This window comes from Cervus elaphus, chromosome 22 (genome assembly GCF_910594005.1).
Source record: "Cervus elaphus chromosome 22, mCerEla1.1, whole genome shotgun sequence".
Classification (NCBI taxonomy): domain Eukaryota; kingdom Metazoa; phylum Chordata; class Mammalia; order Artiodactyla; family Cervidae; genus Cervus; species Cervus elaphus.
In genome coordinates, this window is record NC_057836.1 from 69,819,328 (window position 1) to 69,890,123 (window position 70,796).

Consider the following 70,796-nt stretch of genomic DNA (forward strand, 5'->3'; position numbering starts at 1 on the left):
GAGACTGCATTCAAGTCACTGCAGGGATATCCGGCCTTATTTGGAGTCAGGGCATCGCGGTGTCCATTCCACTTGAGGCCAGAAACTCAGGGTCCCTCTCACATACCTAGAGCTGAGAGAAGCCTCCTCTTGAGGTGCTTGTGGTTAGGTGGTATACTTCTGGAGTCGAAGCCAGGGACTAACCTCTCATCTCGAGTTGATTTTTGGTCCACGGAGCTCTTTCTTGTTGCTACAGTGAGGTCAGGATCCCTCTAGCCTTGAAACAGTGTTCTTGGGGTTTCTCTGGAGTGCCATCAAGGAAATCAAGGCTCCTTTCATGTGTGATGTGCAACACGGAATTGCTCTGCACGCAGTGCAGGGGAATCGGGGCTCATCTCGCGGCGAGGCGGAAGTCTCATGGTTTTTCTCGAGGTTCGGCGGGAACCTGGGGTATATTCTCGAGTTATGACGGCAATGGCTTTTCCACACACGTGTTTATTCAGCGACGTGAGGACTCCTGCCTAGTTGCGAGGGACAACTCGGGATTCTCCTCGAGGCTTGGCAGGGCAATTGGGATGCCTCTCCAGCTGAGGCGGGAGACCAAGGGTCCCTTTCCATGTGCCACAGTAATCCTGGGACTCCTATCAAGTTTCACGAGGAGGCAGGCATCGACTGCTTTGGAGGCACTGATCTCCGCGTACCTCTGGAGTTTTCAAAGGATGTGAGGCCTCCGGTAGCCATGAGGTGGGGAACTAGGTCTTTCTCTGTGGTCTCCACAGGGGATTCAGACATACTTTCATCTTGGGAGATGCAAGACGAGCCTGCATTCAAGTAACTGCAGGGATATCTGGCCTTATTTCGAGTCAGGGCATCGCGGTGTCCATTCCACTTGAGGCCGCAAACTCAGGGTCCCTCTCATATACCTAGAGCTGAGAGAAGCCTTCTCTTGAGGTGCTTGTGGTAAGGTGGTATTCCTCTGGAGTCGAAGCCAGGAACTAACCTCTCATCTCGAGTTGATTTTTGGTCCACGGAGCTCTTTCGTGTTGCTACAGTGACCTCAGGATCCCTCTAGCCTTGAAACAGTGTTCTTGGCGTTTCCCTGGAGTGCCACCAAGGAAATCAAGGCTCCTTTCACGTGTGATGTGCAACACGGAATTGCTCTGCACGCAGTGCAGGGGAATCGAGGCTCATCTCGCGGCGAGGGGGAAGTCTCATGGTTTTTCTCGAGGTGTGGCGGGAACCTGGGTTATATTCTCGAGTTACGACTGTGATGGCCCTTCCACACATGTGTTTCTTCAGCGACGTCAGGACTCCTGCCTAGTTGCGAGGGACAACTCGGGATTCTCCTCGAGGCTTGGCAGGGCAATTGGGACGCCTCTCCAGCTGAGGCGGGAGACCAAGGGTCCCTTTCCATGTGCCAGAGGAATCCTGGGACTCCTATCAAGTTTCACGTGGAGTCAGGCATCGTCTCCTTTGGAGGCACTGATCTCCGCGTACCTCTGGAGTTTTCAAAGGATGTGAGGCCTCCGGTCGCGATGAGGTGGGGAACTAGGTCTTTCTCTGTGGTCTCCACAGGGGATTCAGACATCCTTTCAACTTGGGAGCTGGAAGACAAGCTTGCATTCAAGTCACTTCAGGGATATCCGGCCTTATTTCCAGTCAGGGCATCGCGGTGTCCATTCCACTTGAGGCCGCAAACTCAGGGTCCCTCTCACATTCATAGAGCTGAGAGAAGCCTTCTCTTGAGGTGCTTGTGGTAAGGTGGTATTCCTCTGGAGTCGAAGCCAGGGACTAATCTCTCATCTCGAGTTGATTTTTGGTCAACGCAGCTCGTTCGTGTTGCTACAGTGACCTCAGGTTCCCTCTAGCCTTGAAACAGTGTTCTTGGGGTTTCTCTAGAGTGCCATCAAGGAAATCAAGGCTCCTTTCATCTGTGATGTGCAACATGGAATTGCTCTGCACGCAGTGCAGGATATCGGGCCTCATTTTGCGGCGAGTGGGAAGTCTCATGGTTTTTCTCGAGTTGCGGTGGGAACCTGGGGTATATTCTCGAGTTATGACGGGGATGGCCCTTCCACCCACGTGTATGTTCAGCCACGTCAGGACTCCTGCCTAGTTGCGAGGGACAACTCGGGATTCTCCTCGAGGCTTGGTAGGGCAATTGGGACGCCTCTCCATCTGAGGCGGTAGACCAAGTGTCCCTTTCCACGTGCCACAGGAATCCTGGGACTCCTATCAAGTTTCACGAGGAGTCAGGCATCGTCTCCTTTGGAGGCACTGATCTCCGCGTACCTCTGGAGTTTTCAAAGGATGTGAGGCCTCCGGTCGCGATGAGGTGGGGAACTAGGTCTTTCTCTGTGGTCTCCACAGGGGATTCAGACATCCTTTCGTCTTGGGAGATGCAAGGCGAGCCTACATTCAAGTCACTGCAGGGATATCCGGCCTTATTTCGAGTCAGGGCATCGCGGTGTCCATTCCACTTGAGGCCGCAAACTCAGGGTCCCTCTCACATACCTAGAGCTGAGAGAAGCCTCCTCTTGAGGTGCTTGTGGTAAGGTGGTATTCCTCTGAAGTTGAAGCCAGGGACTAACCTCTCATCTCGAGTTGATTTTTGGTCCACGGAGCTCTTTCGTGTAGCTACAGTGACCTCAGGATCCCTCTAGCCTTGAAACAGTGTTCTTGGGGATTCTCTGGAGTGCCATGAAGGAAATCAAGGCTCCTTTCATGTTTGATGTGCAACACGGAATTGCTCTGCATGCAGTGCAGGATATCGGGCCTCATTTTGCGGCGAGGGGGAAGTCTCATGGTTTTTTTCGAGTTGCGGTGGGAACCTGGGGTATATTCTCGAGTTATGACGGGGATGGCCCTTCCACCCACGTGTTTGTTCAGCCTCGTCAGGACTCCTGCCTAGTTGCGAGGGACAACTCGGGATTCTCCTCGAGGCTTGGCAGGGCAATTGGGAAGCCTCTCCATCTGAGGCGGTAGACCAAGTGTCCCTTTCCACGTGTCACAGGAATCCTGGGACTCCTATCAAGTTTCACGAGGAGTCAGGCATCGTCTCCTTTGGAGGCACTGATCTCCGCGTACCTCTGGAGTTTTCAAAGGACGTGTGGCCTCCGGTCGCCATGACGTGGGTAACTAGGTCTTTCTCTGTGGTCTCCACAGGGGATTCAGACATACTTTCATCTTGGGAGATGCAAGACGAGCCTGCATTCAAGTCACTGCAGGGATATCCGGTCTTATTTCGAGTCAGGGCATCGCGGTGTCCATTCCACTTGAGGCCGCAAACTCAGGGTCCCTCTCACATACCTAGAGCTGAGAGAAGCCTCCTCTTGAGGTGCTTGTGGTAAGGTGGTATTCCTCTGGAGTCGAAGCCAGGGACTAACCTCTCATCTCGAGTTGATTTTTGGTCCACGGAGCTCTTTCTTGTTGCTTCAGTGACCTCAGGATCACTCTAGCCTTGAAACAGTGTTCTTGGGGTTTCTCTGGATTGCCATCAAAGAAATCCAGGCTCCTTTCATGTGTGATGTGCAACACGGAATTGCGCTGCACGCAGTGCAGGGGAATCGGGCCTCATCTCGCGGCGAGGGGGAAGTCTCATGGTTTTTCTCGAGTTGCGGCGGGAACCTGGGGTATATTCTCGAGTTACTACGGGGATGGCCCTTCCAGCCACGTGTTTGTTCAGCGACGTCAGGACTCCTGCCTAGTTGCGAGGGACAACTCGGGATTCTCCTCGAGGCTTGGCAGGGCAATTGGGACGCCTCTCCAGCTGAGGCGGGAGACCAAGGGTCCCTTTCCACGTGCCACAGGAATCCTGGGACTCCTATCAAGTTTCACGAGGAGTCAAGCATTGGCTCCTTTGGAGGCACTGATCTCCGCGTACCTCTGGATTTTTCAAAGGATGTGAGGCCTCCGGTCGCGATGAGGTGGGGAACTAGGTCTTTCTCTGTGGTATCCACAGGGGATTCAAACATCCTTTCGTCTTGGGAGATGCAAGACGAGCCTGCATTCAAGTCACTGCAGGGATATCCGGCCTTATTTCGAGTCAGGGCATCGTGGTGTCTATTCGACTGGAGGCTGCAAACTCAGGGTCCCTCTCACATACCTAGAGCTGAGAGAAGCCTCCTCTTGAGGTGCTTGTGTAAGGTGGTATTCCTCTGGAGTCGAATCCAGGGACTAACCCCTCATCTCGAGTTGATTTTTGGTCCACGGAGCTCTTTCGTGTTGCTACAGTGACCTCAGGATCCCTCTAGCCTTGAAACAGTGTTCTTGGGGTTTCTCTGGAGTGCCATCAAGGAAATCAAGGCTCATTTCATGTGTGATGTGCAACACGGAATTGCTCTGCACGCAGTGCAGGGGAATCGGGCCTCATCTCGCGGCGAGGGGGAAGTCTCATGGTTTTTCTCGAGTTGAGGCGGGAACCTGGGTTATATTCTCGAGTTACGACGGGGATGGCCCTTCCACCCACGTGTTTGTTCAGCCACGTCAGGACTCCTGCCTAGTTGTGAGGGACAACTCGGGATTCTCCTCGAGGCTTGGCAGGGCAATTGGGACGCCTCTCCAGCTGAGGCGGGAGACCAAGGGTCCCTTTCCACGTGCCACAGGAATCCTGGGACTCTTATCAAGTTTCACGAGGAGTCAAGCATTGGCTCCTTTGGAGGCACTGATCTCCGCGTACCTCTGGAGTTTTCAAAGGATGTGAGGCCTCCGGTCGCGATGAGGTGGGGAACTAGGTCTTTCTCTGTGATATCCACAGGGGATTCAAACATCCTTTCGTCTTGGGAGATGCAAGACGAGCCTGCATTCAAGTCACTGCAGGGATATCCGGCCTTATTTCGAGTCAGGGCATCGTGGTGTCTATTCGACTGGAGGCTGCAAACTCAGGGTCCCTCTCACATACCTAGAGCTGAGAGAAGCCTCCTCTTGAGGTGCTTGTGGTAAGGTGGTATTCCTCTGGAGTCGAAGCCAGGGACTAACCCCTCATCTCGAGTTAATTTTTGGTCCACGGAGCTCTTTCGTGTTGCTACAGTGACCTCAGGATCCCTCTAGCCTTGAAACAGTGTTCTTGGGGTTTCTCTGGAGTGCCATCAAGGAAATCAAGGCTCATTTCATGTGTGATGTGCAACACGGAATTGCTCTGCACGCAGTGCAGGGGAATCGGGCCTCATCACGCGGCGAGGGGGAAGTCTCATGGTTTTTCTCGAGTTGAGGCGGGAACCTGGGTTATATTCTCGAGTTACGACGGGGATGGCCCTTCCACCCACGTGTTTGTTCAGCCACGTCAGGACTCCTGCCTAGTTGCGAGGGACAACTCGGGATTCTCCTCGAGGCTTGGCAGGGCAATTGGGACGCCTCTCCAGCTGAGGCGGTAGACTAAGTGTCCCTTTCCACGTGCCACAGGAATCGTCGGACTCCTATCAAGTTTCACGAGGAGTCAGGCATCGTCTCCTTTGGAGGCACTGATCTCCGTGTACCTCTGGAGTTTTCAAAGGATGTGAGGCCTCAGATCGCGATGAGGTGGGGAACTAGGTCTTTCTCTGTGGTCTCCACAGGGGATTAAGACATCCTTTCATCTTGGGAGATGCAAGACGAGCCTGCATTCAAGTCACTGCAGGGATATTCGGCCTTATTTCGAGCCAGGGCATCGCGGTGTCGATTCCACTTGAGGCCGCAAACTCAGGGTCCCTCTCACATACCTAGAGCTGAGAGAAGCCTCCTGTTGAGGTGCTTGTGGTAAGGTAGTATTCCTCTGGAGTCGAAGCCAGGGACTACCCTCTCATCTCGAGTTGATTTTTGGTCCACGGAGCACTTTCGTGTGGCTACAGTGACCTCAGGATCCCTCTAGCCTGGACACAGTGTTCTTGGGGTTTCTCTGGAGTGCCGTCAAGAAAATCAAGTCTCCTTTCATGTGTGATGTGCAACACGGAATTGCTCTGCACGCAGTGCAGGGGAATCGGGCCTCATCTCGCGGCGAGGGGAAAGTCTCATGGTTTTTCTCGAGTTGCGGCGGGAACCTGGGGTATATTCTCGAGTTACGACGGGGATGGCCCTTCCACCCACGTGTTTGTTCAGCGACGTCAGGACTTCTGCCTAGTTGCGAGGGACAACTCGGGATTCTCCTCGAGGCTTTTTCAGGGCAATTGGGACGCCTCTCCAGCTGAGGCGGGATACCAAGGGTCCCTTTCCACGTGCCACAGGAATCCTGGGACTCCTATCAAGTTTCCCGAGGAGTCAGGCATCGTCTCCTTTGGAGGCACTGATCTCCGCGTACCTCTGGAGTTGTCAAAGGATGTGACGCCTCCGGTCGCGATGAGGTGGGGAACTAGGTCTTTCTCTGTGGTCTCCACAGGGGATTCAGACATCCTTTCTTCTTGGGAGATGCAAGACAAGCCTGCATTCAAGTCACTGCGGGGATAACCGGCCTTATTTCGAGTCAGGGCATCGCAGTGTCCATTTCACTTGAGGCCGCAAACTCAGGGTCCCTCTCACATACCTAGAGCTGAGAGAAGCCTCCTCTTGAGGTGCTTGTGATAAGGTGGTATTCCTCTGGAGTCGAAGCCAGGGACTAACCTCTCATCTCAAGTTGATTTTTGGTCCACCGAGCTCTTTCGTGTTGCTACAGTGACCTCAGGATCCCTCTAGCCTTGAAACAGTGTTCTTGGGGTTTCTCTGGAGTGCCATCAAGGAAATCAAGGCTCCTTTCATGTGTGATGTGCAACACGGAATTGCTCTGCACGCAGTGCAGGGGAATCGGGCCTCATCTCGCTGCGAGGGGGAAGTCTCATGGTTTTTCTCGAGTTGCAGCGGGAACCTGGGGTATATTCTCGAGTTACGACGGGGATGGCCCTTCCACACACGTGTTTGTTCATTGAGGTCAGGACTCCAGCCTAGTTGCGAGGGACAACTCGGGATTCTCCTCGAGGCTTGGCAGGGCAATTGGGACGCCTCTCCAGATGAGGCGGGAGACCAAGGGTCCCTTTCCACGTGCCACAGGTATCCTGGGACTCCTATTAAGTTTCACGAGGAGTCAGGCATCGTCTCCTTTGGAGGCACTGATCTCCGCGTACCTCTGGAGTTTTCAAAGAATGTGAGGCCTCCGGTCGCGATGAGGTGGGGAACTAGGTCTTTCTCTGTGGTCTCCACAGGGGATTCAGACATCCTTTCGTCTTGGGAGATGCAAGACGAGCCTGCATTCAAGTCACTGTAGGGATATCCGGCCTTATTTCGAGTCAGGGCATCGCGGTGTCCATTCCACTTGAGGCCGCAAACTCAGGGTCCCTCTCACATACCTAGAGCTGAGAGAAGCCTCCTCTTAAGGTGCTTGTGGTAAGGTGGTATTCCTCTGGAGTTGAAGCCAGGGACTAACCTCTCATCTCGAGTTGATTTTTGGTCCACGGAGCTCTTTCGTGTTGCTACAGTGACCTCAGGATCCCTCTAGCCTTGAAACAGTGTTCTTGGGGTTTCTCTGGAGTGCCATCAAGGAAATCAAGGCTCCTTTCATGTGTGATGTGCAACACGGAATTGCTCTGCACGCAGTGCAGGGTTCGGGCCTCATTTTCCGTTGAGGTGGAAGTCTCATGGTTTTTCTCGAGTTGCGGCAGGAACCTGGGATATATTCTCGAGTTACGACGGGGAAGGCCCTTCCACCCACGTGTTTGTTCAGCGACGTCAGGACTCCTGCCTAGTTGCGAGGGACAACTCGGGATTCTCCTCGAGGCTTGGCAGGGCAATTGGAATGCCTCTCCAGCTGAGGCGGGAGACCAAGGGTCCCTTTTCACATGCCACAGGAATCCTGGGACTCCTATCAAGTTTCACGAGGAGTCAGGCATCGTCTCCTTTGAAGGCACTGATCTCCGCGTACCTCTGGAGTTTTCAAAGGATGTGAGGCCTCCGGTCGCGATGAGCTGGGGAACTAGATCTTTCTCTGTGGTCTCCACAGGGGATTCAGACATCCTTTCGTCTTGGGAGATGCAAGACGAGCCTGCATTCAAGTCACTGCAGGGATATCCGGCCTTATTTCGCGTCAGGGCATCGCGGTGTCCATTCCACTTGAGGCCGCAAACTCAGGGTCCCTCTCACATAGCTAGAGCTGAGAGAAGCCTCCTCTTGAGGTGCTTGTGGTAAGGTGGTATTCCTCTGGAGACGAAGCCAGGGACTAACCTCTCATCTCAAGTTGATTTTTGGTCCACGGAGCTCTTTTGTGTTGCTACAGTGACCTCAGGTTCACTCTAGCCTTGAAACAATGTTCTTGTGGTTTCTCTGGAGTGCCATCAAGGAAATCAAGGCTCCTTTCATGTGTGATGTGCAACACGGAATTGCTCTGCACGCAGTGCAGGGTATCGGGCTTCATTTTCCGGCGAGGGGTAAGTCTCATGGTTTTTCTCGATTTGTGGTGGGAACCTGGGGTATATTCTCGAGTTACGACGGGGACGGCCCTTCCCCCCACGTGTTTGTTCAGCGACGTCAGGACTCCTGCCTAGTTGCGAGGGACAACTCGGGATTCTCCTCGAGGCATGGCAGGGCAATTGGGACGCCTCTCCAGCTGAGGCGGGAGACCAAGGGTCCCTTTCCACGTGCCACAGGAATCCTGGGACTCCTATCAAGATTCACGAGGAGTCAGGCATCGTCCCTTTTGGAGGCAGTGATCTCCGCGTACCTCTGGAGGTTTCAAAGGATTTGAGGCCTCCGGTCGCGATGAGGTGGGGAACTAGGTCTTTTTCTGTGGTCTCCACAGGGGATTCAGACATCCTTTCATCTTGGGAGATGCAAGACGAGCTGGCATTCAAGTCACTGCAGAGATATCTGGCCTTATTTCGAGACAGGGCATTGCGGTGTCCATTCCACTTGAGGCCGCAAACTTAGGGTCCCGTACCCATACTTAGAGCTGAGAGAAGCCTCCTCTTGAGGTGCTTGTGGTAAGGTGGTAGTCCTCTGCAGTCGAAGCCGGGGACTAACCTCTCATCTTGAGTTGATTTTTGGTCCACGGAGCTCTTTCGTGTTGCTACAGTGACCTCAGGATCCCTCTAGCCTTGAAACAGTGTTCTTGGGGTTTCTCTGGAGTGCCATCAAGGAAATCAAAGCTCCTTTCATGCGTGATGTGCAACACGGAATTGCTCTGCACGCAGTGCAGGGGAATCGGGCCTCATCTCGCGGCGAGGGGGAAGTCTCATGGTTTTTCTCGAGTTGCGGCGGGAACCTGGGGTATATTCTCGAGTTACGACGGGGATGGCCCTTCCACACACGTGTTTGTTCAGCGACTTCAGAACTTCTGCCTAGTTGCGAGGGACAACTCGGGATTCTCCTCGAGGCTTGGAAGGGCAATTGGGATGCCTCTCCAGCTGAGGCGGGAGACCAAGGGTCCCTTTGCACGTGCCACAGAAATCCTGGGACTCCTATCAAGTTTCACGAGGAGTCAGGCATCGTCTCCTTTGGAGGCACAGATTTCTGCCTACCTCTGGAGTTATCAAAGGATGTGAGGCCTCCGGTAGTGATGAGGTGGGGAACTAGGTCTTTCTCTGTGGTCTCCACAGGGGATTCAGACATCCTTTCATCTTGGGTGATGCAAGACGAGCCTGCATTCAAGTCACTGCAGGGATATCCGGCCTTATTTCGAGGCAGGGCATCGCGGTGTCCATTCCACTTGAGGCCGCAAACTCAGGGTCCCTCTCACATACCTAGAGCTGAGAGAAGCCTCCTCTTAAGGTGCTTGTGGTAAGGTGGTATTCCTCTGGAGTTGAAGCCAGGGACTAACCTCTCATCTCGAGTTGATTTTTGGTCCACGGAGCTCTTTCGTGTTGCTACAGTGACCTCAGGATCCCTCTAGCCTTGAAATAGTGTTCTTGGGGTTTCTCTGGAGTGCCATCAGGGAAATCAAAGCTCCTTTCATGCGTGATGTGCAACACGGAATTGCTCTGCATGCAGTGCAGGGGAATCGGGCCTCATCTCACGGCGAGGGGGAAGTCTCATGGTTTTTCTCGAGTTGCGGCGGGAACATGGGATACATTCTCGAGTTACGACGGGGATGGCCCTTCCACCCACGTGTTTGTTCAGCCTCGTCAGGACTCCAGCCTAGAAGCGAGGGACAACTCGGGATTCTCCTCGAGGCTTGGCATGGCAATTGGGACACCTCTCCACCTGAGGCGGGAGATCAAGGGTCCCTTTCCACGTGCCACAGGAATCCTGAGACTCCTATCTAGTTTCACGAGGAGTCAGGCATCGTCTCCTTTGGAGGCACTGATCTCTGCGTACCTCTGGAGTTATCAAAGAATGTGAGGCATCCGGCCGCGAGGAGGTGGGGAAATAGATCATTCTCTCTGGTCTCCACAGGGGATTCAGACATCCTTTCGTCTTGGGAGATGCAAGACGAGCCTGCATTCAAGTCACTGTAGGGATATCCGGCCTTATTTCGAGTCAGGGCATCGCGGTGTCCATTCCACTTGAGGCCGCAAACTCAGGGTCCCTCTCACATACCTAGAGCTGAGAGAAGCCTCCTCTGGAGGTGCTTGTGGTAAGGTGGTATTCCTCTGGAGTCGAAGCCAGGGACTAACCCCTCATCTCGAGTTGATTCTTGGTCCACGGAGCACTTTCTTGTGGCTACAGTGACCTCAGGATCCCTCTAGCCTTGAAACAGTGTTCTTGGGGTTTCTCTGGAGTGCCATCAAGGAAATCAAGGCTCCTTTCATGTGTGATGTGCAACACGGAATTGCTCTGCACGCAGTGCAGGGGAATCGGGCCTCATCTCGCTGCGAGGGGGAAGTCTCATGGTTTTTCTCGAGTTGCGGCGGGAACCTGGGGTATATTCTCGAGTTACGACGGGGATGGCCCTTCCAGCCACGTGTTTGTTCAGCGACGTCAGGACTCCTGCCTAGTTGCGAGGGACAACTCGGGATTCTCCCCGAGGCTTGGCAGGGCCATTGGGATGCCTCTCCAGCTGAGGCGGGAGACCAAGGGTCCCTTTCCAAGTGCCACAGGAATCCTGGGACTCCTATCAAGTTTTACGAGGAGTCAGGCATCGTCTCCTTTGGAGGCACTGATCTCCGCGTACATCTGGAGTTGCCAAAGGATGTGAGGCCTCCGGTCGCGATGAGGTGGGGAACTAGGTCTTTCTCTGTGGTCTCCACAGGGGATTCAGACATCCTTTCTTTTTGGGAAATGCAAGACGAGCCTGCATTCAAGTCACTGCAGGGATATTTGGCTTTATTTCGCGTCAGGGCATCGCGGTGTCCATTCCACTTGAGGCCGCAAACTCAGGATCCCTCTCACATACCTAGAGCTGAGAGAAGCCTCCTCTTGAGGTGCTTGTGGTAAGGTGGTATTCCTCTGGAGTCGAAGCCAGGGACTAACCTCTCATCTCGAGTTGATTTGTGGTCCACGGATCTCTTTCATGTTGCTCCAGTGACCTCAGGATCCCTCTAGCCTGAAACAGTGTTCTTGGGGTTTCTCTGGATTGCCACTAAGGAAATCAAGGCTCCTTTCATGTGTGATGTGCAACAAGAAATTGCTCTGCACGCAGTGCAGGGGAATTGGTCCTCATCTCGCGGCGAGGGGGAAGTCTCATGGTTTTTCTCGAGGTGCGGCGGGAACCTGGGGTATATTCTCGAGTTAAGACTGGGATGGCCCTTCCACACACGTGTTTGTTCAGCGACGTCAGGACTCCTGCCTAGTTGCGAGGGACAACTCGGGATTCTCCTCGAGGCTTGGCAGGGCAGTTGGGACGCCTCTCCAGCTGAGGCGGGAGACCAAGGGTCCCTTTCCACGTGCCACAGGAATCCTGGGATTCCTATCAAGTTTCACGAGAAGTCAGGAATCGTCTCCTTTGGAGGCACTGATCTCTGCGTACCTTTGGAGTTTTCAAAGGATGTGAGGCCTCCGGTCGCGATGAGGTGGGGAACTAGGTCTTTCTCTGTGGTCTCCACAGGGGATTCAGACATCCTTTCGACTTGGGAGCTGCAAGACCAGCCTGCATTCAAGTCACTGCAGGGATATCCGGCCTTATTTCGAGTCAGGGCATCGCAGTGTCCATTCCACTTGAGGCCGCAAACTCAGGGTCCCTCTCACATACCTAGAGCTGAGAGAAGCCTCCTCTTGAGGTGCTTGTGGTAAGGTGGTATTCCTCTAGAGTCGAAGCCAGGGACGAACCTCTCATCTCGAGTTGATTCTTGGTCCACGGAGCTCTTTTGTGTTGCTACAGTGACCTCAGGATTCCTCTAGCCTTGAAACAGTGTTCCTGAGGTTTGTCTGGAGTGCCATCAAGGAAATCAAGACTCCTTTCATGTGTGATGTGCAACACGGAATTGCTCTGCTCGCAGTGCAGGGGAATCGGTCCTCATCTCGCGGCGAGGGGGAAGTCTCATGGTTTTTCTCGAGTTGCGGAGGGAACCTGGGGTATATTCTCGAGTTACGACGGGGATGGCCCTTCCACCCACGTGTTTGTTCAGCGACGTCAGGACTCCTGCCTAGTTGCGAGGGACAACTCGGGATTCTCCTCGAGGCTTGGCAGGGCAATTGGGACGCCTCTCCAGCTGAGGCGGGAGATCAAGGGTCCCTTTCCACGTGCCACAGGAATTCTGGGACTCCTATCAAGTTTCACGAGGAGTCAGGCATCGTCTCCTTTGGAGGCACTGATCTCCGCGTACCTCTGGAGTTTTCAAAGGATGTGAGGCCTCCGGTCGCGATGAGGTGGGGAACTAGGTCTTTCTCTGTGGTCTCCACAGGGGATTCAGACATCCTTTCGTATTGAGAGATGCAAGGCGAGCCTGCATTCAAGTCACTGCAGGGATATCTGGCCTTATTTCGCGTCAGGGCATCGCAGTGTCCATTCCACTTGAGGCCGCAAACTCAGGGTCCCTCTCAAATACCTAGAGCTGAGAGAAGCCTCACCTTGAGGTGCTTCTGGTAAGGTGGTGTTTCTCTGGAGTCGAAGCCAGGGACTAACCTCTCATCTCCAGTTGATTCTTGGTCCTCGGAGCTCTTTCATGTTGCTACAGTGACCTCAGGATCCCTCTAGCCTTGAAACAGTGTTCTTGGGGTTTCTCTGGAGTGCCATCAAGGAAATCAAGGCTCCTTTCATGTGTGATGTGCAACACGGAATTGCTCTGCACGCAGTGCAGGGGAATCGGGCCTCATCTCGCGGCGAGGGGGAAGTCTCATGGTTTTTCTCGAGTTGCGGCGGGAACCTGGGGTATATTCTCGAGTTACGACGGGGATGGCCCTTCCACCCTCATGTTTGTTTAGCCACGTCAGGACTCCTACCTAGTTGCGAGGGACAACTCGCGATTCTCCTCGAGGCTTGGCAGGGCAATTGGGATGCCTCTCCAGCTGAGGCGGGAGACCAAGGGTCCCTTTCCACATGCCACAGGAATCCTGGGACTCCTATCAAGTTTCACGAGGAGTTAGGCATAGTCTCCTTTGGAGGCACTGATCTCTGCGTACCTCTGGAGTTATCAAAGGATGTGAGGCGTCCGGTAGCGATGAGGTGGGGAACTAGGTCTTTCTCTGTGGTCTCCACAGGGCATTCAGACATCCTTTCGTATTGGGAGATGCAAGACGAGCCTGCATTCAAGTCACTGCAGGGATATCCGGCCTTATTTCGAGTCATGGCATCGCGGTGTCCATTCCACTTGAGGCCTCAAACTCAGGGTCCCTCTCGCATACCTAGAGCTGAGAGAAGCCTCCACTTGAGGTGCTTGTGGTAAGATGGTATTCCTCTGGAGTCGAAGCCAGGGACTAACCCCTCATCTCGAGTTGATTTTTGGTCCACGGAGCTCTTTCGTGTTGCTACAGTGACCTCAGGATCCCTCTAGCCTTGAAACAGTGTTCTTGGGGTTTCTCTGGAGTGCCATCAAGGAAATCAAGGCTCCTTTCATGTGTGATGTGCAACACGGAATTACTCTGCACGCAGTGCAGGGGAATCGAACCTCTTTTTGCGGCGAGGGGGAAGTCTCATGGTTTTTCTCGAGTTGCGGCGGGAACCTGGGGTATATTCTCGAGTTACGACGGGGATGACCCTTCCACACCCGTGTTTGTTCAGGGACGTCAGGACTTCTGCCTAGTTGCGAGGGACAACTCGGGATTCTCCTCGAGGCTTGGCAGGGCAATTGGGACGCCTCTCCAGCTGAGGCGGGAGACCAAGGGTCCCTTTCCACATGCCACAGGAATCCTGGGACTCCTATCAAGTTTCCCGAGGAGTCAGGCATCGTCTCCTTTGGAGGCACTGATCTCCGCGTACCTCTGGAGTTTTCAAAGGATGTGAGGCCTCTGGTCGCGATGAGGTGGGGAACTAGGTCTTTCTCTATGGTCTCCACAGGGGATTCAGACATCCTTTCATCGTGTGAGATGCAAGACGAGCCAGCATTCAAGTCACTGCAGGAATATCCGGCCTTATTTCGAGTCAGGGCATCGCGGTGTCCATTCCACTTGAGGCCGCAAACTCAGGTTCCCTCTCACATACCTAGAGCTGAGAGAAGCCTCCTCTTGAGGTGCTTGTGGTAAGGTGGAATTCCTCTGGAGTCGAAGCCAGGGACTAACCTCTCATCTCGAGTTGATTTTTGGTCCACGGAGCTCTTTCGTGTTGCCACAGTGACGTCAGGAACCCTCTAGCCTTGAAACAGTGTTCTTGGGGTTTCTCTGGAGTGCCATCAAGGAAATCAAGGCTCCTTTCATGCGTGATGTGCACACGGAATTGCTCTGCACGCAGGGCAGGGGAATCAGGCCTCATCTCGCGGTGAGAGGGAAGTCTCATGGTTTTTCTCGAGTTGCGATGTGACCCTGGGGTATATTATCGAGTTATGACGGGGATGGCCCTTCCAGCCACGTGTTTGTTCAGCGACGTCAGGACTCCTGCCTAGTTGCGAAGGACAACTCGGGATTCTCCTCGAGGCTTAGCAGGGCAATTGGGACGCCTCTCCAGCTGAGGCGGGAGACCAAGGGTCCCTTTCCACGTGCCACAGGAATCTTGGGACTCCTATAGTGTTTCATGAGGAGTCAGGCATCGTCTCTTTTGGAGGTACTGATCTCCGCGTACCTCTAGAGTTTTCAAAGGATGTGAGGCCTCCGGTCGCGATGAGGTGGGGAACTAGATCTTTCTCTGAGGTCTCCTAAGGGGATTCAGACATCCTTTCATCTTGGGAGATGCAAGACGAGCCTGCATTCAATTCACTGTAGGGATTTCCGGCTTTATTTCGCGTCAGGGCATCGCAGTGTCCATTCCACTTGATTCCGCAAACTCAGGGTCCCTTTCACATACCTAGAGCTGAGAGAAGCCTCCTCCTGAGGTGCTTGTGGTAAGGTGGTATTCCTCTGGAGTCGAAGCCAGGGACTAACCTCTCATCTCGAGTTGATTTTTGGTCCACGGACCTCTTTCCTGTTGCTACAGTAACCTCAGGATCCCTCTAGCCTTGAAACAGTGTTCTTGGGGTTTCTCTGGAGTGCCATCAAGGAAATCAAGGCTCCTTTCATGTGTGATGTGCAACACGAATTGCTCTGCACGCAGTGCAGGGGAATTGGGCCTCATCTCGAGGCGAGGGGGAAGTCTCATGGTTTTTCTCCAGTTGCGGCGGGAACCTGGGGTATATTCTCGAGTTACAACGGGGATGGCCCTTCCACCCACATGTTTGTTCAGCGACGTCAGGACTTCTTCCTAGTTGCGAGAGACAACTCGGGATTTGCCTCGAGGCTTGGCAGGGCAATTGGGATGCCTCTCCAGCTGAGGGGGGATACCAAGTGTCCCTTTCCATGTGCCACAGGAATCTTGGGACTCCTATCAAGTTTCACGAGGAGTCAGGCATCGTCTCCTTTGGAGGCACTGATCTCCGCGTACCTGTGGAGTTTTCAAAGGATGTGAGGCCTCCGGTCGCGACGAGGTGGGGAACTAGGTCTTTCTCTATGGTCTCCACAGGGGATTCAGACATCCTTTAATCGTGTGAGATGCAAGACGTGCCAGCATTCAAGTCACTGCAGGGATATCCGGCCTTATTTCGAGTCAGTGCATCGCGGTGTCCATTCCACTTGAGGCCGCAAACTCAGCACATAGCTAGAGCTGAGAGAAGCCTCCTCTTGAGGTGCTTGTGGTAAGGTGGTATTCCTCTGAGGTCGAAGCCAGGGACTAACCTCTCATCTCGAATTGATTTTTGGTCCACGGAGCTCTTTCGTGTTGCTACAGTCACCTCAGGATCCCTCTAGCCTTGAAACAGTGTTCTTGGGGTTTCTCTGGAGTGCCATCAAGGAAATCAAGGCTCCTTTCATCTGTGATGTGCAACACGGAATTGCTCTGCACGCAGGGCAGGGGAATCAGGCCTCATCTGGCGGCGAGGGGGAAGTCTCATGGTTTTTATCGAGTTGCGGCGGGAACCTGGGGTATATTCTCGAGTTACGACGGGGATGGCCCTTCCACACACGTGTTTGTTCAGCGACGGCAGGACTTCTGCCTAGTTGTGGGGGACAACTCGGGATTCTCCTCGAGGCTTGGCAGGGCAATTGGGACGCCTCTCCAGCTGAGGCGGGAGACCAAGGGTTCCTTTCCACGTGCCACAGGAATCCTGGGACTCCTATCAAGTTTCATGAGGAGTCAGGCATCGTCTCCTTTGGAGGCACTGATCTCCCCGTACCTCTGAAGTTTTCAAAGGATTTGAGGCCTCCGGTCGCGATGAGGTGGGGAACTAGGACTTTCTCTGTGGTCTCCACAGGGGATTCAGACATCCTTTCATCTTGGGAGATGCAAGACGAGCCTGCATTCAATTCACTGCAGGGATTTCCGGCCTTATTTCGCCTCAGGGCATCGCAGTGTCCATTCCACTTGAGGCCGCAAAATCAGGGTCCATCTCACATACTTAGAGCTGAGAGAAGCCTACTCTTGAGGTGCTTGTGGTAAGGTGGTATTCCTCTGGAGTCGAATCCAGGGACTAACCTCTCATCTCGAGTTGATTTTTGGTCCCCGGACCTCTTTCCTGTTGCTACAGTAACCTCAGGATCCCTCTAGCCTTGAAACAGTGTTCTTGGGGTTTCTCTGCAGTGCCAGTAAGGAAATCAAGGCTCCTTTCATGTTTGATGTGCAACACGGAATTGCTCTGCATGCAGTGCAGGAGAATCGAGCCTCATCTCGCCGTGAGGGGGAAGTCTCATGGTTTTTCTCGAGTTGCAGTGGGAACCTGGGGTATATTCTCGAGTTATGACGGGGATGGCCCTTCCAGCCACGTGTTTGTTCAGCGACGTCAGGACTCCTGCCTAGTTGCGAGGGACAACTCGGGATTCTCCTCGAGGCTTGGCAGGGCAATTGGGACGCCTCTCCAGCTGAGGCGGGAGACCAAGTGTCCCTTTCCATGTGCCACAGGAATCCTGGGACTCCTATCAAGTTTCACGAGGAGTCAGGCATCGTCCCTTTTGGAGGCAGTGATCTCCAGGTACCTCTGGAGGTTTCAAAGGATTTGAGGCCTCCGGTCGCGATGAGGTGGGGAACTAGGTCTTTCTCTGTGGTCTCCACAGGGGATTCAGACATCCTTTCATCTTGGGTGATGCAAGACGAGCCTGCATTCAAGTCACTGCAGGGATATCCGGCCTTATTTCGAGGCAGGGCATCGCGGTGTCCATTCCACTTGAGGCCGCAAACTCAGGGTCCCTCTCACATACCTAGAGCTGAGAGAAGCCTCCTCTTAAGGTGCTTGTGGTAAGGTGGTATTCCTCTGGAGTTGAAGCCAGGGACTAACCTCTCATCTCGAGTTGATTTTTGGTCCACGGAGCTCTTTCGTGTTGCTACAGTGACCTCAGGATCCCTCTAGCCTTGAAATAGTGTTCTTGGGGTTTCTCTGGAGTGCCATCAGGGAAATCAAAGCTCCTTTCATGCGTGATGTGCAACACGGAATTGCTCTGCATGCAGTGCAGGGGAATCGGGCCTCATCTCACGGCGAGGGGGAAGTCTCATGGTTTTTCTCGAGTTGCGGCGGGAACATGGGGTACATTCTCGAGTTACGACGGGGATGGCCCTTCCACCCACGTGTTTGTTCAGCCTCGTCAGGACTCCAGCCTAGTAGCGAGGGACAACTCTGGATTCTCCTCGAGGCTTGGCATGGCAATTGGGACACCTCTCCACCTGAGGCGGGAGATCAAGGGTCCCTTTCCACGTGCCACAGGAATCCTGAGACTCCTATCTAGTTTCACGAGGAGTCAGGCATCGTCTCCTTTGGAGGCACTGATCTCCGCGTACCTCTGGAGTTATCAAAGAATGTGAGGCATCCGGCCGCGAGGAGGTGGGGAAATAGATCATTCTCTCTGGTCTCCACAGGGGATTCAGACATCCTTTCGTCTTGGGAGATGCAAGACGAGCCTGCATTCAAGTCACTGTAGGGATATCCGGCCTTATTTCGAGTCAGGGCATCGCGGTGTCCATTCCACTTGAGGTCGCAAACTCAGGGTCCCTCTCACATATCTAGAGTTGAGAGAAGCCTCCCCTTGAGGTGCTTGTGGTAAGGTGGTATTCCTCTTGAGTCGAAGCCAGGGACTAACCTCTCATCTCGAGTTAATTTTTGGTCCACGGAGCTCTTTCTTGTTGCTACAGTGACCTCAGGATCCCTCTAGCCTTGAAGCAGTGTTCTTGGGGTTTCTCTGGAGTGCCATCAAGGAAATCAAGGCTCCTTTCATGTGTGATGTGCAACACGGAATTGCTCTGTCCGCAGTGCAGGGGAATCGGGCCTCATCTCGCGGCGAGGGGGAAGTCTCATGGTTTTTCTCGAGTTGCGGCGGGAACCTGGGGTATATTCTCGAGTTACGACGGGGATGGCCCTTCCACACACGTGTTTGTTCAGCGACGTCAGGACTCCTGCCTAGTTGCGAGGGAGAACACGGGATTCTCCTCGAGGCTTGGCAGGGCAATTGGGACGCCTCTCCAGCTGAGGCGGGAGACCAAGGGTCCCTTTCCACGTGCCACAGGAATCCTGGGACTCCTATCAAGTTTCACGAGGAGTCAGGCATCGTCTCCTGTGGAGGCACTGATCTCCGTTTACCTCTGGAGTTTTCAAAGGATGTGAGGCCTCCGGTCGCCATGAGGTAGGATACTAGGTCTTTCTCTGTGGTCTCCACAGGGGATTCAGACATTCTTTCATCTTGGGAAATGCAAGACGAGCCTGCATTCAAGTCCCTGCAGGGATATCCGGCCTTATTTCGCGTCAGGGCATCGCAGTGTCCATTCCACTTGAGGCCGCAAACTCAGGGTCCCTCTCACATACCTAGAGCTGAGAGAAGCCTCCTCTTGAGGTGCTTGTGGTAAGGTGGTATTCCTCTGGAGTCGAAGCCAGGGACTAACCCCTCATCTCGAGTTGATTCTTGGTCCACGGAGCACTTTCTTTTGGCTACAGTGACCTCAGGATCCCTCTAGCCTTGAAACAGTGTTCTTGGGGTTTCTCTGGAGTGCCATCAAGGAAATCAAGGCTCCTTTCATGTGTGATGTGCAACACGGAATTGCTCTGCACGCAGTGCAGGGGAATCGGGCCTCATCTCGCTGCGAGGGGGAAGTCTCATGGTTTTTCTCGAGTTGCGGCGGGAACCTGGGGTATATTCTCGAGTTACGACGGGGATGGCCCTTCCAGCCACGTGTTTGTTCAGCGACGTCAGGACTCCTGCCTAGTTGCGAGGGACAACTCGGGATTCTCCCCGAGGCTTGGCAGGGCCATTGGGATGCCTCTCCAGCTGAGGCGGGAGACCAAGGGTCCCTTTCCAAGTGCCACAGGAATCCTGGGACTCCTATCAAGTTTCACGAGGAGTCAGGCATCGTCTCCTTTGGAGGCACTGATCTCCGCGTACATCTGGAGTTGCCAAAGGATGTGAGGCCTCCGGTCGCGATGAGGTGGGGAACTAGGTCTTTCTCTGTGGTCTCCACAGGGGATTCAGACATCCTTTCTTCTTGGGAAATGCAAGACGAGCCTGCATTCAAGTCACTGCAGGGATATTTGGCTTTATTTCGCGTCAGGGCATCGCGGTGTCCATTCCACTTGAGGCCGCAAACTCAGGATCCCTCTCACATACCTAGAGCTGAGAGAAGCCTCCTCTTGAGGTGCTTGTGGTAAGGTGGTATTCCTCTGGAGTCGAAGCCAGGGACTAACCTCTCATCTCGAGTTGATTTGTGGTCCACGGATCTCTTTCATGTTGCTCCAGTGACCTCAGGATCCCTCTAGCCTGAAACAGTGTTCTTGGGGTTTCTCTGGATTGCCACTAAGGAAATCAAGGCTCCTTTCATGTGTGATGTGCAACAAGAAATTGCTCTGCACGCAGTGCAGGGGAATTGGTCCTCATCTCGCGGCGAGGGGGAAGTCTCATGGTTTTTCTCGAGTTGCGGCGGGAACCTGGGGTATATTCTCGAGTTACGACGGGGATGGCCCTTCCACCCACGTGTTTGTTCAGCGACGTCAGGACTCCTGCCTAGTTGCGAGGGACAACTCGGGATTCTCCTCGAGGCTTGGCAGGGCAATTGGGACGCCTCTCCAGCTGAGGCGGGAGACCAAGGGTCCCTTTCCACGTGCCACAGGAATCCTGGGATTCCTATCAAGTTTCACGAGGCGTCAGGCATCGTCTCCTTTGGAGGCACTGATCTCTGCGTACCTCTGGAGTTTTCAAAGGATGTGAGGCCTCCGGTCGCGATGAGGTGGGGAACTAGGTCTTTCTCTGTGGTCTCCACAGGGGATTCAGACATCCTTTCGACTTGGGAGCTGCAAGACCAGCCTGCATTCAAGTCACTGCAGGGATATCTGGCCTTATTTCGAGTCAGGGCATCGCAGTGTCCATTCCACTTGAGGCCGCAAACTCAGGGTCCCTCTCACATACCTAGAGCTGAGAGAAGCCTCCTCTTGAGGTGCTTGTGGTAAGGTGGTATTCCTCTGAGGTCGAAGCCAGGGACTAACCTCTCATCTCGAATTGATTTTTGGTCCACGGAGCTCTTTCGTGTTGCTACAGTCACCTCAGGATCCCTCTAGCCTTGAAACAGTGTTCTTGGGGTTTCTCTGGAGTGCCATCAAGGAAATCAAGGCTCCTTTCATCTGTGATGTGCAACACGGAATTGCTCTGCACGCAGGGCAGGGGAATCAGGCCTCATCTGGCGGCGAGGGGGAAGTATCATGGTTTCTCTCGAGTTGCGGCGGGAACCTGGGGTATATTCTCGAGTTACGACGGGGATGGCCCTTCCACACACGTGTTTGTTCAGCGACGGCAGGACTTCTGCCTAGTTGTGGGGGACAACTCGGGATTCTCCTCGAGGCTTGGCAGGGCAATTGGGACGCCTCTCCAGCTGAGGCGGGAGACCAAGGGTTCCTTTCCACGTGCCACAGGAATCCTGGGACTCCTATCAAGTTTCATGAGGAGTCAGGCATCGTCTCCTTTGGAGGCACTGATCTCCCCGTACCTCTGAAGTTTTCAAAGGATTTGAGGCCTCCGGTCGCGATGAGGTGGGGAACTAGGACTTTCTCTGTGGTCTCCACAGGGGATTCAGACATCCTTTCATCTTGGGAGATGCAAGACGAGCCTGCATTCAAGTCACTGCAGGGATTTCCGGCCTTATTTCGCCTCAGGGCATCGCAGTGTCCATTCCACTTGAGGCCGCAAAATCAGGGTCCATCTCACATACTTAGAGCTGAGAGAAGCCTACTCTTGAGGTGCTTGTGGTAAGGTGGTATTCCTCTGGAGTCGAATCCAGGGACTAACCTCTCATCTCGAGTTGATTTTTGGTCCCCGGACCTCTTTCCTGTTGCTACAGTAACCTCAGGATCCCTCTAGCCTTGAAACAGTGTTCTTGGGGTTTCTCTGCAGTGCCAGTAAGGAAATCAAGGCTCCTTTCATGTTTGATGTGCAACACGGAATTGCTCTGCATGCAGTGCAGGAGAATCGAGCCTCATCTCGCCGTGAGGGGGAAGTCTCATGGTTTTTCTCGAGTTGCAGTGGGAACCTGGGGTATATTCTCGAGTTATGACGGGGATGGCCCTTCCAGCCACGTGTTTGTTCAGCGACGTCAGGACTCCTGCCTAGTTGCGAGGGACAACTCGGGATTCTCCTCGAGGCTTGGCAGGGCAATTGGGACGCCTCTCCAGCTGAGGCGGGAGACCAAGTGTCCCTTTCCATGTGCCACAGGAATCCTGGGACTCCTATCAAGTTTCACGAGGAGTCAGGCATCGTCTCCTTTGGAGGCACTGATCTCCGCATACCTCTGGAGTTTTCAAAGTTTGTGAGGCCTCCGGTCGCGATGAGGTGGGGAACTAGATCTTTCTTTGAGGTCTCCACAGAGGTTTCAGACATCCTTTCGTCTTGGGAGATGCAAGACGAGCCTGTATTCAAGTCACTGCAGGGATATCTGGCCATATTTCGAGTCAGGGCATCGCGGTGTCCATTCCACTTGAGGCCGCAAACTCAGTGTCCCTCTCACATAGCTAGAGCTGAGAGAAGCCTCCTCTTGAGGTGCTTGTGGTAAGGTGGTATTCCTCTGGAGTCGAAGCCAGGGACTAACCTCTCATCTCGAGTTGATTTTTGGTCCCCGGACCTCTTTCCTGTTGCTACAGTAACCTCAGGATCCCTCTAGCCTTGAAACAGTGTTCTTGGGGTTTCTCTGCAGTGCCAGTAAGGAAATCAAGGCTCCTTTCATGTTTGATGTGCAACACGGAATTGCTCTGCATGCAGTGCAGGAGAATCGAGCCTCATCTCGCCGTGAGGGGGAAGTCTCATGGTTTTTCTCGAGTTGCAGTGGGAACCTGGGGTATATTCTCGAGTTACAACGGGGATGGCCCTTCCAGCCACGTGTTTGTTCAGCGACGGCAGGACTCCTGCCTAGTTGCGAGGGACAACTCGGGATTCTCCTCGAAGCTTGGCAGGGCAATTGGGACGCCTCTCCAGCTGAGGCGGGAGACCAAGGGTCCCTTTCCACGTGCCACAGGAATCCTGGGACTCCTATCAAGTTTCACGAGGAGTCAGGCATCGTCTCCTTCGGAGGCACTGATCTCCGCGTACTTCTGGAGTTTTCAAAGGATGTGAGGCCTCCGGTCGCGATGAGGTGGGGATCTAGGTCTTTTTCTGTGGTCTCCACAGGGGATTCAGACAACCTTTCGTCTTGGGAGATGCAAGACAAGCCTGTATTCAAGTCACTGCAGGGATATCTGGCCTTATTTCGAGTCAGGGCATCGCGGTGTCCATTCCACTTGAGGCCGCACACTCAGCACATAGCTAGAGCTGAGAGAAGCCTCCTCTTGAGGTGCTTGTGGTAAGGTGGTATTCCTCTGAGGTCGAAGCCAGGGAATAACCTCTCATCTCGAGTTGATTTTTGGTCCACGGAGCTCTTTCGTGTTGCTACAGTGACCTCATGATCCCTCTAGCCTTGAAACAGTGTTCTTGGGGTTTCTCTGGAGTGCCATCAAGGAAATCAAGTCTCCTTTCATGTGTGATGTGCAACACGGAATTGCTCTGCACGCAGGGCAGGGTAATCAGGCCTCATCTCGTGGCGAGGGGGAAGTCTCATGGTTTTTCTCGAGTTGCGGCGGGAACCTGGGGTATATTCTCGAGTTACGACGGGGATGGCCCTTCCACACACGTGTTTGTTCAGCGAAGGCAGGACTTCTGCCTAGTTTCGGGGGACAACTCGGGATTCTCCTCGAGGCTTGGCAGGGCAATTGGCACGCCTCTCCGGCTGAGGCGGGAGACCAAGGGTCCCTTTCCACGTGCCACAGGAATCCTGGGACTCCTTTCAAGTTTCATGAGGAGTCAGGCATCGTCTCCTTTGGAGGCACTGATCTCCCCGTACCTCTGAAGTTTTCAAAGGATGTGAGGCCTCCGGTCGCGATGAGGTGGGGAACTAGGTCTTTCTCTGTGGTCTCCACAGGAGATTCAGACATCCTTTCGTCTTGGGAGATGCAAGACAAGTCTGCATTCAAGTCAATTCAGGGATATCCGGCCTTATTTCGAGTCAGGGCGTCGCGGTGTCCATTCCACTTGAGGCCGCAAACTCAGGGTCCCTCTCACATACCTAGAGCTGAGAGAAGCCTTCTCTTGAGGTGCTTGTGGTAAGGTGGTATTCCTCTGGAGTCGAAGCCAGGAACTAACCTCTCATCTCGAGTTGATTTTTGGTCCATGGAACTCTTTCGTGTTGCTACAGTGACCTCAGTTTTCCTCTAGCCTTGAAACAGTGTTCTTGGTGTTTCTCTGGAGTGCCATCAAGGAAATCAAGGCTCCTTTCATGTGTGATGTGCAAAACGGAATTGCTCTGCACGCAGTGCAGGGGAATCGGGCCTCATCTCGCTGCGAGGGGGAAGTCTCATGGTTTTTCTCGAGTTGCGGAGGGAACCTGGGGTATATTCTCGAGTTACGACGGGGATGGCCCTTCCAGCCACGTGTTTGTTCAGCGACGTCAGGACTCCTGCCTAGTTGCGAGGGACAACTCGGGATTCTCCTCGAGGCTTGGCAGGGCCATTGGGATGCCTCTCCAGCTGAGGCGGGAGACCAAGGGTCCCTTTCCAAGTGCCACAGGAATCCTGGGACTCCTATCAAGTTTCACGAGGAGTCAGGCATCGTCTCCTTTGGAGGCACTGATCTCCGCGTACATCTGGAGTTGCCAAAGGATGTGAGGCCTCCGGTCGCGATGAGGTGGGGAACTAGGTCTTTCTCTGTGGTCTCCACAGGGGATTCAGACATCCTTTCTTCTTGGGATATGCAAGACGAGCCTGCATTCAAGTCACTGCAGGGATATTTGGCCTTATTTCGCGTCAGGGCATCGCAGTGTCCATTCCACTTGAGGCCGCAAACTCAGGATCCCTCTCACATACCTAGAGCTGAGAGAAGCCTCCTCTTGAGGTGCTTGTGGTAAGGTGGTATTCCTCTGGAGTCGAAGCCAGGGACTAACCTCTCATCTCGAGTAGATTTGTGGTCCACGGATCTCTTTCATGTTGCTCCAGTGACCTCAGGATCCCTCTAGCCTTGAAACAGTGTTCTTGGGGTTTCTCTGGATTGCCACCAAGGAAATCAAGGCTCCTTTCCTGTGTGATGTGCAACAAGAAATTGCTCTGCACGCAGTGCAGGGGAATCGGTCATCATCTCGCGGCGAGGGGGAAGTCTCATGGTTTTTCTCGAGTTGCGGCGGGAACCTGGGGTATATTCTCGAGTTAAGACTGGGATGGCCCTTCCACACACGTGTTTCTTCAGCGACGTCAGGACTCCTGCCTAGTTGCGAGGGACAACTCGGGATTCTCCTTGAGGCTTGGCAGGGCAATTGGGACGCCTCCCAGGTGAGGCGGGAGACCAAGGGTCCCTTTCCACGTGCCACAGGAATCCTGGGACTCCTATCAAGTTTCACGAGGAGTCAGGCATCGTCTCCTTTGGAGGCACTGATCTCTGCGTACCTCTGGAGTTTTCAAAGGATGTGAGGCCTCCGGTCGCGATGAGGTGGGGAACTAGTTCTTTCTCTGTGGTCTCCACAGGGGATTCAGACATCCTTTCGACTTAGAAGCTGCAAGACGAGCCTGCATTCAAGTCACTGCAGGGATATCCGGCCTTATTTCGAGTCAGGGCATCGCAGTGTCCATTCCACTTGAGGCCGCAAACTCAGGGTCCCTCTCACATACCTAGAGCTGAGAGAAGCCTCCTCTTGAGGTGCTTGTGGTAAGGTGGTATTCCTCTAGAGTCGAAGCCAGGGACTAACCTCTCATCTCGAGTTGATTCTTGGTCCACGGAGCTCTTTTGTGTTGCTACAGTGACCTCAGGATTCCTCTAGCCTTGAAACAGTGTTCTTGAGGTTTGTCTGGAGTGCCATCAAGGAAATCAAGACTCCTTTCATGTGTGATGTGCAACACGGAATTGCTCTGCTCGCAGTGCAGGGGAATCGGTCCTCATCTCGCGGCGAGGGGGAAGTCTCATGGTTTTTCTCGAGTTGCGGAGGGAACCTGTGGTATATTCTCGAGTTACGACGGGGATGGCCCTTCCACACACGTGTTTGTTCAGCGACGTCAGGACTCCTGCCTAGTTGCGAGGGACAACTCGGGATTCTCCTCGAGGCTTGGCAGGGCAATTGGGACGCCTCTCCAGCTGAGGCGGGAGACCAAGGGTCCCTTTCCACGTGCCACAGGAATTCTGGGACTCCTAACAAGTTTCACGAGGAGTCAGGCATCGTCTCCTTTGGAGGCACTGATCTCCGCGTACCTCTGGAATTTTCAAAGGATGTGAGGCCTCCGGTCGCGATGAGGTGGGGAACTAGGTCTTTCTCTGTGGTCTCCACAGGGGATTCAGACATCCTTTCGTATTGAGAGATGCAAGGCGAGCCTGCATTCAAGTCACTGCAGGGATATCTGGCCTTATTTCGTGTCAGGGCATCGCAGTGTCCATTCCACTTGAGGCCGCAAACTCAGGGTCCCTCTCAAATACCTAGAGCTGAGAGAAGCCTCATCTTGAGGTGCTTCTGGAAAGGTGGTATTCCTCTGGAGTCGAAGCCAGGGACTAACCTCTCATCTCCAGTTGATTCTTGGTCCTCGAAGCTCTTTCATGTTGCTACAGTGATCTCAGGATCCCTCTAGACTTGAAACAGTGTTCTTGGGGTTTCTCTGGAGTGCCATCAAGGAAATCAAGGCTCCTTTCATGTGTGATGTGCAACACGGAATTGCTCTGCACGCAGTGCAGGGGAATCAGGCCTCATGTCGCGGCGAGGGGGAAGTCTCATGGTTTTTCTCAAGTTGCGGCGGGAACCTGGGGTATATTCTCGAGTTAACACGGGGATGGCCCCTCCACCCACGTGTTTGTTCAGCGACGTCAGGACTCCTGCCTAGTTGCGAGGGACAACTCGGGATTCTCCTCGAGGCTTGGCAGGGCAATTGGGACGCCTCTCCATCTGAGACGGGAGACCAAGGGTCCCTTTCCACGTGCCACAGGAATCCTGGGACTCCTATCAAGTTTCACGAGGAGTCAGGCATCGTCTCCTTTGGAGGCACTGATCTCCGCGTACCTCTGGAGTTTTCAAAGGATGTGAGGCCTCCAGTCGCGATGAGGTGTGGAACTAGGTCTTTCTCTGTGGTCTCCACAGGGGATTCAGACATCCTTTCGTCTTGGGAGATGCAAGACGTGCCTGCATTCAAGTCACTGCAAGGATATCCGGCCTTATTTCGAGTCAGGGCATCGCGGTGTCCATTCCACTTGAGGCCGCAAACTCAGGGTCCCTCTCACATACCTAGAGCTGAGAGAAGCCTCCTCTTGAGGTGCTTGTGGTAAGGTGTTGTTTCTCTGGAGTCGAAGCCAGGGACTAACCTCTCATCTCCAGTTGATTCTTGGTCCTCGGAGCTCTTTCATGTTGCTACAGTGACCTCAGGATCCCTCTAGCCTTGAAACAGTGTTCTTGGGGTTTCTCTGGAGTGCCATCAAGGAAATCAAGGCTCCTTTCATGTGTGATGTGCAACACGGAATTGCTCTGAATGCAGTGCAGGGGAATCGGGCCTCATCTCGCGGCGAGGGGGAAGTCTCATGGTTTTTCTCAAGTTGCGGCGGGAACCTGGGGTATATTCTCGAGTTAAGACGGGGATGGCCCCTCCACCCACGTGTTTGTTCAGCGACGTCAGGACTCCTGCCTAGTTGCGAGGGACAACTCGGGATTCTCCTCGAGGCTTGGCAGGGCAATTGGGACGCCTCTCCAGCTGAGGCGGGAGACCAAGGGTCCCTTTCCACGTGCCACAGGAATCCTGGGACTCCTATCAAGTTTCACGAGGAGTCAGGCATCGTCTCCTTTGGAGGCACTGATCTCCGCGTACCTCTGGAGTTTTCAAAGGATGTGAGGCCTCCGGTCGCGATGAGGTGGGGAACTAGGTCTTTCTCTGTGGTCTCCACAGGGGATTCAGACATCCTTTCGTCTTGGGAGATGCAAGACGTGCCTGCATTCAAGTCACTGCAGGGATATCCGGCCTTATTTCGAGTCAGGGCATCGCAGTGTCCATTCCACTTGAGGCCTCACACTCAGGGTCCCTCAGACATACCTAGAGTTGAGAGAAGCCTCCTCTTGAGGTGCTTGTGGTAAGGTGGTATTCCTCTGGAGTCGAAGCCAGCGACTAACCTCTCATCTCGAGTTGATTCTTGGTCCACGGAGCTCTTTCGTGTTGCTACAGTGACCTCAGGATCCCTCTAGACTTGAAACAGGGTTCTTGGGGTTTCTCTGGAGTGCCATCAAGGAAATCAAGGCTCCTTTCATGTGTGATGTGCAACACGGAATTGCTCTGCACGCAGTGCAGGGAAATCGGGCCTCATCTCGCCGCGAGGGGGAAGTCTCATGGTTTTTCTCAAGTTGCGGCGGGACCCTGGGGTATATTCACGAGTTAAGACGGGGATGGCCCCTCCACCCACGTGTTTGTTCAGCGACGTCAGGACTCCTGCCTAGTTGCGAGGGACAACTCGGGATTCTCCTCGAGGCTTGGCAGGGCAATTGGGATGCCTCTCCAGCTGAGGCGGGAGACCAAGGGTCCCTTTCCACGTGCCACAGGAATCCTGGGACTCCTAAAAAGTTTCACGAGGAGTCAGGCATCGTCTCCTTTAGAGGCACTGATCTCTGCGTACCTCTGGAGTTTTCAAAGGATGTGAGGCCTCCGGTCGTAATGAGGTGGGGAACTAGGTCTTTCTCTGTGGTCTCCACAGGGGATTCAGACATCCTTTCGTCTTGGGAGATGCAAGAAGAGCCTGCATTCAAGTCACTGCAGGGATATCCGGCCTTATTTCGAGTCAGGGCATCGCGGTGTCCATTCCACTTGAGGCCGCAAACTCAGGGTCCCTCTCACATACCTAGAGCTGAGAGAAGCCTCCTCTTGAGGTGCTTGTGGTTAGGTGGTATTCCTCTGGAGTCGAAGCCAGGGACTAACCTCTCATCTCGAGTTGATTTGTGGTCCACGGCGCTCTTTCGTGTTGCTACAGTGACCTCAGGATCCCTCTAGCCTTGAAACAGTGTTCTTGGGGTTTCCCTGGAGTGCCACCAAGGAAATCAAGGATCCTTTCATGTGTGGTGTGCAACACGGAATTGCTCTGCATGCAGTGCAGGGGTATCGGGCCTCATCTCGCTGTGAGGGGGAAGTCTCATGGTTTTTCTCGAGGTGCGGCGGGTACCTGGGGTATATTCTCGAGTTACGACTGGGATGGCCCTTCCACACACGTGTTTGTTCAGCGACGTCAGGACTCCTGCCTAGTTGCGAGGGACAACTCGGGATTCTCCTCGAGGCTTGGCAGGGCAATTGGAACGCTTCTTCAGCTGAGGCGGGAGACCAAGGGTCCCTTTCCATGTGCCACAGGAATCCTGGGACTCCTATAAAGTTTCACGAGGAGTCAGGCATCGTCTCCTTTGGAGGCACTGATCTCCGCGTACCTCTGGAGTTTTCAAAGGATGTGAGGCCTCCGGTCGCCATGAGGTGAGGAACTAGGTCTTTCTCTGTGGTCTCCACAGGGGATTCAGACATCCTTTCATCTTGGGAGATGCAAGACGAGCCTGCATTCAAGTCACTGCAGGGATATCCGGCCTTATTTCGAGTCAGGGCATCGCGGTGTCCATTCCACTTGAGGCCGCAAACTCAGGGTCCCTCTCACATAGCTAGAGCTGAGAGAAGCCTCCTCTTGAGGTGCTTGTGGTAAGGTGGTATTCCTCTGGAGTCGAAGCCAGGGACTAACCTCTCATCTCGAGTTAATTTCTGGTCCACGGAGCTCTTTCGTGTTGCTACAGTGACCTCAGGATCCCTCTAGCCTTGAAACAGTGTTCTTGGCGTTTCCCTGGAGTGCCACCAAGGAAATCAAGGCTCCTTTCATGTGTGATGTGCAACACGGAATTGCTCTGCACGCAGTGCAGGGGAATCGGGCCTCATCTCGCGGCGAGGGGGAAGTCTCATGGTTTTTCTCGAGTTGCCGTGGGAACCTGGGGTATATTCTCGAGTTACGACGGGGATGGCTTTTCCACACACGTGTTTATTCAGCGACGTCAGGACTCCTGCCTAGTTGCGAGGGACAATTCGGGATTCTCCTCGAGGCTTGGCAGGGCAATTGGGACGCCTCTCCAGCTGAGGCGGGAGACCAAGGGTCCCTTTCCATGTGCCACCGGAATCCTGGGACTCCTATAAAGTTTCACGAGGAGTCAGGCATCGTATCCTTTGGAGGCACTGATCTCCGCGTACCTCTGGAGTTTTCAAAGGATGTGAGGCCTCCGGTCGCCATGAGGTGAGGAACTAGGTCTTTCTCTGTGGTCTCCACAGGGGATTCAGACATCCTTTCATCTTGGGAGCTGCAAGACGAGCCTGCATTCAAGTCACTGCAGGGATATCCGGCCTTATTTCGAGTCAGGGCATCGCGGTGTCCATTCCACTTGAGGCCGCAAACTCAGGGTCCCTCTCACATAGCTAGAGCTGAGAGAAGCCTCCTCTTGAGGTGCTTGTGGTAAGGTGGTATTCCTCTGGAGTCGAAGCCAGGGACTAACCTCTCATCTCGAGTTGATTTTTGATCCACGGAGCTCTTTCGTGTTGCTACAGTGACCTCAGGATCCCTCTAGCCTTGAAACAGTGTTCTTGGCGTTTCCCTGGAGTGCCACCAAGGAAATCAAGGCTCCTTTCATGTGTGATGTGCAACACGGAATTGCTCTGCACGCAGTGCAGGGGAATCGGGCCTCATCTCGCGGCGAGGGGGAAGTCTCATGGTTTTTCTCGAGTTGCGGCGGGAACCTGGGGTATATTCTCGAGTTACAACTGGGATGGCCCTTCCACACACGTGTTTCTTCAGCGACGTCAGGACTCCTGCCTAGTTGCGAGGGACAACTCGGGATTCTCCTCGAGGCTTGGCAGGGCAATTGGGACGCCTCTCCAGCTGAGGCGGGAGACCAAGGGTCCCTTTCCACGTGCCACAGGAATCCTGGGACTCCTATCAAGTTTCACGAGGAATCAGGAATCGTCTCCTTTGGAGGCACTGATCTCCGCGTAACTCTGGAGTTTTTAAAGGATGTGAGGCCTCCGGTCGCGATGAGGTGGGGAACTAGGTCTTTCTCTGTGGTCTCCACAGGGGATTCAGACATCCTTTCGTCTTGGGAGATGCAAGACGTGCCTGCATTCAAGTCACTGCAGGGATATCCGGCCTTATTTTGAGTCAGGGCATCGCAGTGTCCATTCCACTTGAGGCCTCACACTCAGGGTCCCTCAGACATACCTAGAGTTGAGAGAAGCCTCCTCTTGAGGTGCTTGTGGTAAGGTGGTATTCCTCTGGAGTCGAAGCCAGGGACTAACCTCTCATCTCGAGTTGATTCTTGGTCCACGGAGCTCTTTCGTGTTGCTACAGTGACCTCAGGATCCCTCTAGACTTGAAACAGGGTTCTTGGGGTTTCTCTGGAGTGCCATCAAGGAAATCAAGGCTCCTTTCATGTGTGATGTGCAACACGGAATTGCTCTGCACGCAGTGCAGGGGAATCGGGACTCATCTCGCCGCGAGGGGGAAGTCTCATGGTTTTTCTCAAGTTGCGGCGGGACCCTGGGGTACATTCTCGAGTTAAGACGGGGATGGCCCCTCCACCCACGTGTTTGTTCAGCGACGTCAGGACTCCTGCCTAGTTGCGAGGGACAACTCGGGATTCTCCTCGAGGCTTGGCAGGGCAATTGGGATGCCTCTAAAGCTGAGGCGGGAGACCAAGGGTCCCTTTCCACGTGCCACAGGAATCCTGGGACTCCTATCAAGTTTCACGAGGAGTCAGGCATCGTCTCCTTTGGAGGCACTGATCTCCGGGTTCCTCTGGAGTTTTCAAAGGATGTGAGGCCTCCGGTCGCGATGAGGTGGGGAACTACGTCTTTCTCTGTGGTCTCCACAGGGGATTTAGACATCCTTTCATCTTGGGAGATGCAAGGCGAGCCTGCATTCAAGTCACTGCAGGGATATCCGGCCTTATTTCGCGTCAGGGCATCGCAGTGTCCATTCCACTTGAGGCCGCAAACTCAGGGACCCTCTGACATACGTAGAGCTGAGAGAAGCCTCCTCTTGAGGTGCTTGTGGTAAGATGGTATTCCTCTGGAGTTGAAGCCAGGGACTAACCTCTCATCTCGAGTTGATTTTTGGTCCACGGAGCTCTTTCATGTTGATACAGTGACCTCAGGATCCCTCTAGCCTTGAAACAGTGTTCTTGGGGTTTCTCTGGAATGCCATCAAGGAAATCAATGCTCCTTTCATGTGTGATGTGCAACACGGAATTGCTCTGCACGCAGGGCAGGGGAATCGGGCCTCATCTCGCGGCAAGGGGGAAGTCTCATGGTTTTTCTCGAGTTGCGGCGGGAACCTGGGGTATATTCTCGAGTTACGACGGGGATGGCCCTTCCACACACGTGTTTGTTCAGCGACGTCAGGACTCCTGCCTAGTTGCGAGGGACAACTCGGGATTCTCCTCGAGGCTTGGCAGGGCAATTGGGACGCCTCTCCAGCTGAGGCTGTAGACCAAGGGTGCCTTTCCACGTGCCACAGGAATCCTGGGACTCCTAAAAAGTTTCACGAGGAGTCAGGCATCGTCTCCTTTAGAGGCACTGATCTCTGCGTACCTCTGGAGTTTTCAAAGGATGTGAGGCCTCCGGTCGCAATGAGGTGGGGAACTAGGTCTTTCTCTGTGGTCTCCACAGGGGATTCAGACATCCTTTCGTCTTGGGAGATGCAAGAAGAGCCTGCATTCAAGTCACTGCAGGGATATCCGGCCTTATTTCGAGTCAGGGCATCGCGGTGTCCATTCCACTTGAGGCCGCAAACTCAGGGTCCCTCTCACATACCTAGAGCTGAGAGAAGCCTCCTCTTGAGGTGCTTGTGGTTAGGTGGTATTCCTCTGGAGTCGAAGCCAGGGACTAACCTCTCATCTCGAGTTGATTTGTGGTCTACGGCGCTCTTTCGTGTTGCTACAGTGACCTCAGGATCCCTCTAGCCTTGAAACAGTGTTCTTGGGGTTTCCCTGGAGTGCCACCAAGGAAATCAAGGATCCTTTCATGTGTGGTGTGCAACACGGAATTGCTCTGCATGCAGTGCAGGGGTATCGGGCCTCATCTCGCTGTGAGGGGGAAGTCTCATGGTTTCTCTCGAGGTGCGGCGGGTACCTGGGGTATATTCTCGAGTTACGACTGGGATGGCCCTTCCACACACGTGTTTGTTCAGCGACGTCAGGACTCCTGCCTAGTTGCGAGGGACAACTCGGGATTCTCCTCGAGGCTTGGCAGGGCAATTGGGACGCCTCTCCAGCTGAGGCGGGAGACCAAGGGTCCCTTTCCATGTGCCACAGGAATCCTGGGACTCCTATAAAGTTTCACGAGGAGTCAGGCATCGTATCCTTTGGAGGCACTGATCTCCGCGTACCTCTGGAGTTTTCAAAGGATGTGAGGCCTCCGGTCGCCATGAGGTGAGGAACTAGGTCTTTCTCTGTGGTCTCCACAGGGGATTCAGACATCCTTTCATCTTGGGAGCTGCAAGACGAGCCTGCATTCAAGTCACTGCAGGGATATCCGGCCTTATTTCGAGTCAGGGCATCGCGGTGTCCATTCCACTTGAGGCCGCAAACTCAGGGTCCCTCTCACATAGCTAGAGCTGAGAGAAGCCTCCTCTTGAGGTGCTTGTGGTAAGGTGGTATTCCTCTGGAGTCGAAGCCAGGGACTAACCTCTCATCTCGAGTTGATTTTTGATCCACGGAGCTCTTTCGTGTTGCTACAGTGACCTCAGGATCCCTCTAGCCTTGAAACAGTGTTCTTGGCGTTTCCCTGGAGTGCCACCAAGGAAATCAACGCTCCTTTCATGTGTGATGTGCAACACGGAATTGCTCTGCACGCAGTGCAGGGGAATCGGGCCTCATCTCGCGGCGAGGGGGAAGTCTCATGATTTCTCTCGAGTTGCGGCGGGAACCGGGGGTATATTCTCGAGTTACAACTGGGATGGCCCTTCCACACACGTGTTTCTTCAGCGACGTCAGGACTCCTGCCTAGTTGCGAGGGACAACTCGGGATTCTCCTCGAGGCTTGGCAGGGCAATTGGGACGCCTCTCCAGCTGAGGCGGGAGACCAAGTGTCCCTTTCCATGTGCCACAGGAATCCTGGGACTCCTATAAAGTTTCACGAGGAGTCAGGCATCGTCTCCTTTGGAGGCACTTATCTCCGCGTACCTCTGGAGTTTTCAAAGGATGTGAGGCCTCCGGTCGCCATGAGGTGGGGAACTAGGTCTTTCTCTGTTGTCTCCACAGGGGATTCAGACATCCTTTCACCTTGGGGGATGCAAGACGAGCCTGCATTCAAGTCACTGCAGGGATATCCGGCCTTATTTTGAGTCAGGGCATCGCGGTGTCCATTCCACTTGAGGCTGCAAACTCAGGGTCCCTCCCACATACCTAGAGCTGAAAGAAGCCTCCTCTTGAGGTGCTTGTGGTAAGGTGGTATGCCTTTGTAGTTGAAGCCAGTGACTAACCTCTCATCTCGAGTTGATTTTTGGTCCACGGAGCTCTTTCGTGTTGCTACAGTGACCTCAGGATCCCTCTAGCCTTGAAACAGTGTTCTTGGGCTTTCCCTGGAGTGCCACCAAGGAAATCAAGTCTCCTTTCATGTGTGATGTGCAAGACGGAATTGCTCTGCACGCAGTGCAGGGGAATCGGGCCTCATCTCGCGGCGAGGGGGAAGTCTCATGGTTTTTCTCGAGGTGCGGCGGGAACCTGGGGTATATTCTACACTTACGACGGGGATGGCCCTTCCACACATGTGTTTGTTCAGCGACGTCAGGACTCCTGCCTAGTTGCGAGGGACAACTCGGGATTCTCCTCGAGGCTTGGCAGGGCAATTGGGACGCCTCTCCAGCTGAGGCAGGAGACCAAGGGTCCCTTTCCATGTGCCACAGGAATCCTGGGACTCCTATAAAGTTTCACGAGGAGTCAGGCATCGTCTCCTTTGGAGGCACTGATCTCCGCATACCTCTGGAGTTTTCAAAGGATGTGAGTCCTCCGGTCGCCATGAGGTGAGGAACTAGGTCTTTCTCTGTGGTCTCCACAGGGGATTCAGACATCCTTTCATCTTGGGAGATGCAAGACGAGCCTGCATTCAAGTCACTGCAGGGATATCCGGCCTTATTTCGAGTCAGGGCATCGCGGTGTCCATTCCACTTGAGGCCGCAAACTCAGGGTCCCTCTCACATAGCTAGAGCTGAGAGAAGCCTCCTCTTGAGGTGCTTGTGGTAAGGTGGTATTCCTCTGAAGTCGAAGCCAGGGACTAACCTCTCATCTCGAGTTGATTTCTGGTCCAAGGAGTTCTTTCGTGTTGCTACAGTGACCTCAGGATCCCTCTAGCCTTGTAACAGTGTTCTTGGCGTTTCCCTGGAGTGCCACCAAGGAAATCAAGGCTCCTTTCATGTGTGATGTGCAACACGGAATTGCTCTGCACGCAGTGCAGGGGAATCGGGCCTCATCTCGCGGCGAGGGGGAAGTCTCATGGTTTTTCTCGAGTTGCGGCGGGAACCTGGGGTATATTCTCGAGTTACGACTGGGATGGCCCTTCCACCCACGTGTTTGTTCAGCGACGTCAGGACTCCTGCCTAGTTGCGAGGGACAACTCGGGATTCTCCTCGAGGCTTAGCAGGGCAATTGGGACGCCTCTCCAGCTGAGGCTGTAGACCAAGGGTGCCTTTCCACGTGCCACAGGAATCCTGGGACTCCTAAAAAGTTTCACGAGGAGTCAGGCATCGTCTCCTTTAGAGGCACTGATCTCTGCGTACCTCTGGAGTTTTCAAAGGATGTGAGGCCTCCGGTCGCGATGAGGTGGGGAACTAGGTCTTTCTCTGTGGTCTCCACAGGGGATTCAGACATCCTTTCGTCTTGGGAGATGCAAGAAGAGCCTGCATTCAAGTCACTGCAGGGATATCCGGCCTTCTTTCGAGTCAGGGCATCGCGGTGTCCATTCCACTTGAGGCCGCAAACTCAGGGTCCCACCCACATACCTAGAGCTGAGAGATGCCTCCTCTTGAGGTGCTTGTGGTAAGGTGGTATTCCTTTGGAGTTGAAGCCAGGGACTAACCTCTCATCTCGAGTTGATTTTTGGTCCACGGAGCTTTTTCGTGTTGCTACAGTGACCTCAGGATCCCTCTAGCCTTGAAACAGTGTTCTTGGGGTTTCCCTGGAGTGCCACCAAGGAAATCAAGTCTCCTTTCATGTCTGATGTGCAGGACGGAATTGCTCTGCACGCAGTGCAGGGGAATCGGGCCTCATCTCGCGGCGAGGGGGAAGTCTCATGGTTTTTCTCGAGGTGCGGCGGGAACCTGGGGTATATTCTCCAGTTACGATGGGGATGGCCCTTCCACACATGTGTTTCTTCAGCGACGTCAGGACTCCTGCCTAGTTGCGAGGGACAACTCGGGATTCTCCTCGAGGCTTGGCAGGGCAATTGGGACGCCTCTCCAGCTGAGGCGGGAGACCAAGGGTCCCTTTCCATGTGCCACAGGAATCCTGGGACTCCTGTCAAGTTTCACGAGGAATCAGGCATTGTCTCCTTTGGAGGCACTGATCTCCGCGTACCTCTGGAGTTTTCAAAGGATGTGAGGCCTCCGGTCGCCATGAGGTGGGGAACTAGGTCTTTCTCTGTGGTCTCCACAGGTGATTCAGACATCCTTTCATCTTGGGAGATGCAAGACGAGCCTGCATTCAAGTCACTGCAGGGATATCCGGCCTTATTTGGAGTCAGGGCATCGAGGTGTCCATTCCACTTGAGGCCGCAAACTCAGGGTCCCTCTCACATAGCTAGAGCTGAGAAAAGCCTCCTCTTGAGGTGCTTGTGGTTAGGTCGTATTCGTCTGCAGTCGAAGCCAGGAACTAACCTCTCATCTCGAGTTGATTTTTGGTCCCCAGAGCTCTTTCGTGTTGCTACAGTGACGTCAGGATCCCTCTAGCCTTGAAACAGTGTTCTTGGGGATTCTCTGGAGTGCCATCAAGGAAATCAAGGCTCCTTTCATGTGTGATGTGCAAAACGGAATTGCTCTGCACGCAGTGCAGGGAAATCGGGCCTCATCTCGCGGCGAGGGGGGAAGTCTCATGGTTTTTCTCGAGTTGCGGTGGGAACCTGGGGTATATTCTCGAGTTACGACGGGGATGGCTTTTCCACACACGTGTTTATTCAGCGACTTCAGGACTCCTGCCTAGTTGCGAGGGACAACTCGGGATTCTCCTCGAGGCTTGGCAGGGCAATTGGGATGCCTCTCCAGCTGAGGCGGGAGACCAAGGTTCCCTTTCCATGTGCCACAGTAATCCTGGGACTCCTATAAAGTTTCACGAGGAGTCAGGCATCGTCTCCTTTGGAGGCACTGATCTCCGCGTACCTCTGGAGTTTTCAAAGGATGTGAGGCCTCCGGTCGCCATGAGGTGGGGAACTAGGTCTTTCTCTGTGGTCTCCACAGGGGATTCAGACATCCTTTCATCTTGGGAGATGCAAGCCGAGCCTGCATTCAAGTCACTGCAGGGATATCCGGCCTTATTTCGAGTCAGGGCATCGCGGTGTCCATTCCACTTGAGGCCTCAAACTCAGGGTCCCTCTCACATAGCTAGAGCTGAGAGAAGCCTCCTCTTGAGGTGCTTGTGGTAAGGTGGTATTCCTCTGGAGACGAAGCCAGGGACTAACCTCTCATCTCGAGTTGATTTTTGGTCCACGGAGCTCTTTCGTGTTCCTACAGTGACCTCAGGATCCCTCTAGCCTTGAAACAGTGTTCTTGGCGTTTCCCTGGAGTGCCACCAAGGAAATCAAGGCTCCTTTCACGTGTGATGTGCACCACGGAATTGCTCTGCACGCAGTGCAGAGGAATTGGGCCTCATCTCGCAGCGAGGGGGAAGTCTCATGGTTTTTCTCGAGTTGCGGCGGGAACCTGGGGTATATTCTCGAGTTACGACGGGGATGGCCCTTCCACACACGTGTTTGTTCAGCGACGTCAGGACTCCTGCCTAGTTGCAAAGGACAACTCGGGATTCTCCTCGAATCTTGACAGGGCAATTGGGATGCCTCTCCAGCTGAGGCGGGAGACCAAGTGTCCCTTTCCACGTGCCACAGGAATCCTGGGACTCCTATCAAGTTTCCCGAGGAGTCAGGCATCCTCTCCTTTGGAGGCACTGATCTCCGCGTACCTCTGGAGTTTTCAAAGGATGTGAGGCCTCCGGTCGCGATGAGGTGGGGAACTAGGTCTTTCTCTGTGGTCTCCACAGGGGATTCAGACATCCTTTCGTCTTGGGGGATGCAAGACGAGCCTGCATTCAAGTCAGGGCAGGGATATCCGGCCTTATTTCGAGTCAGGGCATCGCGGTGTCCATTCCACTTGAGGCCGCAAACTCAGGGTCCTTCTCACATACTTAGAGCTGAGAGAAGCCTCCTCTTGAGGTGCTTGTGGTAAGGTGGTATTCCTCTGGAGACGAAGCCAGGGACTAACCTCTCATCTCGAGTTGATTTTTGGTCCATGGAGCTCTTTCGTGTTCCTACAGTGACCTCAGGATCCCTCTAGCCTTGAAAGAGTGTTCTTGGGGTTTCCCTGGAGTGCCACCAAGGAAATCAAGGATCCTTTCATGTGTGGTGTGCAACACGGAATTGCTCTGCATGCAGTGCAGGGGTATCGGGCCTCATCTCGCTGTGAGGGAGAAGTCTCATGGTTTTTCTCGAGGTGCGGCGGGTACCTGGGGTATATTCTCGAGTTACGACTGGGATGGCCCTTCCACACACGTGTTTCTTCAGCGACGTCAGGACTCCTGCCTAGTTGCGAGGGACAACTCGGGATTCTCCTCGAGGCTTGGCAGGGCAATTGGGACGCTTCTTCAGCTGAGGCGGGAGACCAAGGGTCCCTTTCCATGTGCCACAGGAATCCTGGGACTCCTATAAAGTTTCACGAGGAGTCAGGAATCGTCTCCTTTGGAGGCACTGATCTCCGCATACCTCTGGAGTTTTCAAAGGATGTGAGGCCTCCGGTCGCCATGAGGTGAGGAACTAGGTCTTTCTCTGTGGTCTCCACAGGGGATTCAGACATCCTTTCATCTTGGGAGATGCAAGACGAGCCTGCATTCAAGTCACTGCAGGGATATCCGGCCTTATTTCGAGTCAGGGCATCGCGGTGTCCATTCCACTTGAGGCCGCAAACTCAGGGTCCCTCTCACATAGCTAGAGCTGAGAGAAGCCTCCTCTTGAGGTGCTTGTGGTAAGGTGGTATTCCTCTGGAGTCGAAGCCAGGGACTAACCTCTCATCTCGAGTTGATTTCTGGTCCAAGGAGTTCTTTCGTGTTGCTACAGTGACCTCAGGATCCCTTTAGCCTTGAAACAGTGTTCTTGGCGTTTCCCTTTAGTGCCACCAAGGAAATCAAGGCTCCTTTCATGTGTGATGTGCAACACGGAATTGCTCTGCACGCAGTGCAGGGGAATCGGGCCTCATCTCGCGGCGAGGGGGAAGTCTCATGGTTTTTCTCGAGTTGCGGCGGGAACCTGGGGTATATTCTCGAGTTACGACTGGGATGGCCCTTCCACACACGTGTTTCTTCAGCGACGTCAGGACTCCTGCCTAGTTGCGAGGGACAACTCGGGATTCTCCTCGCGGCTTGGCAGGGCAATTGGGACGCCTCTCCAGCTGAGGCGGGAGACCAAGGGTCCCTTTCCATGTGCCACAGGAATCCTGGGACTCATATAAAGTTTCACGAGGAGTCAGGCATCGTCTCCTTTGGAGGCAGTGATCTCCGCGCACCTCTGGAGTTTTCAAAGGATGTGAGGCCTCCGGTCGCCATGAGGTGGGGAACTAGGTCTTTCTCTGTGGTCTCCACAGGGGATTCAGACATCCTTTCACCTTGGGGGATGCAAGACGAGCCTGCATTCAAGTCACTGCAGGGATATCCGGCCTTATTTTGAGTCAGGTCATCGCGGTGTCCATTCCATTTGAGGCTGCAAACTCAGGGTCCCACCCACATACCTAGAGCTGAGAGATGCCTCCTCTTGAGGTGCTTGTGGTAAGGTGGTATTCCTTTGGAGTTGAAGCCAGGGACTAACCTCTCATCTCGAGTTGATTTTTGGTCCACGGAGCTTTTTCGTGTTGCTACAGTGACCTCAGGATCCCTCTAGCCTTGAAACAGTGTTCTTGGGGATTCCCTGGAGTGCCACCAAGGAAATCAAGTCTCCTTTCATGTCTGATGTGCAGGACGGAATTGCTCTGCACGCAGTGCAGGGGAATCGGGCCTCATCTCGCGGCGAGGGGGAAGTCTCATGGTTTTTCTCGAGGTGCGGCGGGAACCTGGGGTATATTCTCCAGTTACGATGGGGATGGCCCTTCCACACATGTGTTTCTTCAGCGACGTCAGGACTCCTGCCTAGTTGCGAGGGACAACTCGGGATTCTCCTCGAGGCTTGGCAGGGCAATTGGGACGCCTCTCCAGCTGAGGCGGGAGACCAAGGGTCCCTTTCCATGTGCCACAGGAATCCTGGGACTCCTGTCAAGTTTCACGAGGAATCAGGCATTGTCTCCTTTGGAGGCACTGATCTCCGCGTACCTCTGGAGTTTTCAAAGGATGTGAGGCCTCCGGTCGCCATGAGGTGGGGAACTAGGTCTTTCTCTGTGGTCTCCACAGGTGATTCAGACATCCTTTCATCTTGGGAGATGCAAGACGAGCCTGCATTCAAGTCACTGCAGGGATATCCGGCCTTATTTGGAGTCAGGGCATCGAGGTGTCCATTCCACTTGAGGCCGCAAACTCAGGGTCCCTCTCACATAGCTAGAGCTGAGAAAAGCCTCCTCTTGAGGTGCTTGTGGTTAGGTCGTATTCGTCTGCAGTCGAAGCCAGAAACTAACCTCTCATCTCGAGTTGATTTTTGGTCCCCAGAGCTCTTTCGTGTTGCTACAGTGACGTCAGGATCCCTCTAGCCTTGAAACAGTGTTCTTGGGGATTCTCTGGAGTGCCATCAAGGAAATCAAGGCTCCTTTCATGTGTGATGTGCAAAACGGAATTGCTCTGCACGCAGTGCAGGGAAATCGGGCCTCATCTCGCGGCGAGGGGGGAAGTCTCATGGTTTTTCTCGAGTTGCGGTGGGAACCTGGGGTATATTCTCGAGTTACGACGGGGATGGCTTTTCCACACACGTGTTTATTCAGCGACTTCAGGACTCCTGCCTAGTTGCGAGGGACAACTCGGGATTCTCCTCGAGGCTTGGCAGGGCAATTGGGATGCCTCTCCAGCTGAGGCGGGAGACCAAGGTTCCCTTTCCATGTGCCACAGTAATCCTGGGACTCCTATAAAGTTTCACGAGGAGTCAGGCATCGTCTCCTTTGGAGGCACTGATCTCCGCGTACCTCTGGAGTTTTCAAAGGATGTGAGGCCTCCGGTCGCCATGAGGTGGGGAACTAGGTCTTTCTCTGTGGTCTCCACAGGGGATTCAGACATCCTTTCATCTTGGGAGATGCAAGCCGAGCCTGCATTCAAGTCACTGCAGGGATATCCGGCCTTATTTCGAGTCAGGGCATCGCGGTGTCCATTCCACTTGAGGCCTCAAACTCAGGGTCCCTCTCACATAGCTAGAGCTGAGAGAAGCCTCCTCTTGAGGTTCTTGTGGTAAGGTGGTATTCCTCTGGAGACGAAGCCAGGGACTAACCTCTCATCTCGAGTTGATTTTTGGTCCACGGAGCTCTTTCGTGTTCCTACAGTGACCTCAGGATCCCTCTAGCCTTGAAACAGTGTTCTTGGCGTTTCCCTGGAGTGCCACCAAGGAAATCAAGGCTTCTTTCACGTGTGATGTGCACCACGGAATTGCTCTGCACGCAGTGCAGAGGAATTGGGCCTCATCTCGCAGCGAGGGGGAAGTCTCATGGTTTTTCTCGAGTTGCGGCGGGAACCTGGGGTATATTCTCGAGTTACGACGGGGATGGCCCTTCCACACACGTGTTTGTTCAGCGACGTCAGGACTCCTGCCTAGGTGCAAAGGACAACTCGGGATTCTCCTCGAATCTTCACAGGGCAATTGGGATGCCTCTCCAGCTGAGGCGGGAGACCAAGTGTCCCTTTCCACGTGCCACAGGAATCCTGGGACTCCTATCAAGTTTCCCGAGGAGTCAGGCATCCTCTCCTTTGGAGGCACTGATCTCCGCGTACCTCTGGAGTTTTCAAAGGATGTGAGGCCTCCGGTCGCGATGAGGTGGGGAACTAGGTCTTTCTCTGTGGTCTCCACAGGGGATTCAGACATCCTTTCGTCTTGGGGGATGCAAGACGAGCCTGCATTCAAGTCAGGGCAGGGATATCCGGCCTTATTTCGAGTCAGGGCATCGCGGTGTCCATTCCACTTGAGGCCGCAAACTCAGGGTCCTTCTCACATACTTAGAGCTGAGAGAAGCCTCCTGTTGAGGTGCTTGTGGTAAGGTGGTAGTCCTCTGGAGTCGAAGCCAAGGACTAACCTCTCATATCGAGTTGATTCTTGGTCCACGGAGCTATTTCGTGTTGCTACAGTGACCTCAGGATCCCTTTAGCCTTGAAACAGTGTTCTTGGGGTTTCTCTGGAGTGCCATCAAGGAAATCAAGGCTCCTTTCATGTGTGATGTGCAACACGGTATTGCTCTGCACGCAGTGCAGGGGAATCGGGCCTCATCTCGCGGTGAGGGGGAAGTCTCAGGGTTTTTCTCGAGTTGCGGCGGGAACCTGGGGTATATTCTCCAGTTACGACGGGGTTGGCCCTTCCACCCACGTGTTTGTTCAGCGACGGCAGAACTCCTGCCTAGTTGCGAGGGACAACTCGGGATTCTCCTCGAGGCTTGGCAGGGCAATTGGGACGCCTCTCCAGCTGAGGCGGGAGACCAAGTGTCCCTTTCCACATGCCACAGGAATCCTGGGACTCCTATCAAAGTTCACGAGTAGTCAGGCATCGTCTCCTTTGGAGACACTGATCTCTGTGTACCTCTGGAGTTTTCAAAGTATGTGAGGCCTCCGGTCGCGATGAGGTGGGGAACTAGGTCTTTCTCTGTGGTCTCCACAGGGGATTCAGACATCCTTTCGTCTTGGGAGATGCAAGACGAGCCTGCATTCGAGTCACTGCAGGGATATCCGGCCTTATTTCGAGTCAGGGCATCGCGGTGTCCATTCCACCTGAGGCCGCAAAATCAGGGTCCCTCTCACATACCTAGAGCTGAGAGAAGCCTCCTCTTGAGGTGCTTGTGGTAAGGTGGCATTCCTCTGGAGTCAAAGCCAGGGACTAACCTCTCATCTCGAGTTGATTCTTGGTCCACGGAGCTCTTTCATGTTGCTACAGTGACCTCAGGATCCCTCTAGCCTTGAAACAGTGTTCTTGGGGTTTCTCTGGAGTGCCATCAAGGAAATCAAGGCTCCTTTCATGTGTGATGTGCAACACGGAATTGCTCTGCACGCTGTGCAGGGAAATCGGGCCTCATCTCACGGCGAGGGGGAAGTCTCATGGTTTTTCTCGAGTTGCGGCGGGAACCTGGAGTATAATTTCGAGTTACGACGGGGATGGCCCTTCCACCCACGTGTTTGTTCAGCGACATCAGGACTCCTGCCTAGTTGCGAGGGACAACTCGGGATTCTCCTCGAGGCTTGGCAGGGCAATTGGGACGCCTCTCCAGCTGAGGCGGGAGACCAAGGGTCCCTTTCCACGTGCCACAGGAATCCTGGGACTCCTATCAAGTTTGACGAGGAGTCAGGCATTGGCTCCTTAGGAGGCACTGATCTCCGCGTGCCTCTGGAGTTTTCAAAGGATGTGAGGCCTCCGGTCGCGATGAGTTGGGGAACTAGGTCTTTCTCTGTGGTCTCCACAGGGGATTCAGACATCCTTTCGTCTTGGGAGATGCAAGACGTACCTGCATTCAAGTCACTGCAGGGATATCCGGCCTTATTTCGAGTCAGGGCATCGTGGTGTCCATCCCACTTGAGGCTGCAAACTCAGGGTCCCTCTCACATACCTAGAGCTGAGAGAAGCCTCCTCTTGAGGTGCTTGTGGTAAGGTGGTATTCCTCTGGAGTCGAAGCCAGGGACTAACCTCTCATCTCGAGTTGATTTTTGGTCCACGGAGCTCTTTCGTGTTGCTACAGTGACCTCAGGATCCCTCTAGCCTTGAAACAGTGTTCTTGGGGTTTCTCTGGAGTGCCATGAAGGAAATCAAGGCTCCTTTCTTGTGTGATGTGCATCACGGAATTTCTCTGCCCGCAGTGTAGGGGAATCGGGCCTCATCTCGCAGCGAGGGGGAAGTCTCATGGTTTTTCTCGAGTTGCGGCGGGAACCTGGGGTATATTCTCGAGTTACGACGGGGATGGCCCTTCCACCCACGTGTTTGTTCAGCGACGTCAGGACTCCTGCCTAGTTGCGAGGGACAACTCGGGATTCTCCTCGAGGCTTGGCAGGGCAATTGGAACGCCTCTCCAGCTGAGGCGGGAGAACAAGGGTCCCTTTCCACGTGCCACAGGAATCCTGGGACTCCTATCAAGTTTCACGAGGAGTCAGGCATCGTCTCCTTTGGCGGCACTGATCTCCGGGTACCTATGGAGTTTTCAAAGGATGTGAGGCCTCCGGTCGCGATGAGGTGGGGAACTAGGTCTTTCTCTGTGTTCTCCACAGGGGATTCAGACATCCTTTCGTCTTGGGAGATGCAAGACGAGCCTGCATTCTATGCACTGCATGGATATCCGGCCTTATTTCGAGTCAGGGCATAGCGGTGTCGATTCCACTTGAGGCCGCAAACTCAGGGTCCCTCTCACATACCTAGAGCTGAGAGAAGCCTCCTCTTGAGGTGCTTGTGGTAAGGTGGTATTCCTCTGGAGTCGAAGCCAGGGACTAACTTCTCATCTCGAGTTGATTCTTGGTCCACGGAGCTCTTTCTTGTGGCTACAGTGACCTCAGGATCCCTCTAGCCTTGAAACAGTGTTCTTGGGGTTTCTCTGGAGTGCCATGAAGGAAATCAAGGCTCCTTTCATGTGTGATGTGCAACACGGAATTTCTCTGCCCGCAGTGTAGGGGAATCGGGCCTCATCTCGCGGCGAGGGGGAAGTTTCATGGTTTATCTCGAGTTGCGGCGGGAACCTGGGCTATATTATCGAGTTACGACAGGGATGGCCCTTCCACCCACGTGTTTGTTCAGCGACGTCAGGACTCCTGCCTAGTTGCGAGGGACAACTCGGGATTCTCCTCGAGGCTTGGCAGGGCAATTGGGACGCCTCTCCAGCTGAGGCGGGAGACCAAGGGTCCCTTTCCACGTGCCACAGGAATCCTGGGACACCTATCAAGTTTCACGAGGAGTCAGGCATCGTCTCCTTTGGAGGCACTGATCTCCCCATACCTCTGAAGTTTTCAAAGGATGGGAGGCCTCCCGTCGCCATGAGGTGGAGAACTAGGTCTTTCTCTGTTGTCTCCACAGGGGATTCAGACATCCTTTCGTCTTGGGAGATGCAAGACGAGCCTGCATTCAAGTCACTGCAGGGATATCCGGCCTTACTTCGAGTCAGGGCATCACAGTGTCCATTCCACTTGAGGCCACAAACTCAGGGTCCCTCTCACATACCTAGAGCTGAGAGAAGCCTCCTCTTGAGGTGCTTGTGGTAAGGTGGTATTCCTCTGGAGTCGAAGCCAGGGACTAACCTTTCATCTCGAGTTGATTCTTGGTCCACGGAGTTCTTTCATGTTGCTACAGTGACCTCAGGATCCCTCTAGCCTTGAAACAGTGTTCTTGGGGTTTCTCTGGAGTGCCATCAAGGAAATCAAGGCTCCTTTCATGTGTGATGTGCAACACGGAATTGCTCTGCACGCTGTGCAGGGAAATCGGGCCTCATCTCACGGCGAGGGGGAAGTCTCATGGTTTTTCTCGAGTTGCGGCGGGAACCTGGAGTATATTTTCGAGTTACGACGGGGATGGCCCTTCCACCCACCTGTTTGTTCAGCGACGGCAGGACTCCTGCCTAGTTGCGAGGGACAACTCGGGATTCTCCTCGAGGCTTGGCAGGGCAATTGGGACGCCTCTCCAGCTGAGGCGGGAGACCAAGGGTCCCTTTTCACGTGCCACAGGAATCCTGGGACTCCTATCAAGTTTCACGAGGAGTCAGGCATCGTCTCCTTTGGCGGCACTGATCTCCGCGTACCTCTGGAGTTTTCAAAGGATGTGAGGCCTCCGGTCGCGATGAGTTGGGGAACTAGGTCTTTCTCTGTGGTCTCCACAGGGGATTCAGACATCCTTTCGTCTTGGGAGATGCAAGGCGAGCCTGCATTCAAGTCACTGCAGGGATATCCCGCCTTATTTCGAGTCAGGGCATCGCGGTGTCCATTCCAAGTGAGGCCGCAAACTCAGGGTCCCTCTCACATACTTAGAGCTGAGAGAAGCCTCCTGTTGAGGTGCTTGTGGTAAGGTGGTAGTCCTCTGGAGTCGAAGCCAGGGACTAACCTCTCATCTCGAGTTGATTCTTGGTCCCCGGAGCTCTTTCGTGTGGCTACAGTGACCTCAGGATCCCTCTAGCCTTGAAACAGTGTTCTTGGGGTTTCTCTGGAGTGCCATCAAGGAAATCAAGGCTCCTTTCATGTGTGATGTGCAACACGGAATTGCTCTGCACGCAGTGTAGGGGAATCGGGCCTCATCTCGCGGCGAGGGGGAAGTCTCATGGTTTTTCTCGAGTTGCGGCGGGAACCTGGGGTATATTCTCGAGTTACGACGGGGATGGCCCTTCCACCCACGTGTTTGTTCAGCGACGTCAGGACTACTGCCTAGTTGCGAGGGACAACTCGGGATTCTCCTCGAGGCTTGGCAGGGCAATTGGGACGCCTCTCCAGCTGAGGCGGGAGAACAAGGGTCCCTTTCCCCGTGCCACAGGAATCCTGGGACTCCTATCAAGTTTGACGAGGAGTCAGGCATCGTCTCCTTTGGCGGCACTGATCTCCGGGTACCTCTGGAGTTTTCAAAGGATGTGAGGCCTCCGGTCGCGATGAGGTGGGGAACTAGGTCTTTCTCTGTGGTCTCCACAGGGGATTCAGACATCCTTTCGTCTTGGGAGATGCAAGACGAGCCTGCATTCTATGCACTGCAGGGATATCCGGCCTTATTTCGAGTCAGGGCATAGCGGTGTCGATTCCACTTGAGGCCGCAAACTCAGGGTCCCTCTCACATACCTAGAGCTGAGAGAAGCCTCCTCTTGAGGTGCTTGTGGTAAGGTGGTATTCCTCTGGAGTCGAAGCCAGGGACTAACCTCTCATCTCGAGTTGATTTTTGGTCCACGGAGCTCGTTCCTGTTGCTACAGTGACCTCAGCATCCCTCTAGCCTTGAAACAGTGTTCTTGGGTTTTCTCTGGAGTGCCATCAAGGAAATCAAGGCTTCTTTCATGTGTGATGTGCAACACGGAATTGCTCTGCATGCAGTGCAGGGTATCGGGCGTCATTTTCCGGCGAGGGGGAAGTCTCATGGTTTTTCTCGAGTTGTGGTGGGAACCTGGGGTATATTCTCGAGTTACGACGGGGATGGCCCTTCCACCCAAGTGTTTGTTCAGCGACGTCAGGACTCCTGCCTAGTTGCGAGGGACAACTCGGGATTCTCCTCGAGGCTTGGCAGGGCAATTGGGACGCCTCTCCAGCTGAGGCGGGAGACCAAGGGTCCCTTTCCACGTGCCACAGGAATCCTGGGACTCCTATCAAGATTCACGAGGAGTCAGGCATCGTCCCTTTTGGAGGCACTGATCTCCGCGTACTTCTGGAGTTTTCAAAGGATTTGAGGCCTCCGGTCGCGATGAGGTGGGGAACTAGGTCTTTCTCTGTGGTCTCCACAGGGGATTCAGACATCCTTTCTTCTTGGGAGATGCAAGACAAGCATGCATTCAAGTCACTGCGGGGATAACCGGCCTTATTTCGAGTCAGGGCATCGCGGTGTCCATTCCACTTGAGGCCGCAAACTCAGGGTCCCTCTCACATACCTAGAGCTGAGAGAAGCCTCCTCTTGAGGTGCTTGTGGTAAGGTGGTATTCCTCTGGAGTCGAAGCCAGTGACTAACCTCTCATCTCGAGTTGATTTTTGGCCCACGGAGCTCTTTCGTGTTGCTACAGTGACCTCAGGATCCCTCTAGCCTTGAAACAGTGTTCTTGGGGTTTCTCTGGAGTGCCATCAAGGAAATCAAGGCTCCTTTCATGTGTGATGTGCAACACGGAATTGCTCTGCACGCAGTGCAGGGGAATCGGGCCTCATCTCGAGGCGAGGGGGAAGTCTCATGGTTTTTCTCGAGTTGCGGTGGGAACCTGGGGTATATTCTCGAGTTACGACGGCGATGGCCCTTCCACACACGTGTTTGTTCATTCAGGTCAGGACTCCTGCCTAGTTGCGAGGGACAACTCGGGATTCTACTCGAGGCTTGGCAGGACAATTGGGACGCCTCTCCAGCTGAGGCGGGAGACCAAGGGTCCCTTTCCACGTGCCACAGGTATCCTGGGACTCCTATCAAGTTTGACGAGGAGTCAGGCATCGTCTCCTTTGGAGGCACTGATCTCCGCATGACTCTGGAGTTTTCAAAGGATGTGAGGCCTCTGGTCGCGATGAGGTGGGGAACTAGGTCTTTCTCTGTGGTCTCCACAGGGGATTCAGACATCCTTTCATCTTGGGAGATGCAAGACGAGCCTGCATTCAAGTCACTGTAGGGATATCCGGCCTTATTTCGAGTCAGGGCATCGCGGTGTCCATTCCACTTGAGGCCGCAAACTCAGGGTCCCTCTCACATACCTAGAGCTGAGAGAAGCCTCCTCTTGAGGTGCTTGTGGTAAGGTGGTATTCCTCTGGAGTTGAAGCCAGGGACTAACCTCTCATTTCGAGTTGATTTTTGGTCCACGGAGCTCTTTCGTGTTGCTACAGTGACCTCAGGATCCCTCTAGCCTTGAAACAGTGTTCTTGGGGTTTCTCTGGAGTGCCATCAAGGAAATCAAGGCTCCTTTCATGTGTGATGTGCAACACGGAATTGCTCTGCACGCAGTGCAGGGTTCGGGCCTCATTTTCCGTCGAGGGGGAAGTCTCATGGTTTTTCTCGAGTTGCGGCAGGAACTTGGGGTATATTCTCGAGTTACGACGGGGAAAGCCCGTCCACCCACGTGTTTGTTCAGCGACGTCAGGACTCCTGCCTAGTTGCGAGGGACAACTCGGGATTCTCCTGGGGGCTTGGCAGGGCAATTGGGACGCCTCTCCAGCTGAGGCGGGAGACCAAGGGTCCCTTTCCACTTGCCACAGGAATCCTGGGACTCCTATCAAGTTTCACGAGGAGTCAGGCATCGTCCCCTTTGGAGGCACTGATCTCCGCGTACCTCAGGAGTTTTCAAAGGATGTGAAGCCTCCGGTCGCGATGAGGTGGGGAACTAGGTCTTTCTCTGTGGTCTCCACAGGGGATTCAAACATATTTTCGTCTTGGGAGATGCAAGACGAGCCTGCATTCAAGTCACTTCAGAGATATCTGGACTTATATCGTGTCAGGGCATCGCGGTGTCCATTCCACTTGAGGCTGCAAACTCAGGTTCCCACTCACATACCTAGAGCTGAGAGAAGCCTCCTCTTGAGGTGCTTGTGGTAAGGTGGTATTCCTCTGGAGTCGAAGCCAGGGACTAACCTCTCATCTCGAGTTGATTCTTGGTCCACGGAGCTCTTTCGTGATGCCACACTGACCTCAGGTTCCCTCTAGCCTTGAAACAGTGTTCTTGGGGTTTCTCTGGAGTGCCATCAAGGAAATCAAGGCTCCTTTCATGTGTGATGTGCAACACGGAATTGCTCTGCACGCAGTGCAGGGTAATCGGGCCTCATCTCGCGGCGAGGGGGAAGTCTCATGGTTTTTCTCGAGTTGCGCCGGGAACCTGGGGTATATTCTCGAGTTACGACGGGGATGGCCCTTCCACCCACTTGATGTTCAGCCACGTCAGGACTCCTGCCTAGTTGTGAGGGACAACTTGGGATTCTCCTCGAGGCGTGGCAGGGCAATTGGGACGCCTCTCCATCTGAGGTGGTAGACCAAGAGTCCCTTTCCACGTGCCACAGGAATCCTGGGACTCCTATCAAGTTTCACGAGGAGTCAGGCATCGTCTCCTTTGGAGGCACTGATCTCCGCGTACCTCTGGAGTTTTCAAAGGATGTGAGGCCTCCGGTCGCGATGAGGTGGGGAACTAGGTCTTTCTCTGTGGTCTCCACAGGGGATTCAGACATCCTTTCGTCTTGGGAGATACAAGACGAGCCTGCATTCAAGTCACTGCAGGGATATTCGGCCTTATTTCGAGTCAGGGCATCGCGGTGTCCATTCCACTTGAGGCCGCAAACTCAGGGTCCCTCTCACATACCTAGAGCTGAGAGAAGCCTCCTCTTGAGGTGCTTGTGGTAAGGTGGTATTCCTCTTGAGTCGAAGCCAGGGACTAACTTCTCATCTCGAGTTGATTCTTGGTCCACGGAGCTCTTTCTTGTGGCTACAGTGACCTCAGGATCCCTCTAGCCTTGAAACAGTGTTCTTGGGGTTTCTCTGGAGTGCCATCAAGGAAATCAAGGCTCTTTTAATGTGTGATGTGCAACACGGAATTGCTGTGCACGCAGTGCAGGGGAATCGGGCCTCATCTCGCGGCGACGGGGAAGTCTCATGGTTTTTCTCGAGTTGCGGCGGGAACCTTGGGTATATTCTCGAGTTACGACGGGGATGGCCCTTCCACCCACGTGTTTGTTCAGCGACGTCAGGACTCCTGCCTAGTTGCGAGGGACAACTCGGGATTCTCCTCGAGGCTTGGCAGGGCAATTGGGACGCCTCTCCAGCTGAGGCGGGAGACCAAGGGTCCCTTTCCACGTGCCATAGGAATCCTGGGACTCCTATCAAGTTTCACGAGGAGTCAGGCATCGTCTCCTTTGAAGGTACTGATCTCCGCGTGCCTCTGGAATTTTCAAAGGATGTGAGGCCTCCGGTCGTGATGAGGTGGGGAACTAGGTCTTTCTCTGTGGTTTCCACAGGGGATTCAGACATCTTTTCGTCTTGGCAGATGCAAGACGAGCCTGCATTCAAGTCACTGCATGGATATCCGGCCTTATTTCGCGTCAGGGCATCGCAGTGTCCATTCCACTTGAGGCCGCAAATTCAAGGTCCCTCTCACATACCTAGAGCTGAGAGAAGCCTCCTCTTGAGGTGCTTGTGGTAAGGTGGTATTCCTCTGGAGTCGAAGCCAGGGACTAACCTCTCATCTCGAGTTGATTTATGGTCCACGGAGCTCTTTCGTGTGGCTACAGTGACCTCAGGATCCCTCTAGCCTTGAAACAGTGTTCTTGGGGTTTCTCTGGAGTGCCATCAAGGAAATCAAGGCTCCTTTCATGTGTGATGTGCAACACGGAATTGCTCTGCACGCAGTGTAGGGGAATCGGGCCTCATCTCGCGGCGAGGGGGAAGTCTCATGATTCTTCTCGAGTTGCGATGGGAACCTGGGCTATATTATCGAGTTACGATGGGGATGGCCCTTCCACCCACGTGTTTGTTCAGCGACGTCAGGACTCCTGCCTAGTTGCGAGGGACAACTCCGGATTCTCCTCGAGGCTTGGCAGGGCAATTGGGACGCCTCTCCAGCTGAGGCGGGAGACCAAGGGTCCCTTTCCACGTGCCACAGGAATCCTGGGACTCCTATCAAGTTTGACGAGGAGTCAGGCATTGGCTCCTTAGGAGGCACTGATCTCTGCGTGCCTCTGGAGTTTTCAAAGGATGTGAGGCCTCCGGTCGCGATGAGGTGGGGAACTAGGTCTTTCTCTGTGGTCTCCACAGGGGATTCAGACATCCTTTCGTCTTGGGAGATGCAAGACGTACCTGCATTCAAGTCACTGCAGGGATATCCGGCCTTATTTCGAGTCAGGGCATCGCGGTGTCCATTCCACTTGAGGCCACAAACTCAGGGTCCCTCTCACATACCTAGAGGTTAGAGAAGCCTCCTCTTGAGGTGTTTGTGTTAAGGTGGTATTCCTCTGGAGTCGAAGCCAGGGACTAACCTCTCATCTCGAGTTGATTTTTGGTCCACGGAGCTCTTTCGTGTTGCCACAGTGACCTCAGGATCCCTCTAGCCTGGAAGCAGTGTTCTTGGGGTTTCTCTGGAGTGCCATGAAGGAAATCAAGGCTCCTTTCTTGTGTGATGTGCAACATGGAATTTCTCTGCCCGCAGTGTAGGGGAATCGGGCCTCATCTCGCAGCGAGGGGGAAGTCTCATGGTTTTTCTCGAGTTGCGGCGGAAACCTGGGGTATATTCTCGAGTTACCACGGGGATGGCCCTTCCACCCACGTGTTTGTTCAGCGACGTCAGGACTCCTGCCTAGTTGCGAGGGACAACTCGGGATTCTCCTCGAGGCTTGGCAGGGCAATTGGGACGCCTCTCCAGCTGAGGCGGGAGACCAAGGGTCCCTTTCCACGTGCCACAGGAATCCTGGGACTCCTATCAAGTTTGACGAGGAGTCAGGCATCGTCTCCTTTGGAGGCACTGATCTCCGGGTACCTCTGGAGTTTTCAAAGGATGTGAGGCCTCCGGTCGCGATGAGGTGGGGAACTAGGTCATTCTCTGTGGTCTCCACAGGGGATTCAGACATCCTTTCGTCTTGGGAGATGCAAGACGAGCCTGCATTCTATGCACTGCAGGGATATCCGGCCTTATTTCGAGTCAGGGCATAGCGGTGTCGATTCCACTTGAGGCCGCAAACTCAGGGTCCCTCTCACATACCTAGAGCTGAGAGAAGCCTCCTCTTGAGGTGCTTATGGTAAGGTGGTATTCCTCTGGAGTCGAAGCCAGGGAGTAACCTTTCATCTCGAGTTGATTTTTGGTCCACGGAGCTCTTTCGTGTTGCTACACTGACCTCAGGATCTCTCTAGCCTTGAAAGAGTGTTCTTGGGGTTTCTCTGGAGTGCCATCAAGGAAATCAAGGCTCCTTTCATGTGTGATGTGCAACACGGAATTGCTCTGCACGCAGTGCAGGGGAATCGGGCCTCATCTCGCGGCGACGGGGAAGTCTCATGGTTTTTCTCGAATTGCGGCGGAAACCTGGGGTATATTCTCGAGTTACCACGGGGATGGCCCTTCCACCCACGTGTTTGTTCAGCGACGTCAGGACTCCTGCCTAGTTGCGAGGGACAACTCGGGATTCTCCTCGAGGCTTGGCAGGGCAATTGGGACGCCTCTCCAGCTGAGGCGGGAGACCAAGGGTCCCTTTCCACGTGCCATAGGAATCCTGGGACTCCTATCAAGTTTCACGAGGAGTCAGGCATCGTCTCCTTTGGAGGCACTGATCTCCGCGTGCCTCTGGAATTTTCAAAGGATGTGAGGCCTCCGGTCGTGATGAGGTGGGGAACTAGGTCTTTCTCTGTGGTTTCCACAGGGGATTCAGACATCTTTTCGTCTTGGCAGATGCAAGACGAGCCTGCATTCAAGTCACTGCAGGGATATCCGGCCTTATTTCGCGTCAGGGCATCGCAGTGTCCATTCCACTTGAGGCCGCAAATTCAGGGTCCCTCTCACATACCTAGAGCTGAGACAAGCCTCCTCTTGAGGTGCTTGTGGTAAGGTGGTATTCCTCTGGAGTCGAAGCCAGGGACTAACCTCTCATCTCGAGTTGATTTATGGTCCACGGAGCTCTTTCGTGTGGCTACAGTGACCTCAGGATCCCTCTAGCCTTGAAACAGTGTTCTTGGGGTTTCTCTGGAGTGCCATCAAGGAAATCAAGGCTCCTTTCATGTGTGATGTGCAACACGGAATTGCTCTGCACGCAGTGTAGGGGAATCGGGCCTCATCTCGCGGCGAGGGGGAAGTCTCATGATTTTTCTCGAGTTGCGATGGGAACCTGGGCTACATTATCGAGTTACGACTGGGATGGCCCTTCCACCCACGTGTTTCTTCAGCCATGTCAGGACTTCTGCCTAGTTGCGAGGGACAACTCGGGATTCTCCTCGAAGATTGGCAGGCAATTGGGATGCCACTCCAGCTGGGGCGGGAGACCAAGGGTCCCTTTCCACGTGCAACAGGAATCCTGGGACTCCTATCAAGTTTCACGAGGAGTCAGGCATCGTCTCATTTGGAGGCACTGATCTCCGCGTACCTCTGGAGTTTTCAAAGGATATGAGGCCTCCGGTCGCGATGAGGTGGGGAACTAGGTCTTTCTCTGTGGTCTCCACAGGGGATTCAGACATCCTTTCGTCTTGGGAGATACAAGACGAGCCTGCATTCAAGTCACTGCAGGGATATTCGGCCTTATTTCGAGTCAGGGCATCGCGGTGTCCATTCCACTTGAGGCCGCAAACTCAGGGTCCCTCTCACATACCTAGAGCTGAGAGAAGCCTCCTCTTGAGGTGCTTGTGGTAAGGTGGTATTCCTCTTGAGTCGAAGCCAGGGACTAACTTCTCATCTCGAGTTGATTCTTGGTCCACGGAGCTCTTTCTTGTGGCTACAGTGACCTCAGGATCCCTCTAGCCTTGAAACAGTGTTCTTGGGGTTTCTCTGGAGTGCCATCAAGGAAATCAAGGCTCCTTTCATGTGTGATGTGCAACACGGAATTGCTCTGCACGCAGTGCAGGGTAATCGGGCCTCATCTCGCGGCGAGGGGAAGTCTCATGGTTTTTCTCGAGTTGCGCCGGGAACCTGGGGTATATTCTCGAGTTACGACGGGGATGGCCCTTCCACCCACTTGATGTTCAGCCACGTCAGGACTCCTGCCTAGTTGTGAGGGACAACTTGGGATTCTCCTCGAGGCGTGGCAGGGCAATTGGGACGCCTCTCCATCTGAGGTGGTAGACCAAGAGTCCCTTTCCACGTGCCACAGGAATCCTGGGACTCCTATCAAGTTTCACGAGGAGTCAGGCATCGTCTCCTTTGGAGGCACTGATCTCCGCGTACCTCTGGAGTTTTCAAAGGATGTGAGGCCTCCGGTCGCGATGAGGTGGGGAACTAGGTCTTTCTCTGTGGTCTCCACAGGGGATTCAGACATCCTTTCGTCTTGGGAGATACAAGACGAGCCTGCATTCAAGTCACTGCAGGGATATTCGGCCTTATTTCGAGTCAGGGCATCGCGGTGTCCATTCCACTTGAGGCCGCAAACTCAGGGTCCCTCTCACATACCTAGAGCTGAGAGAAGCCTCCTCTTGAGGTGCTTGTGGTAAGGTGGTATTCCTCTTGAGTCGAACCCAGGGACTAACTTCTCATCTCGAGTTGATTCTTGGTCCACGGAGCTCTTTCTTGTGGCTACAGTGACCTCAGGATCCCTCTAGCCTTGAAACAGTGTTCTTGGGGTTTCTCTGGAGTGCCATCAAGGAAATCAAGGCTCTTTTAATGTGTGATGTGCAACACGGAATTGCTGTGCACGCAGTGCAGGGGAATCGGGCCTCATCTCGCGGCGACGGGGAAGTCTCATGGTTTTTCTCGAGTTGCGGCGGGAACCTTGGGTATATTCTCGAGTTACGACGGGGATGGCCCTTCCACCCACGTGTTTGTTCAGCGACGTCAGGACTCCTGCCTAGTTGCGAGGGACAACTCGGGATTCTCCTCGAGGCTTGGCAGGGCAATTGGGACGCCTCTCCAGCTGAGGCGGGAGACCAAGGGTCCCTTTCCACGTGCCATAGGAATCCTGGGACTCCTATCAAGTTTCACGAGGAGTCAGGCATCGTCTCCTTTGAAGGTACTGATCTCCGCGTGCCTCTGGAATTTTCAAAGGATGTGAGGCCTCCGGTCGTGATGAGGTGGGGAACTAGGTCTTTCTCTGTGGTTTCCACAGGGGATTCAGACATCTTTTCGTCTTGGCAGATGCAAGACGAGCCTGCATTCAAGTCACTGCATGGATATCCGGCCTTATTTCGCGTCAGGGCATCGCAGTGTCCATTCCACTTGAGGCCGCAAATTCAAGGTCCCTCTCACATACCTAGAGCTGAGAGAAGCCTCCTCTTGAGGTGCTTGTGGTAAGGTGGTATTCCTCTGGAGTCGAAGCCAGGGACTAACCTCTCATCTCGAGTTGATTTATGGTCCACGGAGCTCTTTCGTGTGGCTACAGTGACCTCAGGATCCCTCTAGCCTTGAAACAGTGTTCTTGGGGTTTCTCTGGAGTGCCATCAAGGAAATCAAGGCTCCTTTCATGTGTGATGTGCAACACGGAATTGCTCTGCACGCAGTGTAGGGGAATCGGGCCTCATCTCGCGGCGAGGGGGAAGTCTCATGATTCTTCTCGAGTTGCGATGGGAACCTGGGCTATATTATCGAGTTACGATGGGGATGGCCCTTCCACCCACGTGTTTGTTCAGCGACGTCAGGACTCCTGCCTAGTTGCGAGGGACAACTCCGGATTCTCCTCGAGGCTTGGCAGGGCAATTGGGACGCCTCTCCAGCTGAGGCGGGAGACCAAGGGTCCCTTTCCACGTGCCACAGGAATCCTGGGACTCCTATCAAGTTTGACGAGGAGTCAGGCATTGGCTCCTTAGGAGGCACTGATCTCTGCGTGCCTCTGGAGTTTTCAAAGGATGTGAGGCCTCCGGTCGCGATGAGGTGGGGAACTAGGTCTTTCTCTGTGGTCTCCACAGGGGATTCAGACATCCTTTCGTCTTGGGAGATGCAAGACGTACCTGCATTCAAGTCACTGCAGGGATATCCGGCCTTATTTCGAGTCAGGGCATCGCGGTGTCCATTCCACTTGAGGCCACAAACTCAGGGTCCCTCTCACATACCTAGAGGTTAGAGAAGCCTCCTCTTGAGGTGTTTGTGTTAAGGTGGTATTCCTCTGGAGTCGAAGCCAGGGACTAACCTCTCATCTCGAGTTGATTTTTGGTCCACGGAGCTCTTTCGTGTTGCCACAGTGACCTCAGGATCCCTCTAGCCTGGAAGCAGTGTTCTTGGGGTTTCTCTGGAGTGCCATGAAGGAAATCAAGGCTCCTTTCTTGTGTGATGTGCAACATGGAATTTCTCTGCCCGCAGTGTAGGGGAATCGGGCCTCATCTCGCAGCGAGGGGGAAGTCTCATGGTTTTTCTCGAGTTGCGGCGGAAACCTGGGGTATATTCTCGAGTTACCACGGGGATGGCCCTTCCACCCACGTGTTTGTTCAGCGACGTCAGGACTCCTGCCTAGTTGCGAGGGACAACTCGGGATTCTCCTCGAGGCTTGGCAGGGCAATTGGGACGCCTCTCCAGCTGAGGCGGGAGACCAAGGGTCCCTTTCCACGTGCCACAGGAATCCTGGGACTCCTATCAAGTTTGACGAGGAGTCAGGCATCGTCTCCTTTGGAGGCACTGATCTCCGGGTACCTCTGGAGTTTTCAAAGGATGTGAGGCCTCCGGTCGCGATGAGGTGGGGAACTAGGTCATTCTCTGTGGTCTCCACAGGGGATTCAGACATCCTTTCGTCTTGGGAGATGCAAGACGAGCCTGCATTCTATGCACTGCAGGGATATCCGGCCTTATTTCGAGTCAGGGCATAGCGGTGTCGATTCCACTTGAGGCCGCAAACTCAGGGTCCCTCTCACATACCTAGAGCTGAGAGAAGCCTCCTCTTGAGGTGCTTATGGTAAGGTGGTATTCCTCTGGAGTCGAAGCCAGGGAGTAACCTTTCATCTCGAGTTGATTTTTGGTCCACGGAGCTCTTTCGTGTTGCTACACTGACCTCAGGATCTCTCTAGCCTTGAAAGAGTGTTCTTGGGGTTTCTCTGGAGTGCCATCAAGGAAATCAAGGCTCCTTTCATGTGTGATGTGCAACACGGAATTGCTCTGCACGCAGTGCAGGGGAATCGGGCCTCATCTCGCGGCGACGGGGAAGTCTCATGGTTTTTCTCGAATTGCGGCGGAAACCTGGGGTATATTCTCGAGTTACCACGGGGATGGCCCTTCCACCCACGTGTTTGTTCAGCGACGTCAGGACTCCTGCCTAGTTGCGAGGGACAACTCGGGATTCTCCTCGAGGCTTGGCAGGGCAATTGGGACGCCTCTCCAGCTGAGGCGGGAGACCAAGGGTCCCTTTCCACGTGCCATAGGAATCCTGGGACTCCTATCAAGTTTCACGAGGAGTCAGGCATCGTCTCCTTTGGAGGCACTGATCTCCGCGTGCCTCTGGAATTTTCAAAGGATGTGAGGCCTCCGGTCGTGATGAGGTGGGGAACTAGGTCTTTCTCTGTGGTTTCCACAGGGGATTCAGACATCTTTTCGTCTTGGCAGATGCAAGACGAGCCTGCATTCAAGTCACTGCAGGGATATCCGGCCTTATTTCGCGTCAGGGCATCGCAGTGTCCATTCCACTTGAGGCCGCAAATTCAGGGTCCCTCTCACATACCTAGAGCTGAGACAAGCCTCCTCTTGAGGTGATTGTGGTAAGGTGGTATTCCTCTGGAGTCGAAGCCAGGGACTAACCTCTCATCTCGAGTTGATTTATGGTCCACGGAGCTCTTTCGTGTGGCTACAGTGACCTCAGGATCCCTCTAGCCTTGAAACAGTGTTCTTGGGGTTTCTCTGGAGTGCCATCAAGGAAATCAAGGCTCCTTTCATGTGTGATGTGCAACACGGAATTGCTCTGCACGCAGTGTAGGGGAATCGGGCCTCATCTCGCGGCGAGGGGGAAGTCTCATGATTTTTCTCGAGTTGCGATGGGAACCTGGGCTACATTATCGAGTTACGACTGGGATGGCCCTTCCACCCACGTGTTTCTTCAGCCATGTCAGGACTTCTGCCTAGTTGCGAGGGACAACTCGGGATTCTCCTCGAAGATTGGCAGGCAATTGGGATGCCACTCCAGCTGGGGCGGGAGACCAAGGGTCCCTTTCCACGTGCAACAGGAATCCTGGGACTCCTATCAAGTTTCACGAGGAGTCAGGCATCGTCTCATTTGGAGGCACTGATCTCCGCGTACCTCTGGAGTTTTCAAAGGATATGAGGCCTCCGGTCGCGATGAGGTGGGGAACTAGGTCTTTCTCTGTGGTCTCCACAGGGGATTCAGACATCCTTTCGTCTTGGGAGATACAAGACGAGCCTGCATTCAAGTCACTGCAGGGATATTCGGCCTTATTTCGAGTCAGGGCATCGCGGTGTCCATTCCACTTGAGGCCGCAAACTCAGGGTCCCTCTCACATACCTAGAGCTGAGAGAAGCCTCCTCTTGAGGTGCTTGTGGTAAGGTGGTATTCCTCTTGAGTCGAAGCCAGGGACTAACTTCTCATCTCGAGTTGATTCTTGGTCCACGGAGCTCTTTCTTGTGGCTACAGTGACCTCAGGATCCCTCTAGCCTTGAAACAGTGTTCTTGGGGTTTCTCTGGAGTGCCATCAAGGAAATCAAGGCTCCTTTCATGTGTGATGTGCAACACGGAATTGCTCTGCACGCAGTGCAGGGTAATCGGGCCTCATCTCGCGGCGAGGGGAAGTCTCATGGTTTTTCTCGAGTTGCGCCGGGAACCTGGGGTATATTCTCGAGTTACGACGGGGATGGCCCTTCCACCCACTTGATGTTCAGCCACGTCAGGACTCCTGCCTAGTTGTGAGGGACAACTTGGGATTCTCCTCGAGGCGTGGCAGGGCAATTGGGACGCCTCTCCATCTGAGGTGGTAGACCAAGAGTCCCTTTCCACGTGCCACAGGAATCCTGGGACTCCTATCAAGTTTCACGAGGAGTCAGGCATCGTCTCCTTTGGAGGCACTGATCTCCGCGTACCTCTGGAGTTTTCAAAGGATGTGAGGCCTCCGGTCGCGATGAGGTGGGGAACTAGGTCTTTCTCTGTGGTCTCCACAGGGGATTCAGACATCCTTTCGTCTTGGGAGATACAAGACGAGCCTGCATTCAAGTCACTGCAGGGATATTCGGCCTTATTTCGAGTCAGGGCATCGCGGTGTCCATTCCACTTGAGGCCGCAAACTCAGGGTCCCTCTCACATACCTAGAGCTGAGAGAAGCCTCCTCTTGAGGTGCTTGTGGTAAGGTGGTATTCCTCTTGAGTCGAAGCCAGGGACTAACTTCTCATCTCGAGTTGATTCTTGGTCCACGGAGCTCTTTCTTGTGGCTACAGTGACCTCAGGATCCCTCTAGCCTTGAAACAGTGTTCTTGGGGTTTCTCTGGAGTGCCATCAAGGAAATCAAGGCTCTTTTAATGTGTGATGTGCAACACGGAATTGCTGTGCACGCAGTGCAGGGGAATCGGGCCTCATCTCGCGGCGACGGGGAAGTCTCATGGTTTTTCTCGAGTTGCGGCGGGAACCTTGGGTATATTCTCGAGTTACGACGGGGGTGGCCCTTCCACCCACGTGTTTGTTCAGCGACGTCAGGACTCCTGCCTAGTTGCGAGGGACAACTCGGGATTCTCCTCGAGGCTTGGCAGGGCAATTGGGACGCCTCTCCAGCTGAGGCGGGAGACCAAGGGTCCCTTTCCACGTGCCATAGGAATCCTGGGACTCCTATCAAGTTTCACGAGGAGTCAGGCATCGTCTCCTTTGAAGGTACTGATCTCCGCGTGCCTCTGGAATTTTCAAAGGATGTGAGGCCTCCGGTCGTGATGAGGTGGGGAACTAGGTCTTTCTCTGTGGTTTCCACAGGGGATTCAGACATCTTTTCGTCTTGGCAGATGCAAGACGAGCCTGCATTCAAGTCACTGCATGGATATCCGGCCTTATTTCGCGTCAGGGCATCGCAGTGTCCATTCCACTTGAGGCCGCAAATTCAAGGTCCCTCTCACATACCTAGAGCTGAGAGAAGCCTCCTCTTGAGGTGCTTGTGGTAAGGTGGTATTCCTCTGGAGTCGAAGCCAGGGACTAACCTCTCATCTCGAGTTGATTTATGGTCCACGGAGCTCTTTCGTGTGGCTACAGTGACCTCAGGATCCCTCTAGCCTTGAAACAGTGTTCTTGGGGTTTCTCTGGAGTGCCATCAAGGAAATCAAGGCTCCTTTCATGTGTGATGTGCAACACGGAATTGCTCTGCACGCAGTGTAGGGGAATCGGGCCTCATCTCGCGGCGAGGGGGAAGTCTCATGATTCTTCTCGAGTTGCGATGGGAACCTGGGCTATATTATCGAGTTACGATGGGGATGGCCCTTCCACCCACGTGTTTGTTCAGCGACGTCAGGACTCCTGCCTAGTTGCGAGGGACAACTCCGGATTCTCCTCGAGGCTTGGCAGGGCAATTGGGACGCCTCTCCAGCTGAGGCGGGAGACCAAGGGTCCCTTTCCACGTGCCACAGGAATCCTGGGACTCCTATCAAGTTTGACGAGGAGTCAGGCATTGGCTCCTTAGGAGGCACTGATCTCTGCGTGCCTCTGGAGTTTTCAAAGGATGTGAGGCCTCCGGTCGCGATGAGGTGGGGAACTAGGTCTTTCTCTGTGGTCTCCACAGGGGATTCAGACATCCTTTCGTCTTGGGAGATGCAAGACGTACCTGCATTCAAGTCACTGCAGGGATATCCGGCCTTATTTCGAGTCAGGGCATCGCGGTGTCCATTCCACTTGAGGCCACAAACTCAGGGTCCCTCTCACATACCTAGAGGTTAGAGAAGCCTCCTCTTGAGGTGTTTGTGTTAAGGTGGTATTCCTCTGGAGTCGAAGCCAGGGACTAACCTCTCATCTCGAGTTGATTTTTGGTCCACGGAGCTCTTTCGTGTTGCCACAGTGACCTCAGGATCCCTCTAGCCTGGAAGCAGTGTTCTTGGGGTTTCTCTGGAGTGCCATGAAGGAAATCAAGGCTCCTTTCTTGTGTGATGTGCAACATGGAATTTCTCTGCCCGCAGTGTAGGGGAATCGGGCCTCATCTCGCAGCGAGGGGGAAGTCTCATGGTTTTTCTCGAGTTGCGGCGGAAACCTGGGGTATATTCTCGAGTTACCACGGGGATGGCCCTTCCACCCACGTGTTTGTTCAGCGACGTCAGGACTCCTGCCTAGTTGCGAGGGACAACTCGGGATTCTCCTCGAGGCTTGGCAGGGCAATTGGGACGCCTCTCCAGCTGAGGCGGGAGACCAAGGGTCCCTTTCCACGTGCCACAGGAATCCTGGGACTCCTATCAAGTTTGACGAGGAGTCAGGCATCGTCTCCTTTGGAGGCACTGATCTCCGGGTACCTCTGGAGTTTTCAAAGGATGTGAGGCCTCCGGTCGCGATGAGGTGGGGAACTAGGTCATTCTCTGTGGTCTCCACAGGGGATTCAGACATCCTTTCGTCTTGGGAGATGCAAGACGAGCCTGCATTCTATGCACTGCAGGGATATCCGGCCTTATTTCGAGTCAGGGCATAGCGGTGTCGATTCCACTTGAGGCCGCAAACTCAGGGTCCCTCTCACATACCTAGAGCTGAGAGAAGCCTCCTCTTGAGGTGCTTATGGTAAGGTGGTATTCCTCTGGAGTCGAAGCCAGGGAGTAACCTTTCATCTCGAGTTGATTTTTGGTCCACGGAGCTCTTTCGTGTTGCTACACTGACCTCAGGATCTCTCTAGCCTTGAAAGAGTGTTCTTGGGGTTTCTCTGGAGTGCCATCAAGGAAATCAAGGCTCCTTTCATGTGTGATGTGCAACACGGAATTGCTCTGCACGCAGTGCAGGGGAATCGGGCCTCATCTCGCGGCGACGGGGAAGTCTCATGGTTTTTCTCGAATTGCGGCGGAAACCTGGGGTATATTCTCGAGTTACCACGGGGATGGCCCTTCCACCCACGTGTTTGTTCAGCGACGTCAGGACTCCTGCCTAGTTGCGAGGGACAACTCGGGATTCTCCTCGAGGCTTGGCAGGGCAATTGGGACGCCTCTCCAGCTGAGGCGGGAGACCAAGGGTCCCTTTCCACGTGCCATAGGAATCCTGGGACTCCTATCAAGTTTCACGAGGAGTCAGGCATCGTCTCCTTTGGAGGCACTGATCTCCGCGTGCCTCTGGAATTTTCAAAGGATGTGAGGCCTCCGGTCGTGATGAGGTGGGGAACTAGGTCTTTCTCTGTGGTTTCCACAGGGGATTCAGACATCTTTTCGTCTTGGCAGATGCAAGACGAGCCTGCATTCAAGTCACTGCAGGGATATCCGGCCTTATTTCGCGTCAGGGCATCGCAGTGTCCATTCCACTTGAGGCCGCAAATTCAGGGTCCCTCTCACATACCTAGAGCTGAGACAAGCCTCCTCTTGAGGTGCTTGTGGTAAGGTGGTATTCCTCTGGAGTCGAAGCCAGGGACTAACCTCTCATCTCGAGTTGATTTATGGTCCACGGAGCTCTTTCGTGTGGCTACAGTGACCTCAGGATCCCTCTAGCCTTGAAACAGTGTTCTTGGGGTTTCTCTGGAGTGCCATCAAGGAAATCAAGGCTCCTTTCATGTGTGATGTGCAACACGGAATTGCTCTGCACGCAGTGTAGGGGAATCGGGCCTCATCTCGCGGCGAGGGGGAAGTCTCATGATTTTTCTCGAGTTGCGATGGGAACCTGGGCTACATTATCGAGTTACGACTGGGATGGCCCTTCCACCCACGTGTTTCTTCAGCCATGTCAGGACTTCTGCCTAGTTGCGAGGGACAACTCGGGATTCTCCTCGAAGATTGGCAGGCAATTGGGATGCCACTCCAGCTGGGGCGGGAGACCAAGGGTCCCTTTCCACGTGCAACAGGAATCCTGGGACTCCTATCAAGTTTCACGAGGAGTCAGGCATCGTCTCATTTGGAGGCACTGATCTCCGCGTACCTCTGGAGTTTTCAAAGGATATGAGGCCTCCGGTCGCGATGAGGTGGGGAACTAGGTCTTTCTCTGTGGTCTCCACAGGGGATTCAGACATCCTTTCGTCTTGGAAGATGCAAGACGAGCCTGCATTCAAGTCACTGCAGGGATATCCGGCCTTAGTTCGAGTCAGCGCATCGCGGTGTCCATTCCACTTGAGGCCGCAAACTCAGGGTCCCTCTCACATACCTAGAGCTGGGAGAAGCCTCCTCTTGAGGTGCTTGTGGTAAGGTGGTATTCCTCTGGAGTCGAAGCCAGGGACTAACCTCTCATCTCGAGTTGATTTTTGGTCAACGGAGCTCGTTTCTGCTGCTACAGTGACCTCAGCATCCCTCTAGCCTTGAAACAGTGTTCTTGGGTTTTCTCTGGAGTGCCATCAAGGAAATCAAGGCTTCTTTCATGTGTGATGTGCAACACGGAATTGCTCTGCACGCAGTGCAGGGTATCGGGCGTCATTTTCCGGCGAGGGGGAAGTCTCATGGTTTTTCTCGAGTTGTGGTGGGAACCTGGGGTATATTCTCGAGTTACGACGGGGTTGGCCCTTCCACCCAAGTGCTTGTTCAGCGACGTCAGGACTCCTGCCTAGTTGCGAGGGACAACTCGGGATTCTCCTCGAGGCTTGGCAGGGCAATTGGGACGCCTCTCCAGCTGAGGCGGGAGACCAAGGGTCCCTTTCCACGTGCCACAGGAATGCTGGGACTCCTATCAAGATTCACGAGGAGTCAGGCATCGTCTCCTTTAGAGGCACTGATCTCTGTGTACCTCTGGAGTTTTCAAAGGATGTGAGGCCTCCGGTCGCGATGAGGTGGGCAACTAGGTCTTTCTCTGTCGTCTCCACAGGGGATTCAGACTTCCTTTCGTCTTGGGAGATGCAAGACGAGCCTGCATTCAAGTCACTGCAGGGATATCCGGCCTTATTTCGAGTCAGGGCATCGCGGTGTCCATTCCACTTGAGGCCGCAAACTCAGGGTCCCTCTCACATACCTAGAGCTGAGAGAAGCCTCCTCTTGAGGTGCTTGTGGTAAGGTGGTATTCCTCTTGAGTCGAAGCCAGGGACTAACTTCTCATCTCGAGTTGATTCTTGGTCCACGGAGCTCTTTCTTGTGGCTACAGTGACCTCAGGATCCCTCTAGCCTTGAAACAGTGTTCTTGGGGTTTCTCTGGAGTGCCATCAAGGAAATCAAGGCTCTTTTAATGTGTGATGTGCAACACAGAATTGCTCTGCACGCAGTGCAGGGGAATCGGGCCTCATCTCGCGGCGACGGGGAAGTCTCATGGTTTTTCTCGAGTTGCGGCGGGAACCTGGGGTATATTCTCGAGTTACGACGGGGATGGCCCTTCCACCCACGTGTTTGTTCAGCGACGTCAGGACTCCTGCCTAGTTGCGAGGGACAACTCGGGATTCTCCTCGAGGATTGGCAGGGCAATTGGGACGCCTCTCCAGCTGAGGCGGGAGACCAAGGGTCCCTTTCCACGTGCCATAGGAATCCTGGGACTCCTATCAAGTTTCACGAGGAGTCAGGCATCGTCTCCTTTGAAGGCACTGATCTCCGCGTGCCTCTGGAATTTTCAAAGGATGTGAGGCCTCCGGTCGTGATGAGGTGGGGAACTAGGTCTTTCTCTGTGGTTTCCACAGGGGATTCAGACATCTTTTCGTCTTGGCAGATGCAAGACGAGCCTGCATTCAAGTCACTGCAGGGATATCCGGCCTTATTTCGCGTCAGGGCATCGCAGTGTCCATTCCACTTGAGGCCGCAAATTCAAGGTCCCTCTCACATACCTAGAGCTGAGAGAAGCCTCCTCTTGAGGTGCTTGTGGTAAGGTGGTATTCCTCTGGAGTCGAAGCCAGGGACTAACCTCTCATCTCGAGTTGATTTATGGTCCACGGAGCTCTTTCGTGTGGCTACAGTGACCTCAGGATCCCTCTAGCCTTGAAACAGTGTTCTTGGGGTTTCTCTGGAGTGCCATCAAGGAAATCAAGGCTCCTTTCATGTGTGATGTGCAACACGGAATTGCTCTGCACGCAGTGTAGGGGAATCGGGCCTCATCTCGCGGCGAGGGGGAAGTCTCATGATTCTTCTCGAGTTGCGATGGGAACCTGGGCTATATTATCGAGTTACGATGGGGATGGCCCTTCCACCCACGTGTTTGTTCAGCGACGTCAGGACTCCTGCCTAGTTGCGAGGGACAACTCCGGATTCTCCTCGAGGCTTGGCAGGGCAATTGGGACGCCTCTCCAGCTGAGGCGGGAGACCAAGGGTCCCTTTCCACGTGCCACAGGAATCCTGGGACTCCTATCAAGTTTGACGAGGAGTCAGGCATTGGCTCCTTAGGAGGCACTGATCTCCGCGTGCCTCTGGAGTTTTCAAAGGATGTGAGGCCTCCGGTCGCGATGAGGTGGGGAACTAGGTCTTTCTCTGTGGTCTCCACAGGGGATTCAGACATCCTTTCGTCTTGGGAGATGCAAGACGTACCTGCATTCAAGTCACTGCAGGGATATCCGGCCTTATTTCGAGTCAGGGCATCGTGGTGTCCATCCCACTTGAGGCCGCAAACTCAGGGTCCCTCTCAAATACCTAGAGCTGTGAGAAGCCTCCTCTTGAGGTGCTTGTGGTAAGGTGGTATTCCTCTGGAGTCGAAGCCAGGGACTAACCTCTCATCTCGAGTTGATTTTTGGTCCACGGAGCTCTTTCGTGTTGCTACAGTGACCTCAGGATCCCTCTAGCCTGGAAGCAGTGTTCTTGGGGTTTCTCTGGAGTGCCATGAAGGAAATCAAGGCTCCTTTCTTGTGTGATGTGCAACACGGAATTTCTCTGCCCGCAGTGTAGGGGAATCGGGCCTCATCTCGCAGCGAGGGGGAAGTCTCATGGTTTTTCTCGAGTTGCGGCGGGAACCTGGTTTATATTCTCGAGTTACCACGGGGATGGCCCTTCCACCCACGTGTTTGTTCAGCGACGTCAGGACTCCTGCCTAGTTGCGAGGGACAACTCGGGATTCTCCTCGAGGCTTGGCAGGGCAATTGGGACACCTCTCCAGCTGAGGCGGGAGACCAAGGATCCCTTTCCACGTGCCACAGGAATCCTGGGACTCCTATCAAGTTTCACGAGGAGTCAGGCATCGTCTCCTTTGGAGGCACTGATCTCCGGGTACCTCTGGAGTTTTCAAAGGATGTGAGGCCTCCGGTCGCGATGAGGTGGGGAACTAGGTCATTCTCTGTGGTCTCCACAGGGGATTCAGACATCCTTTCGTCTTGGGAGATGCAAGACGAGCCTGCATTCTATGCACTGCAGGGATATCCGGCCTTATTTCGAGTCAGGGCATAGCGGTGTCGATTCCACTTGAGGCCGCAAACTCAGGGTCCCTCTCACATACCTAGAGCTGAGAGAAGCCTCCTCTTGAGGTGCTTGTGGTAAGGTGGTATTCCTCTGGAGTCGAAGCCAGGGAGTAACCTTTCATCTCGAGTTGATTTTTGGTCCACGGAGCTCTTTCGTGTTGGTACACTGACCTCAGGATCTCTCTAGCCTTGAAAGAGTGTTCTTGGGGTTTCTCTGGAGTGCCATCAAGGAAATCAAGGCTCCTTTCATGTGTGATGTGCAACACGGAATTGCTCTGCACGCAGTGCAGGGGAATCGGGCCTCATCTCGCGGCGACGGGGAAGTCTCATGGTTTTTCTCGAGTTGCGGCGGGAACCTGGGGTATATTCTCGAGTTACGACGGGGATGGCCCTTCCACCCACGTGTTTGTTCAGCGACGTCAGGACTCCTGCCTAGTTGCGAGGGACAACTCGGGATTCTCCTCGAGGCTTGGCAGGGCAATTGGGACGCCTCTCCAGCTGAGGCGGGAGACCAAGGGTCCCTTTCCCGTGCCATAGGAATCCTGGGACTCCTATCAAGTTTCACGAGGAGTCAGGCATCGTCTCCTTTGGAGGCACTGATCTCCGCGTGCCTCTGGAATTTTCAAAGGATGTGAGGCCTCCGGTCCTGATGAGGTGGGGAACTAGGTCTTTCTCTGTGGTTTCCACAGGGGATTCAGACATCTTTTCGTCTTGGCAGATGCAAGACGAGCCTGCATTCAAGTCACTGCAGGGATATCCGGCCTTATTTCGCGTCAGGGCATCGCATTGTCCATTCCACTTGAGGCCGCAAATTCAGGGTCCCTCTCACATACCTAGAGCTGAGACAAGCCTCCTCTTGAGGTGCTTGTGGTAAGGTGGTATTCCTCTGGAGTCGAAGCCAGGGACTAACCTCTTATCTCGAGTTGATTTATGGTCCACGGAGCTCTTTCGTGTGGCTACAGTGACCTCAGGATCCCTCTAGCCTTGAAACAGTGTTCTTGGGGTTTCTCTGGAGTGCCATCAAGGAAATCAAGGCTCCTTTCATGTGTGATGTGCAACACGGAATTGCTCTGCACGCAGTGTAGGGGAATCGGGCCTCATCTCGCGGCGAGGGGGAAGTATCATGATTTTTCTCGAGTTGCGATGGGAACCTGGGCTATATTATCGAGTTACGACTGGGATGGCCCTTCCACCCACGTGTTTCTTCAGCCATGTCAGGACTTCTGCCTAGTTGCGAGGGACAACTCGGGATTCTCCTCGAAGATTGGCAGGCAATTGGGATGCCACTCCAGCTGGGGCGGGAGACCAAGGGTCCCTTTCCACGTGCAACAGGAATCCTGGGACTCCTATCAAGTTTCACGAGGAGTCAGGCATCGTCTCATTTGGAGGCACTGATCTCCGCGTACCTCTGGAGTTTTCAAAGGATGTGAGGTCTTTGTTAGCGATGAGGTGGGGAAGTAGGTCTTTCTCTGTGGTCTCCACAGGGGATTCAGACATCCTTTCGTCTTGGGAGATGCAAGACGAGCCTGCATTCTATGCACTGCAGGGATATCCGGCCTTATTTCGAGTCAGGGCATAGCGGTGTCGATTCCACTTGAGGCCGCAAACTCAGGGTCCCTCTCACATACCTAGAGCTGAGAGAAGCCTCCTCTTGAGGTGCTTGTGGTAAGGTGGTATTCCTCTGGAGTCGAAGCCAGGGACTAACCTCTCATCTCGAGTTGATTTTTGGTCCACGGAGCTCGTTCCTGTTGCTACAGTGACCTCAGCATCCCTCTAGCCTTGAAACAGTGTTCTTGGGTTTTCTCTGGAGTGCCATCAAGGAAATCAAGGCTTCTTTCATGTGTGATGTGCAACACGGAATTGCTCTGCACGCAGTGCAGGGTATCGGGCGTCATTTTCCGGCGAGGGGGAAGTCTCATGGTTTTTCTCGAGTTGTGGTGGGAACCTGGGGTATATTCTCGAGTTACGACGGGGATGGCCCTTCCACCCAAGTGTTTGTTCAGCGACGTCAGGACTCCTGCCTAGTTGCGAGGGACAACTCGGGATTCTCCTCGAAGATTGGCAGGCAATTGGGATGCCACTCCAGCTGGGGCGGGAGACCAAGGGTCCCTTTCCACTTGCCACAGGAATCCTGGGACTCCTATCAAGTTTCACGAGGAGTCAGGCATCGTCCCCTTTGGAGGCACTGATCTCCGCGTACCTCAGGAGTTTTCAAAGGATGTGAAGCCTCCGGTCGCGATGAGGTGGGGAACTAGGTCTTTCTCTGTGGTCTCCACAGGGGATTCAAACATATTTTCGTCTTGGGAGATGCAAGACGAGCCTGCATTCAAGTCACTTCAGAGATATCTGGACTTATATCGTGTCAGGGCATCGCGGTGTCCATTCCACTTGAGGCTGCAAACTCAGGTTCCCACTCACATACCTAGAGCTGAGAGAAGCCTCCTCTTGAGGTGCTTGTGGTAAGGTGGTATTCCTCTGGAGTCGAAGCCAGGGACTAACCTCTCATCTCGAGTTGATTCTTGGTCCACGGAGCTCTTTCGTGATGCCACACTGACCTCAGGTTCCCTCTAGCCTTGAAACAGTGTTCTTGGGTTTTCTCTGGAGTGCCATCAAGGAAATCAAGGCTCCTTTCATGTGTGATGTGCAACACGGAATTGCTCTGCACGCAGTGCAGGGTAATCGGGCCTCATCTCGCGGTGAGGGGAAGTCTCATGGTTTTTCTCGAGTTGCGCCGGGAACCTGGGGTATATTCTCGAGTTACGACGGGGATGGCCCTTCCACCCACTTGATGTTCAGCCACGTCAGGACTCCTGCCTAGTTGTGAGGGACAACTTGGGATTCTCCTCGAGGCGTGGCAGGGCAATTGGGACGCCTCTCCATCTGAGGTGGTAGACCAAGAGTCCCTTTCCACGTGCCACAGGAATCCTGGGACTCCTTTCAAGTTTCACGAGGAGTCAGGCATCGTCTCCTTTGGAGGCACTGATCTCCGCGTACCTCTGGAGTTTTCAAAGGATGTGAGGCCTCCGGTCGCGATGAGGTGGGGAACTAGGTCTTTCTCTGTGGTCTCCACAGGGGATTCAGACATCCTTTCGTCTTGGGAGATACAAGACGAGCCTGCATTCAAGTCACTGCAGGGATATTCGGCCTTATTTCGAGTCAGGGCATCGCGGTGTCCATTCCACTTGAGGCCGCAAACTCAGGGTCCCTCTCACATACCTAGAGCTGAGAGAAGCCTCCTCTTGAGGTGCTTGTGGTAAGGTGGTATTCCTCTTGAGTCTAAGCCAGGGACTAACTTCTCATCTCGAGTTGATTCTTGGTCCACGGAGCTCTTTCTTATGGCTACAGTGACCTCAGGATCCCTCTAGCCTTGAAACAGTGTTCTTGGGGTTTCTCTGGAGTGCCATCAAGGAAATCAAGGCTCTTTTAATGTGTGATGTGCAACACGGAATTGCTCTGCACGCAGTGCAGGGGAATCGGGCCTCATCTCGCGGCGACGGGGAAGTCTCATGGTTTTTCTCGAGTTGCGGCGGGAACCTGGGGTATATTCTCGAGTTACGACGGGGATGGCCCTTCCACCCACGTGTTTGTTCAGCGACGTCAGGACTCCTGCCTAGTTGCGAGGGACAACTCGGGATTCTCCTCGAGGCTTGGCAGGGCAATTGGGACGCCTCTCCAGCTGAGGCGGGAGACCAAGGGTCCCTTTCCACGTGCCACAGGAATCCTGGGACTCCTATCAAGTTTGACGAGGAGTCAGGCATTGGCTCTTTAGGAGGCACTGATCTCCGCGTGCCTCTGGAGTTTTCAAAGGATGTGAGGCCTCCGGTCGCGATGAGGTGGGGAACTAGGTCTTTCTCTGTGGTCTCCACAGGGGATTCAGACATCCTTTCGTCTTGGGAGATGCA